General features: G+C 37.5%; 2 protein-coding genes across 2 annotated transcripts; both read right to left on the minus strand.

Annotated features, from left to right (window-relative positions):
• Nucleotides 1-29,518: 29,518 nt before the first annotated feature.
• On the minus strand, nt 29,519-30,469 carry LOC139040701 (olfactory receptor 5A1-like). Its single transcript, XM_070487454.1, has one exon. It carries the CDS (start codon nt 30,467-30,469, stop codon nt 29,519-29,521), a length of 951 nt encoding a protein of 316 aa, XP_070343555.1.
• Nucleotides 30,470-43,260: 12,791 nt separating this feature from the next.
• Nucleotides 43,261-44,205, minus strand: LOC139040702 (olfactory receptor 5AN6-like). Its single transcript, XM_070487455.1, has one exon. The coding sequence runs from the start codon at nt 44,203-44,205 to the stop codon at nt 43,261-43,263; it is 945 nt and encodes a 314-aa protein (XP_070343556.1).
• Nucleotides 44,206-68,693: the final 24,488 nt, after the last annotated feature.

Genomic DNA, 68,693 nt, shown 5'->3' on the forward strand with positions numbered 1-68,693 from the left:
GATGTGTGCAGGTGGGAGTCCATCCTGATTAGGATGATGAGACCCAGGTTCCAGACGAGGGTCACAAGGTAGATCCCCAAGAAGACTGGAAAGAGGGTAATCAATGTTTCTCATGTACAATCAGCAACCTTAACTGAAAAAATCCTCTATGATTAATATTGCCATTCTCTTTGGGAACAGAATGAGCAATAGGCATCATTAGTACATTATCCCCTAAAATATCTTAATTTCCTGTTTTCCCATTCCAGAGTTTACACATATATGAGAATTGGAAATAGACTACATTAGGAAAATAGTGCCATTTCTCAATATGGTGAAAAAGAATGATTCTTCTAAGGTTTGGCTCTGATATAAATTCAGTGCTTGAGGAAGTCCCCAAATCATGCTGGACCTCATATGCAAGATGAGATTGGTGAAGTAGGTACTCTTTGAAATCTCCTTGGGAACTAATATTCCATTAATCTCTAATGAGGGAAGGTGGACAATTCTGTAACTCTCTTTCTACTTTCATAAACCCTGGATAAATATAGGAGCAATGTAATGGGATCATGGGAAGAGTTACACACCCAGAGCAGCTTGGAAATGGATATGACTTACCCAAGTTAACGACACTAGGAAGGCTCCTGAGAAGTTAGAAAAGACAGGGTTGTAATAACCATTATGCTCTCTTCGTTAAAAGTGCAGATTCTTTTTTTTTTGAGGAAGATTAGCCCTGAGCTAACTACTGCCAATCCTCCTCTTTTTGCTGAAGAAAACTGGCCCTGAGCTAACACCCATGCCCATCTTCCTCTATACATGGGACGCCTACCACAGCATGGCTTTTGCCAAGTGGTGCCATGTCCACACCCGGGATTGAGCTGGCGAACCCCGGGCCACCGAGAAGCAGAATGTGTGAACTTAACCACTGTGCCACCAGGCTGGCCCCAGGTGCAGATTCTTATTTCCTCAAATCAGATATTCTTACGAGTTAAATTTTCTAGGACAATGATCCTTGATCTTATTCGTGTCAATGATACTTTAGAAATCTTTTGGAAACTCTGGACCTTCTACCAAGGAAACTGGAACCACTTACCGCCTTTCTATATGGTTTTATCGGATTCTCAATCACTGTCAATTCTATTCATAGTTCCTAGGCTAAAGAATTCTCCTATAAAGTGGAGTGACTTGAAATCAAGTAAGGGTTAGGATGTTTAGGCAATGCACATGGAGATTAGAAAGCTGAGGCAAGATTTCTGGAATTTCTTTCTCTTTTTATCACTGGAGCTAGTCTAGGGAAGGAAAACACTAAGTATTCAGGACAAATCATAAATAACCAAAATAATATTTTGCATCTGGCACTGTATGACATCTGTAAGATACTAAAGCTGTCACCTCTTCAGGTGGTCATTAGATCATCTCCCAACACAAAAACATTTTGTTCAGATGAACTCAAATAAGAAAGTAAATCATGAAATGCTATGAAAGGTAGAAACTAGATGCCAAATGTAGTCTAGGAGTTGTCTATATGAATAAAAGTGAAGTCTTGGAGATTTCCCAGAGAAAGGCTGTGACATTACTGAAATAAACTGTGTCTATGAACTACAAATATTTGTCAGCATTAGCCCTCCAGAGTGTCTTCCTTTTCCTCAACCATTTCTAGCCTCCTAGGTCCAAAAGAAAGAATAAAAAGGGAGAATCCCTTTAGAAGCATAAAGCTATAGCCAGAGAAGTAGGTAGAAGGGTGCAATTCCCAAAATCATATCTAGACTACTCAGCCAGGTAATACATGCTGAACAGCAAGGGGTATTGAAGGGTCATAGTTCCTGCTGTCTGCACTCAGGATTTCAGCAGAAAGTTTACTCATATGCCTCTAGGAGTACTAAAACCACACCTCTCCACACTCTGAAGCTGGATCCTTGGTACTTGTCTGAGGGCACAGTGAGAGTAAATCTGGTAAACTGACTGCTCTGAGCAAAACAGACCAGGATCTGTGGGCAAGGGAGAAATCACAAACATGAGCTGTAGTGCCACATTCTGGAAAAAGGAAAAGACATTTTAGCTAGCAGATCTGGTTTCTGGTAAGAACCAGAGAAAATGCAATAGCTTATGAATACTGCCAGAAGAGAGAGCAAGAAGAGTTGAGTATGTGTACCCACATAAAGGCAGAGACATTCCCAGCTATAACCCTACTAACAATAGTATACTCCATCTAAAGGGAACTAGTAAAGGTTTAAGGAGATGTCTGTCTCTTCAAATGCTGAAGCAGCAATACAAACCTGTAAGAAACATCAAATATTAAGAAAACATTCCTCACCTAAAAATAACAAGAATTCTCCAAGAACCAAGTTGAAAGGCAAAGAATTATGTGATCTAGCCGATAAAGAGTTTAAAACAGCCATTTCAAAAACACTTAATGAACTACAAGAAAAGTCAGAAAAAAAAATTCAATGAGATCAGGGAAAAAAGAACACAACGAGATATTTACCAAAGAGATAGAAATTATAGAAAAGAACCAAATAGAAATTCCAGAGCTAAAGAATTCAATGAATGAAATGAACAATGCAATAGAGAGCATCCTCAGTAGACTAGAGCCAATGGAAGACAGATGAGTGAGCTAGAGGACAGGAAGTTTGAAATAACCCACTGAGAGCCAACCAAAGAAAAAAGAATGAAAAAGAACAAAGATAACCTACATTATCTATGGGATAATTGAAGCTCAGAAGGAAAATAGATGGAGAAGGGGGAACAAAATGTATTTGTTTTGAGGAAGATTAGCCCTGAGCTAACTGCTGTCAATCCTCCTCTTTTTGCTGAGGAAGCCTGGCCCTGAGCTAACATCCACACCCATCTTCCTCTACTTTATATGTGGGACGCCTACCACAGCGTGGCTTGCCAAGTGGTGCCATGTCCGCACCCGGGATCCAAACTGGCCAACCCCGGGCTGCCGAAGTGGAATGTGGGCACTTAACTGCTGCGCTACTGGTCCAGCCCTGCAAAATGTATTTAATGAATAATCCTGAGAACTTCCAAAACCTGAGGAGATATTTAAACATCCAACTTCATAAAGCTAACAGATCATCCTATTATATCATGCCAAAGCACCTTCTCCATACACTTTATATTAAAAATGTCAAAAACAAAGAAAATGAGAATACTAGAAATAATCAAGGTCAAAAGATTATATCCTACAAATGAATCCCCTTTAAGCTTTCAGCAATTTTCTCAGCAGACATTCTACAAGCCAGGAGAGAGTGAATGACATGTTCATTGTTGAAGGATAAAATGGCCAGCCAAGAATACTCTCTCTCACAAAGTTGTACTTCAAATATGAAAGAGAAATAAAGACTTTCCTAGAAACACAAAAGCTGAGGTTGTTCATCACCACAAGACCTGCCTGGCAGGAAATACTAAAAGGAGTTATTTAAGCTGAAAGAAAAAGACACTAATCAGGGACATGAAAACACACGAAAGTATAGAAAAGAGTGATAAAGGTAAATATACAGTTACATATAACAACCCCTAATTCTGTAATAGCATGGTGTGTTAATCACTTCACTATAGTATAAAAGTGAAAAGTGAAGAGTATTAAAAATAATTATAGCTACTATAATTTGTTCAAGAATATACAATATAAAGGTGAAAAATTACATAAAAATATAAAAGATGAGAGTAAAACAGTACAGTTTTTTTTTATGAGGAAGATTCACCCTGAACTAACATCTGTTGCCAATCTTCCTCTTTTGTTGTTTGAGGAAGATTAGCCCTAAGGTAATATCTATGCCAATATTCCTACATTTCTGCCCGACATTCAGGGCACTGAGGCAGAGCATGATGAACTTAACCACTATACCAGGGTGCTGGCCCCAAAAGGGGACAGCTTTTGTAGACAATTGAAGTTAAGCTGGTATCAGCATAAAATGGACTGTTTTCTCTATGAGATGTTTATGCAAACCTCATGGTAACCACAAAGCAAAAATTGAGAGTAGATTCAAAAAGTGGAAAAAGAGGAAACAGAGCATACCACCTCAAAAAATCACCATTGTACAAATGTAGGCAGAAACAGATGAAAAAAAGAAAGAAGGGAATTAAAAGACAACCAGAAAGCAGTGAATAAGATGGCATTAGAAAGTTCTCGTGAATGAGTAATCACTGTAAATGTAAATGGATTGAATTCAGCAACAAAAGGCAGAGGACTGGGGATGCATTGAAAAACAAGACCCAACTATATGCCACCTACAAGAGAATCACTATAGCTTTAGGGCACACATAAGTTCAAAGTAAAGGAATGGAAAAGATATTCCATGCAAGTAGAAACAAGAACAAAGCAGACATTTTATATCAGACAAAATAGACATTAAGCAAAATATGGAAATAGGAGACAAAGAAGTTCATTATATAGTGATAATGGGGTCAATTCATAAGAAGATAAAATAAGTGTAAATATAAAAACACCAAAAATCAGAGCACATAAATATATTAAGCAAATACTCACAGATCTGAAGGGAGAAATAGGTAACAATACAATAACCGTAAGGACTTTAATAGTCCACTTTCAGCAATGGATACATTATCCAGACAGAAAATTAACAAGGAAATGTTGGACTTGAAACATACATTAGACCAAATGGACCTAACAGACATTTATGGAACACTGCCTTCAATAGCAGTAGAATACACATTCTCCTCAAGAGTAAACAAAAATTTCCAGGATAGATTATACAACAGGACACAGAAGATTCTTACAAAATTTAAGATCAAAATAATACAAAGTACCTGTTTTGACAAAATAGGTGAAACTAGAAATCCACAAGAGGAAAGCTGGAAAACCCAAAAATATGTGGAAACTAAACAACACACTCCTGAACAACAAATGAGTCAAATCAGAAATCAAAGGAGAAAAGAACAAATTAAGCTCAAAATGAGTAGAAGGAAGGAAATAACAAAGATCAGAGCAGAAATAAATGAAATGGAGAGCAGAAAAACAATAGAAAAAAATCGACAAAGAGCTGGGTTTTTTGAAAAGATAAACAAAACTGACAAACCTTCAGCTAGACTAAGAATAAAAGTTAGAAGACTCAACTAAATGAAACCAGAAATGAAAGAGGAGACATCACAAGTGATAGTACAGAAATATATAAGATCATAAGAGACTACTATGAGGGATAATATGCCAACAAATTGAATAATCTAGGAGAAATGAATGATTTACTCCAAATACACGTCCTATTAAGACTGAATCAGGGGCAGATGTCATCAAGATGGCGGCATAGGCAGACTCTGAACTCATCTCCTCCCATGAACAGAACCAGGTTACAATCATTTTTGGAAAAATTACCCTGGATAGAAAACTGAAAACTGGATAAAAAGAACCCTCACAACAAGGGACAGTCCTGACTAAGGCAGAAGGGGCAGAAATTCCTGCTGGAGAGGAAAAAAGCCACCTTCAGAAGCAGCAGAGTTTCTCATCCAGCCAGGCAGAAGCCACCCTAAGGTAGGCAGCCCTCCCTGGAAGAGTGATGTCTGGAGCGGGGGCCTGATACTGCTATAAGCATCCTTCAGACTCAGCACAACTGAGATGAGGGTCTTACTATCTGGCTTTGCCGGATATTAACTGCCGCAGGGAATACCCCCAGAAAAGCTATTGGATGAAAGCTGAAAAGACCCAGGTCTTAAGGGGCCCATGCACAAACTCACTCTTCTCAGCAACCTAAAATCACCAGAGAGAAGGGTGACAGACCTTTGGTGAAAAGAGACTCACCTGGTGGGCTTTGGAGGCATCTCAGTGAAAGGAGAAATCTCTCCAGATACTGAGACATTAGTGGTGGCCATTGTTGTCACCTATAAGTATCAGAGATACTTAAGAGTTAAATTATCTAAGGCCATGATCCATGATATTCTTTGGGTCAGTGATACTTTTGAAATCTCTTGTAAACTTTGGGACCTCTTCCCAGCAAAATGCAACCGCTTTCCACCTTCACGAATGGCTTATTGGATTCTAAATCACCCGCAATTCTATTCATGGTTCCTAGATTCAAGATTTATCCTACAATATAGAGTGACTTGAACTCATGTAAGTGTTAAGACGCTTAGGCAATGGACATGGGGATTATGAAACTGAGGCTGCATTTCTGGAAGTTCTCTCTCTTTTTCTCATTGGGGCTAGTCCAAGGAAGACAATCACTAAGTCTTCAAGACAAAGGGTAAATAACCAAAGCAATATTTTTGCATCAGGCATTGTGTCTCCTCTTCTAGATGCAATAGCTGTCATCTCTTCAAATGGTTGTTACAACATCTCCCAACACAAACACTTTTTCATTCAGATGAACTCAAACTAAAAAGAATATCCTTGGAAGCCATGAAAGTAGAAAATAAGTGTGAAAATTAACCTGGGAATTGTGTATGGGTAAAACTAAAAGTCTTAGAAATTTCCCTGGAGAAAGGCTGTGACATTAATGGAATAATCCCTGTCTATGAACTGCAAAAGATTTGTCACCATTAGCCATGGAGAATATCTTCCTTCTCCCCAGCCATTTCCCAGCCTCCTAGTTTCAAAAATATATGAAAGAGAAAATCCCCATAGAAGCATAAGGATATAGCCTGAGAAGGAATGTTGAAGGGTTCATTTCCCAAAATCAGATCAGTCATTGCTTCATAGTGCACTCTTTTGAGAATAACTCTGAAGGAATGAAGAGATGAATTAGAAAAGAATATTAAGCTGTTTGCCATCAACATGGAAGGAGAACTAGTCACAGACAGACTACGTATTTATCATCCCACACTTGGATGTGGTTCTGTCCACAATGAGACTGAATGGAGGGAGAATTTGGTGAGAACAGAGCAGGAAATTCCATTCTTTATCATCACTGCCATCATCATTATAATGAACAATCATGGCAACGAAAAGATTTATTGAGTAGCTACAATATATACTGAATTCTACTCATGGAAATATTCCCAGGTTTCTTTAACGCCTATTTGTTTGGTATGGTAACCTTAAGCATGCTGTGATGTCTGCTAAACACAGAGAGTACTCTAAAAATTGCCTCTATATGTCTATTATATGCCCATGGAATTCCAGTTAGATGTATGTTGAATCTTCTAGCTCTACCCTCTACATCACTGAAACATCCATTATTTGTGTTTATCTACTTTGTTTTGTTTAATTTTTCAGATCCTTCTTGCAGTAAATCAGAAGTTGTGCTAATTGGGTGTTTAACTCACACATTGAATTTCAAATTTCAATCATAATATTTTGTTTTGTCTCTAATATTCTTTTTGTTCTTTTCCCAAATATTCAGTTTTGATAGTCTCAATGTTTTTCATAATTTCTATAGTATCTTTTACTTAAACATATTCAACATGCTTGTTGAAATTATTATTATTTAATGATGTAAATGCATAGTTTTGCAAGTCTGACTCTCTAATTTAATGTTATTGCTTACTCTTACTCAAGGTGCCCTGTTTGTGTGTTTAGTGATTATTTTTATCTTAAGTTCATGTTTCTTTAAAAGTTATCTATGGGAAGCACTGACACTTGAGTTTAAAATTTGTTTCTTCAGTAACGATTTATATTATATTGTGAGATGCCTTGGGGGCGGAACCAGCCCACAATCCCTTTAAACAAAAATTTTGATTTTTTTTAGTGTCAAAATAGTGAAAATATTTAGGCTGCATATTTACAGATGCAGATATATAAAAATAAAAACTACCAGAGGAATGAATTACATCAGTGTCATTGTGATGAAAGACAGTCCTCCTTTTTGTCCCCCTTTTGTAACAATGAATTGAACATCCATCCATGAACAAAAGAGCTTTTGTGGTATCTAGCATGATATGCCAAGGGATGTGGAAGGAATCTCATCCCACCTGTGCATCCAATAATGGGCAGACAAACCCTAGCATGGGCTACAGAGCCAGCAGGAGACAGAAAAATAGCCCCAACCCGTCTTGGTCAGAGTCCTGTAAAGCATGCAGAGGGCTGACTTGGGCAGACACCCATGAAGGAGAGAGACTTTGTGGAAGTCCAGTCTTCCTGAGAAGGTATTCCAGTGTACTGCTGGAGTAGAAAAATAGGTGTGAGATTGGTCACAGTGGAGACAGTGAAAGGAGCTTTCCTAGCACCAACCACTTCAAGGTACACTGCAGAAGTTGAAGCATTTAGCAGTGGCAAACTCTTCTGGTGAGGAAAAAGATCAGTGAGTTAGTACCCACCTACCCCAGGGGTGCTGGAGGCAGCTAGAAAATCCATTTCTCTCTAGAAGTACAGAGATTACTGTGGTGAGTAGACCACAACTAGAAAAAGAAGGGAGATCAGGAAAGAGGCAGTTGAGAATATTAAAGGGGCACACAGGCTCAGGATTTCAGGAGGAAGTCCATCCATGAGCATTGAGGAGTAGCTCACCAGAGAATCTCCCCACCAGGTCCACCAGAGCCCTCAACCTCCCAGTGCTAAACAAACACCTCTTACCCCTCTGCAACTGGCTCCTTATGCACATTCCTGAGTGTAGCAAGAAGAGCAAATCTGGTAAACTGAGTCTCAGAAAAACAGACCTGGTCTGTGGACAAGGCAGAAACACAAATGTGAGCTCTAGTGCCACCTTCTGTAAAATGGAAACAAAGGGTTCCAGGAGCCAGCATGGTGAGTGACATAAACCAGAGGAGACACAATAGCTTAAGAAGGCGCAGCAAAGGAAACCATCAACAAAATGAAAAGACAACCTAACAACTGGGAGAAGATATTTGCAAACCATATATCTGATAAGGGGTTAATATCCAAAGTATACAAAGAACTCATACAGCTCAACTGCAAAAAGACCAACAGCCCAATTAAAAAACAGGCAAAAGATCTGAACAGAGATTTCTCAAAAGAAGATATACGGATGGCCAACAGGCATATGAAAAGATACTCAACATCATTAGCTATCAGGGAAATGCAAATCAAAACTACAATGAGGTGTCACCTCACTCCAGTCAGAATGGCTGTAACTAACAAGACAGGAAACAACAAATGTTGGAGAGGGTGTGGAGAGAAGGGAACCCTAGTACGCTGCTGGTGGGAGCACAAACTTGTGCAACCACTATGGAGAGCAGTATGGAGTTTCCTCAGAAAATTAAGAATAGATCTACCATATGATCTAGCTGTCCCACTGCTGGGTATTTATCCAAAGAACTTGAAAACACAAAGGCATAAAGATACCTTCACCCCTATGTTCACTGCAGCATTACTCACAATAGCCAAGACTTGGAAGCAACTTATGTGCCCATCAAGGGACGAATGGATAAAGAAGATGTGGTATTTATACACAATGGAATACTACCCAGCCATAAGAAATGATGAAATACGGCCATTTGTGACAACATGGATGGGACTTGAGGGGATTATGCTGAGTGAAATTAGTCAGAGGGAGAAAGTCAAATAACATATGATCTCACTCATAAGTAGAAGATAAGAACAACGACAAACAAACACATAGAAGTGGAGACAGGAGTGGTGGTTACCAGAGAGGAAAAGGGGGGAGGGCAAAAGGGGTGATGAGGCTCACATGTGAGGGGATGGACTATAATTAGCTTTTGGGTGGTGAACATGATGTAATCTACGCAGAATTTGAAATATATTATGATGTACATCTGAAAGCTATATAATGTTATAATCCAATGTTACTGCAATTAAAAAATAGATATGAAAAATTTTAGATACTTAATTTAAAAAGTAGACAGTACTTTCTTTAAAAAAGCCATGTTGAAAAGTGTATTAAAAAAATCACTATTTATCTGAAAAAAATAAAAGAATTCAGCCACAAGAGGGAGCAAGCAGAGTGGAGCATGTGTACCCATACAAAGGCAGAGAAAACTCCAGACCCCTTACTTAAACTACTCATGAAACTTAACTCGAAGTGAATTAAAGATTTAAACATAGACATAAAACCATAAAACTCTTAGAATGAAACCTAGAGGAAAAACTTGTTGACGTTGACCTTGGCAATGAGTTTTTGGATATGACATCAAAAGCACAAGTAACATCAGCAAAAATCAACAAGCGGGACCACACCAAACTAAAATGCTTCTACACAGCAAAAGAAACAATCAAAAAAAATTAAAGGCAACCTACAGAATGGGAGAAAATATTTGCCATCCATACATAGGATAAGGGTTTATAATCCCATGTATTTAAAGAACTCACACAACTCAGTGACAAATATCAAAAATTTGATGTTAAGAAATGGGCAGTAGAACTAACTAGACATTTTTCCAAAGAAGACATTCAAGGTCCAAAAGGAACACAAAAATATACTCAATATCACTAATCATTAGGGGAATGCAAATCAAAATCACAATGAGATATCTTCTCACACCTGTTAGAATGGCTATCATCAAGAAGACAAGAGAGAACAAGTTTGGCAAGGATATGGAGATAAAGGATCCCTCATTCACTATTATGGGATTACAAATTACTTCAGCCACTATGGAAAAAAGTAAGAAGTTTCCTCAAAAAAATAACAATAGAATAACAATATTGTCCAGCAATTCCACTTCTGGCTATTTGTCCAAATGAAATGAAAAAAGGATATCAAAAAGATATTGCACTCCTATGTTTTTTGCAACATTATTCACAATGGCCAAGATATGGAAACAGCCAAAATATCTGTCAATGAATGAATGGATAAAGACGATGTTATACACACACACACACACGGTGGAATATCAGTGAGTCACGAGAAAGAGGAAAATCCTGCCATTTGCAGCAACATGGATGGATCTTGAGGGCATTACATTAAGTGAGATAAGTCAGATAGAGTAAGACAAGGCTGTATAATATCACTTATATGCGGGTTCTAAAACAGTCAAGTTCATAAAAACAGCAAACAAAGTGGTGCTTATCAGAGACTAGGGATGCAGGAATTGGAGATATTTTGTTTAACGGTACAAACTTGCAACTCCCAGATAAATCCTACAGATCTAATGCCAAGCATAGTGATTATAGACTACAATACTCTGTTATAAACTTCAATATTCATAAGAATAGATCTATTTCCATTATTGAGGTAACATTGGTTTATAACATTATATAAATTGCAAATGTACATCACTATATTTCAAAATCTGTACAGGCTGGATCTTAATTGTTCCAACCACAAAAAAAGAAATCTACCTATGTGACATGACAGAAGTGTTAGCTAATGCTAGCATGGTAAGCATATTGCAATATGTAAAAGTTTCAAATCAACACGCTGACTCTCTTAAACTTACACACTGTGATATGTGAATTTTATCTCAATAAAAATAAATTTTACAAAAAGAATTATCAGGGAAGGCTTTTTTACTTTTTTTTTAAGAGTGGCAGCTGAGGTAACAGCTGTTGCCAATCTTCTTTTTTTTTTTTCTTCTCCCAAAGACCCTCAGAATATAGTTTTATATTCTAGTTGTGAGTGCCTCTGGTTGTGTTGTGTGGGATGCTGCCCCAGCATGGCCTGACGAGTAGTGCCATGTCCGCACATGTGATCTGAACCTGCAAAACCCCGGGTCGTCAGAAGTGCAGTGCACAAACTTAACCACTCAGCCACAGGGTCAGCCCCAAGGCTTTTTTACTTTTTGTCTTTCTTTCACAATAAAGCTGAGAGAGGTGTGCATATCACTATCTCATTTTGAGTGTAGGTTTTTCCTAGTTTGACAACTGAGAATGTTACCCTTTGAGAGTCCATGTTTTCAGCGGCAGTGGGGGAATGAGTTGTCTCTAAGCGAATCTCACACATTGTCTTTTCTCCTACCCTTCATACATTGGCTTATTAAAACCCAAGACTGAGCATACCAGAGATTAATAGATACTCATGGGAAAATAATGGCCCCATCTTACTGCCCTCTGAAGTTTGTGCTTTTTCTTGTCATTTGAGTACGTTGATAAATTTATTTGCTTTCTCACTGGCTTCTGCATGAAAAAGCATATTTTATCTACTGTTAGTAATTTCTTTGAACATATGATCCACCATATTACCAGAAACACTTTTACAAAGAATACTTCTATGAAGTTTTGGTTACTCTAGCTTATCACTGGCCATTTGTTTTTCTAAAACCCCAAGCTACTTCATTTGCTTTTTTTTTTTTTTTTTTTGGCTTCTAAAGTGATTGCATTTGCCTGAAAATTAAGGTGTGGTATTAGTTAGCTAATATTTATTGAGTGTGTACTATGTTCCAAGAGCTATTCTGAATACTTTCATGTTTTATCATATTTTAATTTTCAACAACTTTATGAGGTATGTGTTCTTACTAGTCCCATTTTTCAGATGAAGAGACTGTGGGTCAGAGTAGTAAATAGCTGAAGGTCACACAACTCACAAGGGGCAGAACTGGGATTCAAACCCAGGCAATATAGCTCCAAAGCCACATCTTAAATATCTGCACTGAACTGCACATCAAAATGTGTTCATTGCTGCATTAATCTTATTTCTAAACACTGTAAAGCACTATCTTTGTGTTTTGGATGATGTAAATCATCCAATAAGGAGCCTACAGCCCAGGAAGACAGGTGATAAATGGACCCATAGAGACATAATGTAAAACAAGAGATGATGTGTGGCATGAGAAAGATGGAGATAAATTCTTGTGGGTGATCACCAGCTGGATGTGGTAAGAAGTCAGAGACCAGGGAAGGCCCATACATATTCTTTGACATACCTCTCTTCTTTAAGATATTTCATCAATAATCCTTCCTAATATTTACACAGTTGACTTTGGAAAAATTCGACATATTTATAGGACAGGAAACAAAATATGCAGAGCTTTATTTATCAGGAAATATGGACAGGGTCAGTCTCAGAAGACCAAGTATTACAGTTTTTCTTGACGGGTGGTCCTCCAATTCCTCAAGACCCAAAATGTTCATCAAAGGTGCATTGAAATCACTCAATTTGGGAGTCTTCTGTAGACTGCTCAAATGTGACTTTTATATGGAACAAACCAAGTAGCATAGGCCCCTCAAAAATTACCCACAACTTTTCCTTTGGGCCTGTGTTTTCTCCTTTTAAACATTAATCAAAGGTGTCAGAGGTTTTCCAGCTCCCCATTTTGTACCAAAGTATACTGACACAGCCCACATATTTAGATCTCCCTCTACAGAATGCTTTTCAGGCTAAATGAGTTGCGATGGAAGAGGGACTCATAAAACTTAGACTTCAAGGACAATGATATTGAGCTATTTGTAAAACTATGAAATTTTTCCTGGGTCCCAGGCCCTCACATTCCTCAGAGCAGAGCCCCTAATGACTCACCTAAGAGTTCTGTAAAGCTTTACTCTCCTCTGTTCTAACTCTTTCTTCTTTGTGGTTTACCCAAGTATTCAGAAATAGCCAAAAAATATTTCAGCTTCCAGCTTCTGAGAGTATCCCACTCTATCAGAATTCTGAGATGAGTTCATGATTTTTATTAGTAATGTTTTGCTCACTCAGCCTCCCTCAGAAATGATCTAGCTGTGGGAGAAGAGGACCTTGAAAGCTTATGAGGCTTCTTTCACATCTAAGAGAGGACTTTGGAGCACAGATCCCAACAATGAAGGAGCAATTAAAATCATGCAAGCTGTAAATAACCTCCGTCCTGGGTGATAGAGGGGAGACCAACTCTCTTAATTGGTCCCTTGTTTATTTTCCAAGTTCTTCCTTCGGCATGCTCATCTTTTGAGACATTTTTATGTCAAGGAAAGCTCCATTCACCCTGGAAGGATAATGGGGATAATTTAAAAAACACTTCCAACCTTGTTCTCTATAAAATAAATTATGTCATCAAAGCATATGGACAATCATCAGAAACCTCTATCTGGGAAAGACACCAAGAAGTGGTGAATCTCCAACAATGCTGAGTCAGACCCTGAAATAGAGGGAATCTCAGCTCTCTACCTTCTTATTTTGGACCAGTTTTTTGTTTTCTTTTACTTTTGTTTTGTTTTGGTTTTTTACCTTTAGATGGGACCCAAGCATGGGTCACATTCAGGAAGATCTTCCAGAAGTTTGGAGTAGGGAAGAAGAAACAGAAATTGATCTCTTCTTCTCTTCCATGGCTCCATCTTCTTATTTTAAAGGAAGAAATAAGTAGAAGAGAGAAAATGAGAGGAGACAACAATTGTATGAAGAATGGTAGAGACAAGGAGGAAAAGAGGAAGAACTGGGCAAAGAGCATAAGGAACTTTGAAAAGAGAAATAACATTCAGTCTTCCCAAAACATGCACCAAAAAGGAACTCTTGCATCTCCCTCCACCCTACTTTGCTATCATCTCTCACCAAAGGTACAAGAAGCAATTCTTTATTTGGGGTGTTTTTTAAAAAATTTATTTTATTGGGGTCACATTGGTTGATAACATTATATAAATTTCATTTTTACATCATTGTATTTTGATTTCTGTATAGACTACATTTTCTTCCCCACCAGAAGGCTAGCTCACCATATTTATGTGCCCCTTTACCCCTTTCTCTCTTCCCCTCTGTTAACCACCTATCTGTTCTCCATATCTATGTGTTTGTTTGGTTATCTTCCACATATGAGTGAAGTCATACAGAAATTGCCTTTCTATGTCTGACTTATTTCACTTAGCATAATACCCTCAAGATCTACCCTTGTTGTCAGACATGGCACAATATCATCTTTTATGACTGAGTAGTATTCCATTATTTATATATCTCTACACACACACACCCCACATCTTCTTTATACATTCATCCACTGAGAGAAGCAATTCTTGTTTTGCACCCAAGACACTAAGCCCTTGTCCTCTTGTCCTCAAGGTCTGAGTTTTCCTTCTCTAGATGCAACATGGAAAGAATAACTTAGAGGAGATAGAAGAGGCCATGCTATGGAGAATGTCAAGCAGTCAGTGACAATATGTTAGAAAATAAGGTCTGTTCATGCTTCTAATATGTCTTTAGTATCTTGTCATATCCCCGTCCAACCTTCCTTTTTAAATTTTTCACTGAACTGTATGTAACAGCTAATAGAAAATATTTTTGTAATAATGTTTAGCTTTTTACTTAATATTTCCTTCCTTATATCTCTGACCATTCCTCTCTTTCAGTCAGGCAAGTTGTTATGTTCTCAAGCCTCAGAGAAGGGATGTGACAGCAAAAAGAATTTGAAACAGAGATCATGTGCCCAAAAACATGACTGAGTCTCCAGAATGGCTTTGAGATACCACAACTATCAAATAAGTTTAGACACACCAAGAACAGAAGAGCCATAACCAAAAGATGGTTAGGGCCTGTTTTGGCAGACAGAAACTTCAGAAAATGTTTTCATGGAGGTCCAGGGAGACAGCTACTGGGCACTTAGGGCTTGAGCTCTACAGAATTTCCTGTGCCAGAGTATCAGATGGGAATAACAGAACAATTCCCATTCAATTAAGACCATTCATGAGTAGCAGAGTCACAGACCTAACAGTCTTTAGGATGCGGATAAATGGAATTCAGCAGTAACCCAATTATGATTTGACAGCTTGGGATCTGTTGAGGCAATAGATATCTCAGGAGATGCTGCTGTGGAGAGAGATCAAGAGCCCAATAGCTCCTTTGCCCTGACATCATTCAGTCCTCTAGAACTTAGACACAAATGTAGGGAAAAGACAGAATGACCCACGAATTGACTAAGTTTCTTCCCAGTGAAGAAATAGAGAGCGCAAAATAGAAATTGTGTTATGGAAAGTTAATGAAAATAGTGTTTCCTGAATACCTGAATTTGTAGATTGATTGTCAAAATATTGTGCCTGCAGTGTAAGTGTTACTTTCTGGCATGTGTATTTTAATGAGGCAACTGGCTATATCTCACTGTATTTAACTATTCTTTTCATGTAGCATAGAAGTTGTTTCCAAGTTTTCAATGAAAGTTTTTGAATATATTTACTCTGAAGCATTTCTAACAGCTGAGGGTGATAGGCAGCCTTGAAGATCATCTCCAATGACCCTGGCCTTCTGGTCTTCATGGGCTTGTGCAGAACCCTCCTACATTTAATAGGCCTAACCCATGTAAGAAGTATATTACCCTCCTGCCATCAAACAGCACCAAATTGCCAGCAATGCGAGGCATCTATTTTAGAAGTAGATCCTCCCACCTTGATCTAGCTTCAGAGGACTCCAGCCCTGACCAACTACTTGAGTGCAACCTCATCAGACCTCTTAAGCCAGAACCACACAGCCAAGTTGCACTTGAATTTCTGACCCACAAAAACTATAAAAGGTAATAAATATCTATTTTTGTTTGAAGCCACAAAGTTTTGTACCAATTTGTTGTGCAAAAATAGGCAATGTACAAATAATAGAGAACACATTCAAAAAATCACATTTTTGTTATTCTTGGTATATATTACAAAATGATTTTCAGTAGGAATCTTTCATCTTTTATGACAGACAAAGTATGAAACGGGTCAAACAATCAAGTGAATCTGTTAGCTTATAGAACAGAAGTAATCAGAGAAAATTTGATCCAGTGGCTGAAACAATATTATAAATGTCCAGTTTTTTCTTTTTTGTTTAATATGCTTTGGACTAATTGTTCTATCCTATGGATAATTTCTCTTATGGTAGAAAAATTGTATAAATTCTAGAGATCACAGTCTTACTTCACACCATCTAAAAGAAGAGAGTATTTCTTCTGGTAGCTTCCACAGAAGAGAAAAAGATTTTCTTTCCCAGAAGCCCCAGCAATCATCTTCTTGCATTTTTCTTGAATTAATTTGTTCATATCCCTCACTTCTACCCTAAGATAGTTGCAATAGCTATTGGATATTTTCTAATTGTCTTAAACCAATCTGGGTTCAACCCTGAAACCCAGAGTTGAGACGAATCTACTGAAACAATGATGTTTAACAACAGAAAAATCATCCTCTCCATATATATATATTTCAGTATATTTCTCAGAGAAAGAATGATTATGAATGTTAGAGAGCAACAAATAAGCCACCACTTTTTGTAATTTAACTATTAATGTAATAAATTATACATAGTTATAAACAGTTCCATACATATATGCAATATACATGTAACAAATATTTATAATGGAAATATATTTATAATGGAAATTTTTGTATTTTGTATAAAAGTATATTTATAAAAATTTGAAATCTGTATGATTTCACCTGGAAGTGGAACATAAAAACCATAACAACCAACAAAATCATAGAAATAGATATTACAGTGGTGATTACCAGAGGTGATGGGATTTGGGGGGAGGGTGAAAAAAGTAAAGGGCACACGTGTATAGTGATAGATGGTAATTAGTCTTTGGGTGGGGAACATGATGTTTTCTACATAGAAATCAAAATATCATGGTGTACACCTAAAATTGATATAATGATGTAAATCAATGTTACCTCAATAAAAAAAAATAGAAGCAAAATAAAAAAGAATCCAATGACTCTTCAAGGATAATATGTAAATGTAATTATATCTTTTTTACATTAGTTTATTCAAGTCTGAGAAATCTGGTAAATCAACAGTGTTGTTAGGCATCTTGATCTATTTTTTAACTATACCACAAGGACCACAACTTTATGTCTTACTTCAGACAGTGAAAACTGGTCAGAGTTGAGAACCCTGCCTATCCCACTATCTATTATCACTCCTGGCCCTTGAGGTTTCCCAGAAAATATGAGCATTAAAGTCACTCAAACCATTCTACTCATCCATTATATCACCCCAAACAATTGTAAATCTCTAGGACTTAAAATGTTGAACACAAACAGTAGGAAGGAATGTAGACAAGTTTTCCATATTTCCTCTTTGTCCCTGCAATACTGAATATCCAGTAACTCTATTATTATAATGAACTCTCACACAAGTCTTCTTACCTAACATGTTCAGATGCTTTAAATATCAGAAATGATTTGGTAGTGTGATCCCATTGTCTATGTTAACCAAGGACAAACTTTCTAGATTGAATGGAGGATAGAAAGAGAGGTTTGAATTTCATAATATCAGAAACTGCTATTGGCTGTGACATGGATTTTTAATATCATTTCCCAGCAGAAATTCCAACTGGACACTAGATGCAAGAAACTAATTCATCAGAATCATAAATAAATGGCACTGAGTGGAACAGATGCTTCATTGATTCCTTTTATCATTTAAATCACCTCATTCCTTAGACCAAAGCTGGTGGAGACTAGGATGTAACCACAAACTTATTAGATGATTAGCTTTGAAAGAGACCTTAGACAAATGTTAGCTATCTCAGACTGGTCTTCCATGAGGCACAACCAGGCCAACTGTATAGCTTTGTTTCTCTCTAAAGGCACACCCCCTCTCTCTGTTCATTCCCATTCTGTTCAGAAACACAGACCATACATTGGTCACCAACGTGTTTAGATAATGCTGCATCAAAATATTTGGGAGACAAAGTTAGTACACCCCCAGGGACCTCTGTCAATTACCTTGCCTTCAATGCCAGAGGCCTGCAATTGGACAGAGGTCAATCTCAGTAGCAAAAAGAAGTAACAAGTTTTTAAACTTTAATGTTTCACAAATACTTTCAGAAAAAATAATAAATGATGAGGCCACTCCTCATGTAAGATGAAAGTAATGAACCTCCAGGACATAAAGTTATAGTGTTTGTGTGGCATTGAGTCACCTATTGTTCTATTTCCTCATATTATCTGTGTTAAATTAAGCCTTCTTTGCCCAAAGGCAATATGAGTTTTGTTATAGTGCAGTAGTGTGCATACTTTTGTGGATTAAAGTGATTCTGACAAGACAAATTGGTCAGAAATCTTATACTCCGTGACTTCAGGAACACTCTCTCTTCTCTTGCAAACCTCTTCAAGGCGTCTTTGATTTCCTTGTTCCTCAGACTGTGAATCAAGGATTCAACATGCGAATCACCACAGAGTAGAAGACTGATGCAAATCTATCAAAGCTGGGGGAGCTACTAGAGCTGGAACTCAAATAGAAAAAGATATTTGAGGGCTAGAAGAGGGTCACTGCTGTAAGGTGAGAAGCATAGGTGTTGAAAGTTTTGGACAGTACTGTAGCTGAAGTGTTCTTCATAATGTAGATGACAATATAGCCATAGGATATCATAATAGCTAAGGCATTTATTATCCCAAAGATCATTGCTAATATAGCAGTCATGAGTTGTACAAAGAAAGGGTTAGTGCAAGACAGGACTGACACTTGGGGCATGTCACAGAAGACGTAGTTGGTGACATTAGGCTCACAGAAGTGGAGCTGAAGCATGACACACAATTGGGATATAGACCCAGAGAGTCCATCCATATAGGACCTCAGTACCATCCAAACACAGAGGGTGGGTGAGTAGATGATTGAATAGAAAAGTGGTCTACAAAAGCAGCATATTGGTCATAAGCCATAGCTGTCATGAGACAAGACTCACTTAGTCCCATGGTTGAGAAGGCAGAGTCATGAATAACACAACCCACAAAGGTGATAGTTTGCTGCTCCTGGAAGAAGTTAGAGAGCGTCTTGGGAACTGTGGAGGTCACATATAGATATCATTAAGGGCAGAATACTGAAGAAGAAGTACATGGGTGTGTGGAGGTGGGAGTCCATCCTTACTAAGAGGATGAGGCACAGGTATCACATTAGACTCATAACCTAGGTCAACAGGAATACAACAGAGAACGCTACTATGATTTCAGGGAAATCCAAGAATCTCAAGAGGATGAAAGGGTTGATATCTGTAATATTTCCTCCACAAACCATTGACTTGGTGTTTCTAAAATCAGAAAATAGACAATATTCAGGTAAATTAGTAGCTTTACAATTTTCATTAGTGCCATTTTTTCCCCTCCATTCATCAGTGGGAAGGGGGAAATACTTCACCGTGCTGATGGAAAGACCCCAGTTTTTCATATTGAATATCAAAAAGTACCTGCCTTGTGCTACAGGTTCTCAATTATTTCATGAGGTCATGAAAATTAAAAATGATATTTGAAGATTTACTGATAACTATTCCAAAGGGAAGCTATTACAACTAACTATTGACCCCAATTCTTTTCTCAATTTTAGGATATTTGGTGTCTTAGTAAACAGAAAAGTACTGTGGTTAAGGGTTCAGACCTTAGAGTTTTCATTCCGAGTGACATCATCAAGACAGCAAAATAAGTTGTTCTTGACTTCAGTCAGCTTTACCAGAACAACTGGTAACTATTCATAGAAAAGATATCGTGGTGAAAATCCTAAATGTGCTTATGAAGCTGAAGCATCCCCATGGACCATGTAAAATGAGAAGGACCACACTAGAACAGTAGAGGAGTAGCAGCACTCTGACCCTATTGCCCTGCCCCCTGCTCACACAGTGCCAAAACAAAAGGACTCCCCTTGTCCTATGGTTTCTTCCAAAAATGAAACAACCTAGAAGAAATAGGTAAATTACTAGAAACATACAACATAGAAAACTGAATCATGAAGAAATAGAAAACCTGAAGAAACCAATAACAAGTAAGGAGATCAAATCAGTAATTGAAGCCTCCCAACAAAGAAAAGCCCAGGACCAGATGGTTGCATGGGAATTCTACCAAGTATTTAGAGAAGAATTAACACTAATCCTTCTCAAACTCTTCCAAAAAGTTCAAGGGGAAGAAGCATTTCCAAACTCATTTTATAAGTCCAGCATTGATACCAAAGCCAGATAAGGACACTACAAGAAAAGAAAACTATAGGTCAATATCCCTGATGAATACAGATTTTAAAATTTTCATCAAAATACTAACAAGTAAATTACTCAGCTCATCAGCATATGAAAAGGATCATACACCATGGTCAAGTACGGTTCTTTCCTAGAATGCAAGAATAGTTCAATATGCAAAAATTAACAAATGTAATACATCATATTAATAGAATGAAATATAAAAATCATATAATCCTCAATAAATGAACAAAGATCATTTGACAAAATTCAACACCATTCGTGATAAAAACTCTCAATAAATTAGGTATAGAAGGAGCTAACCTCAACATACTAAAGCTCATATATAACAAGCTGATACCCAATAACATACTCAATGGTGAATAGTTGAAAGTTTTTTTGAAAGATCAAGAAGAAGACAAAGGTGACCATTCTCCTCATTCCCATTCAAAATAGTAATAGACCCCAGCCACTGCAATCAAGTCAAAGAAAAATAATATAAGGCATCAAAGTTGTGGAAGAAAAGACTTGAAATTGTGTCTATTTGCAGATGACATGATTTTATTTGTAGAGAACTCTAAAAATGTCACCAAAAAACTGTTAGACCTAATCGATGAAATTAGTGAAGTTTCAGGATACAAAATAAGCATTCTATATACTTACACAAATTCTAGGAAAATGAAATAAAGAAAATCCCATTTACAATAGTATCAAAAACAGTAAAATACTTAGTAGTAGATTTAACCAAGAAGGTGAAAGCTCTCTTCACTGAACACTATAAGACATCAACGAAAGAAAGTGAAAAAAAATACAAGTAAATGGAAAGGTATCCCATGTTCATGGACTAGAAGAATTAATATTGGTGAAATGCCCATACTATCAAAAGCCATCATATATCCAATGCAATTTCAATCAAGATTGCAATGATATTTTTCACAGAAATAGAATAAACAATCCTAAAATTTGTATGGAACCACAAAAGAACTTGAATAGACAAAGCAATCCTGAGAAAGAAGAATAAAGCTGGCCAAGAGATATTACCTTTCCTGATTTCAAACTATATTACAAAACTAGAGTAATCAAAATCATATGATACTGGCATAGAAACTGATACATAGACCAATGGAACAGAATCAAGAGCCCAGAAATAAAATTGTGCATATATGGTCAACTAACATTTGACAGGAGATCCTAAAATACTCAATAGAAAAAACACAGTCACTTCAATAAATGGTACTGGGAAAATTGGATATTCACCTGTAAAAGAATGAAACTGGATCCCATTCCCACCACCACCCCCCCACCAAAAAAAAAAAAAAAACTCAAAATGAATTAAAGACTTAAATGTGAGACTTGTAACCCCCCTAGAATAAAACATAGGGAAAAAATGAACATGGATTGGGTATGATTTTTTGGATATCACATCTAAACCACAAGCCAAAAAAATCAAAAGTAAACAAGAGAGATTATATCAAACTAAAAAGCTTCTGCATGGCAAAAAAAAGTGCTAAACAAAATGAAAAAGCATCCTACATAATGAGAGAAATTATTTGTAAATCACCTATCTGACAGGGTCTTAATATCCAAAATATATAAGGAACCCATACAACTCGATAACAAGAAAATAAATAATCCAATTAAAATTTTGGCATGGAATCTAATTAGATATTTTTCCAAAGAAGACATCCAAAATACCAACACATACATGAAAATGTGCTTAACATCACTAATCATCAGGGAATTGCAAATCAAACTCAATAAGATATCAACTCACACCTGTTAGAGTGGCTATCATCAAAAAGACAAGAGATAATAACTGCAGGCGAGAATGTGGAGAAAATAGAACCATGTGTACTGTTGTGAGAATGTAAATTGGTGTGGTTACTATGGAAACCATAGCTTCCTAAAAAAATTTAAAACAGACCTGTCATATAATCCAGCAATTCCATACCTGGGTATATATCCAAAGGAAATGTAATCACCAAAATATATGTGCACTCTCATGTTCATTGCAGTATTATTTATAATAGGCAAGACATTGAAACAATCTAAGTGTCCGTTGACAAATGAATGAAGAAATCATACTATAAATATATAAATAATATGAATAACAAGTATACGTATAAATATGTATAAATAACATAAATTATATGTTTAACAATGGGATATTATTCAGGCTTTAAAAAAAGAAGGAAATCCTGGCATTCGTGATAATCTGGACAGACCTTGAGGACATTATGTTAAGTTAGGTCAGTCAGACAGAAAAAGACAAATACTGCATGATCTCTCTGTATATGGAATCTAAAAAAGCCCAACTCAGAAACAAGGATCAGATTTGTGGTTGTCACAGGCAGGGGCCAGAAAGTGGGGGAAATAGGTGAAGATGGTCAAAATGTAAAATTTTCCAGTTGTAAGATAAATTCTGGTAGTGTAATGTACAGCATGATGACTATAGTTAACGATATTCTATTGTATATTTGAAAGTCAGTAAGAAAGTAGATCTCAAAAGTTTTCGTCACAAAGAAGAATACTGTAATGGTGTGAGATGATGGATGTTAGCTAATCTTATTGGAGTAACCATTTGACAATATGTACATATATAAAATCATTACGTTGTACACCTTAAACTTATACAATGTTATATGTCTATTATATCTCAATAAAGCTGAAGAAAAGAGTCTCAGTTCTGATATTCTCTCACTCTATGAACCTGTCTCAGTGGCTTATACACACTAGGTTCGATTTACTCCTAACAGATTTAGGGCACCAAGAGCCCCTGAAACAGAAGGTTAATGGGAGGGTTATATGAGGAGATCCATGCCAACACTCAGCACAGTCTGGTACACATTAATTGTTTAATAGATGTTGGATATTATTGTCAGTGATTGCTTACAGATAACCACAAATAACAGCTGTACTCATGAATAGGAATGCCATGGGTACTAGAGTTTTATTGATTAATTTGGGGAAACTTCTAAGACATCATCAGCCCTGCAGACAGTCAGGCATCATTACCTCTGGGCAGCTGTAGATTCAGACCTAGTGTCCAGGCAAGTCAAACCACCTGGAGTCATATAGACAGAAACCACATAAAAGATTTTCTATGCAGTTTGCTTGAATTCAGGTACACTTGGATCAATTGACAGCCAGCATCAAGCTATGATGAGACTTGATGTCAAGAAAGAGTCAAAGTAGCTATTTCAATTCCCTAAAACAACGAAGATATATTTCATATATTTGTTGATACGGTCAGCAAGTTAGAGCTCACTAAGAGATTCAGAACAGATAACACCTATTGGCTATGTTCCATACCCAAACTGATCTTCCTTGAGAGGAAAGAGTAAATCAATGATGATGGCCAATAAAATTGTGAAAAAGATTAATAATTAGAAAGATTTGGACTTTCAGATGTTCAAAAGCATTATAAACATTGATAATTGATTATTCTTGTAAAAATAGACATGTGTCAAAAGAACAAATACAATTTAAAAAATAAATTTAAATACTGATAAGAATTAAATAGATGATAAATTTAGTATTTTCAACTGATAGAAAAGAATAAACTCTTCCCTAAAGGGTCTATGAGACCTAGCTTACTATAAAAAAAGGCGTCAGAGGAATCAATCCATACACAGGTGCATAATCTTGGGATGGGAATGCAGTTTCTGAAATGCAACATCAAGTAAGAGACCGTAAGAGACAAAATATGATGTAGCAACTTAAACTTGATTATGGCTGAAAACCCGCTTATATAAAACACTTTTGAAATACGATTGATGAACTGGGAAACCTAGTCACAAAATATATGAATGCCAATGTGGCAATGCCTTTAATATAAAAAGCATAAATCAATAAGGGATAGGCACTCATGTATACTGCTGATGTTTGCAAAACCTGGTTCTACCTTTCTAAAGGAAAACGATTACTTTATATAATCAATCTCTCTCTCTCACAGACACACACACACATACACACAAACACACACACACACATGTGAACCAATTACAATTGACAAATGTAATAAGTGGTATGATTTTGATTTTATTCTCTATTTTTATCTGTATTTTTATTTTCTACAACTCCTATATTTATAATAAAAAGTTATTAAGATATAGAAATCCTTAATAGTTAGCACAGTGAGAGAGAAAGAGGGAGAGAGAAAGGGAGAAGGAAAATAATGGAGAGAGAATGAAAGAGGGAGAATGACAGAGAGAATAGATTGTCAGACTTTCCTTACATTTACTCACTGGCTGTGTGATCCTAAGCAAGTTATTAACCTTTCTGTGTCTCAGTGGAGTCATCTATAAATGGGGCTAATAATATTTACCACTTCATATGGTTGTTTCAGGAACTGAATGACACAAAGGGTTTAAAATAGTAAGGGCTCAATAAATGTTAGAAATTATCATTCCTTTCTGTGAAAGAAAAATAAGGCAGAACTAATACTATAGCATCAAGGAACTCTTCATAAAATTCTTTGCTAAATTAGATGCTCTCTAAGCTAAGATTCAAGAATATCGGTTATATGATTACATTTATCTCTATCTTGTATTATTCCGTTATCTTCCAGTCAGCAGGATTGTAAACACGTGGTGCTATTTTTCATGTTCCACCACCACCAGGTCCTCTTGAATTGATGATACTCTATTATAACAGTATATGGGCTAGTGAAGATGTTTTCCTATTTAGTGATAAGCATCTCACATACTAATATTTATATAACTCAGTAAATATATGCTGAAGATGTTCGTGAACGGTTCTTTCACCCAGCTTTGGAGGAGAAACTGAAAATATATGATTTTCATTTCATTTCAATTATGGTTTTATGAATGTTGAAATCTTTCTGTTTACTCTTAGAGTGCTGTCTATATAATTCATCACGTTTTATCCAAGATGAATTCAATTCAATGAAAATATTTTGAAAATATAAATTCACGCACAACATCCCTGAAACAACAAAATAATTGATCAATTCAATGAAAATGAATCAAGCTTTTGATCAATTGGTTGCACTAAAATTCACTTTTTTGTTACATTCTGTTAACAGAGTCAGCCGTAACTAAATGTATTCCATGTACCTCATCATTCCCAGAAAAAATGTGATGAGTCGTGGATTGTTTAACTTGTTCATGAGAAAAGTTATCCTAAAAATGTATGTTTTTAAAATTTGATAAGCCAGGAGAAAAACAAAATAAAATCTGAATATACTTACTCTCTTTGATTATTTTTTTGCATGTGTTTGCCATCTCCCAAGACAGTTTGTAGAGGAAAAGATAACTGAGGTAAATATTGGTTGGCGATATTGCTGTGGAGATACAGTTAATCAAGACCTTTTCCAATCTGATCTTCTAAGGACATGGCCATTTGCAAGTTTGTGCAGGGTAGAAAATCAGGTTAAGAAATCAATCAGGTTGAGGAAGCCAGGAATGTTGCTGAATGAATAACAGCATAGTAAAAGAAGGATAAAAGGAACAGTTAGATCAACACTGCCTGTGCTTGCAGCGAGGCATCTCTGATTTCTGTGTCACCCATGCTCCGGACCACCAGAGTTTTCAAAGATGACAATGCACAACTATTTGGATTATTTCAAAAGATCAATAGATTTGTACATGAGTACTTTATTATATAATTATGAAATGACCAGCTTGGCTTTGCTGCTCAGAAATAATGAATAAAAGGTGTATACTGAAATGGAAATCAAATTAATTATTATTATATGAAAGCAGAATTCTCAAGGGAAAAATTAAATTAAAAGAGTCATGGAATGGCTGAAGTTGGGAAGCACAGGCAAGTCGGTTTTACCTTAGTTAATTCCCCTGAAATTCAACAAATTATTATTTTTGATTCAGAGCACAATTATTAATTTCTACAATCTATTAGGCTTTATAGGTTTTGTCTCATTAGATTCTAGATGATTCTATTATCCCCAATTTACAAAATAAAAACAGAAATTAACAGACTTCAAGATCATATACTTAAGAAATTGAGAACTAGAATTAGACATCTATGCCTCACCACAGAGCAATACCTGAAATTTCAGTTTAGAAAATATTCTTTTCACTGAAGTTCAAAGAATTTGAGTAAGGGGAAAGAGAACCTAAGGAAGACCCCTAAGCAAAGGGTGTAGAAGTGAGAGAGAGGGAAAAGTCAAAGTCTAGGAGAGACTGAGAACCATAACCCTTGTGCTGTGTAGGTCCTAAAGGAAGAGTAACACAGATATAGAGATACACAGAATCCACTGTTCTCTATAAATCTTCCCTTATGAGCTTGGCCTAGATCCCACATGAAGACAGAGTTCTTGCTAAAGATTGAAATTGCTTATTTCTTTTCCAAAGGAATTTTTCAGGTGGGCCCTTGCACTCCAAGATGTGCACTTTTGGCCATGTGATTGGCTTTCCACTCACCCCCAGAGAGATGCCCACAACTAGAGATCCTCTTAAATGAGTTATTAGGTCAGAGGTGAAAGGAGAAAAGACAATCAGGGAGAAAACTCTCCAGGTACTTGCTCTCTGGAGTCATGGTTTTAATGGAGTTTTTTCCATGCTAATTTCACACCCTACTTTGCCATGTCCCTTCTGATTCAATTCCTCACTTCGTCATGGTCCTATTATGGTCTCATGATTATAGTTTTTCTTTTAATGAACTTGGAGTCATTTGAGCTGGAAAGGACCTAGAAACCATCTAGTCAAATGCCATCAATTTCCAGGTGAGGACCTGAAGCCAGTGGAGCTAAGAGATTTGCCCAAGATGACACAGCTGGTTGGCAATATAGACTGACAACAATAAATTAGATATGTGGGCACTTACCAGTTTACAAAGTACTTTCATTTCAGATATGTACATACATACATTTTCTCAAATACCTGACCTGAGTCAGTAATCAAAGCAGCCCTTTGAAGCAGACATGGCATGATTTCCTAAACATAAGTGAGGAAATCAAGGAAATAGGGAAGAAATAAAACTAATTCGTGACAGGGGGATGAGTTACCATGGTTACAACCATGGGCATTGGTATCAGCCGGTCTGGGATGAATACCAGCTTTCCACTTGTAGGTTGTATGAACTTGAGCAAATTAACCTCTCCAAACCTCAGTACTATCACCTATAAAATGGGGCTGATAATAGTAGATACATCTCAGAGTAAATTTTCATAGAAAGAATCAAATTAGTTAACAGTTATCCAGCACTTACCACAGTATGTAGTACAAACGATGACTTCTATTATCAGAAGGTGTAATTCATGTGTTCTGAATTGGAGTTCTTTCCAACATATTATGCTGCATTACTAATCCTTCATTAAAAATATCTACTTAAGATAATCCCCATAAACTTTTGTGTTTTGTTTTTGAAAAATGGAGCTCACCTATCCTGCAATTCCTAGGAATACAGAGATATTTTCAGGTCTCCTTCTTGGTTTGACCTAGTTCAGCTAATCTTACTTTTAGGGATAAAAGGATGGATGGGGAAATAAATTATTTCTTTGATTTAACATTCACTAATTGGTTAGCAGTTACATATTCCCTCTGATAAGAACTATACTAATTTAATCTTTTAAACTGAATAGATTCTTAAGATAGTTTAAAGATATAACACCAAAAGTATAGAATTTGGGTTCCAAGGCTAAGCATTGGAAGACGTGCTTCTGGTCTATAGGAACCACTTATAATCCACACATGAAAATTTGCGAGACTCACCGTGGATTGTTGCTACCCTGGGAAGAATGTGGCAGACCTCAATATGCCCAAAGTTTCAATCTGTGAAATGGGAATAACTTCTCATCTGCCAACTCACATGGCAATAGAAATAAATCACATCTGTACAATGTAACCATATGAAGTATAAAGTGTTGTGTAAATACTAATGTAATATGTATGACATATAGTACACAAACTTGTCTGAAAAAAATATCTATTTAAATTTTCTTTAAATTCTCTTGATTGGAATCTGAGTCTCTAAGTCAGCTGGCTCTGCTACTCCCTGATCAAACTTAAGGCCCTGGAATCCCTGGGAGGTTCATATCTCTGGGACTTTGACGCTGTCTCCCAAAACACATCACAACAGCCTTAATTTCTGAAGTCTTGCTTTGACTCTGGGAAGCAACCATGGAGCATGCTTCAGGTGAACTATGTCCGTAAATTGATAACTTTGATTTCTTTCTAGCCTCTGAGAATCTCCCCAACTCTTGACCATAAAAGGGCCCTTTCTTCCTACCATTCCTCTTTCCCACCTCTTTTTCACAAGCCACTACACAAGAAGTTCTCCAGGAGTAAGATGGAGGGGATAGAAACATTATTTGGGAATATGCCAGACCAGTCTTTCTCCCTCTCCTCTCCTGTTGTCTCCTCTCCTCCCTTCTCTTTCCCTCTGTTTCCTTTCTCACTATCATTCTCTCTCTCTATCCTTCTTTTTCTTTCTCTCTCTCTGTCCATGAATAAGATGATAAAGTGTGCATTTGTAAATTATTTTTAATTTTCACATATTTGTAAATTATTTTTAATTTTCACATATTTAATTTTATACATTATTTTATATTATATTTATTGAAATATACAAATGCTTAATGGTTGAAAATAAACAAAAGACGTATTAAAAATCGTAGAGGAAAAAACAGTCTATGTGGCTTCCTAGGGTCTTGACATTTCTGTACATAAAATATCTATTAGATTCTCTGTTCTCAAAACGTAGGGTTTTATGTACCTGGGTCTAATCATAGAATCAGGTTTATAAAGTAAATTCAATGTTGGTGACACTGTCTCGAACAGATCACCTGGTGGTGGTAGCTAAGAATAATGACAGGAGGAATCAAAGAGCAATGATTTCACTTCTTCTTTCTACCTAGAAAGAAGACCTGTGACCTACAAAAAGTCAAATACATATTCTAAACTTTGTCTTCATTATAGGAGAACTAGCACCTGCATAAATATTGCTCTTAGTGAGATAAATGTGTTGTCCTCTTTACCACTCTTTTGAGGGCCTCTTTGATTTCCTTGTTCCTCAAACTATAGATAAGAGGATTTAACATGGGGATAAGGATAACATAGAACACTGAAAGCCCCTTGTTCTGATTCTTGGAGTGGCTAGAGCTAGGATTCAGGTACATAAAGAGGCCCGTACCATAGAAGATTGTCACAACTGCCAGGTGGGAGGCACAAGTATTGAATGCCTTGGCACTACCTTTGGCAGAGGATAGTTTCAGAATAGAAACTGCAATAAAACCATAAGATAAGAGGATAAAAAGAAAAGACCCGAATCCAGTAAAAAATGCTACCAGGAAAATAATCATGTGGATGATAAAGGGATTGGTGCAGGACAAGGAAATAATCTGGATTATGTCACAGAAGAAATTTAGAATGATATTGGGCCCACAAAAGTGGAGATGAAAACTAGGGACTGTTTGAACTAAACTACTAAGGAAACCACTCCCATAGGCCCCAGCAACCATCTTCTGACAGAGGCCAGGAGCCATGATGGCTGGGTACTGCAGAGGCCTACCAATAGCAACATATCTGTCATAGGCCATGGCAGCCAAGAGACAGCACTCAGCCTGACCCATCCAGCACCCAACAAAATATTGGGTGGCACAGGCAGTGAAGGAAATTGTTTTTTCATCTTTTAAGAAGTCTGAAAGCATCCTTGGGCTGGTAGAAGAAGAATAGCAGATGTCTAAAAATGACAGGAAACTGAGAAAAAAGTACATAGGTGTGTGCAGGTGGGAGTCCACCCTGATTAGGATGATAAGACCCAGATTCCAGACTAGGGTCATAAGGTAGATCCCTAGGAAGATTGGGAAGAGGACAAGCTGCCACTCTTTTCCATCTGAGAGTCCCAGTAGAACAAACATGGACGCAGAAGTGTAATTTCTATCCCCTTCCATGGACATGCTTGGTGCCATCTGCTGAGAAAATGATTAGAAATGGAAATAAATTCATTCTCAAAAAATAAAAACAAACATTTTTTTCTGTTCACACAGATGACTAAATATCAATCTTAAATCCTCAACGTTGAGTTAATATAGTCTTAAATGTGAAATTACAAGCCTTAACTGAAAAATTCCCTTGGATATTGTCATTTTCTTAGGGGACAAAAGGGAGTAAATGGACATTATTTTTACATTATCCTCTAAAATCTTAATTTCATGTCTTAACATTCCAGAGTTTACAAATATATGAGAATTGGAACTAGACCAAATTATAAAAACTGTCATCTCTCAATATGGGGAAACAAAGATTCTGCTTGGTTGGATCCACTATTAATCAGTCCTTTCAGAAGACCCTGAACCATGCTGGGTGTCATCTGTCAAATAAGGATGCTGGAGTAGGTGCTCTGTAAAATCTCCTTTGGAACCAACGTTCAATTAATCTGCCATCAGGGAGGGTGGACGATTTCGTAACTGCCTTTCTACTTTTATAAAGCCTTCAGAGATATAAAAGTAACGTAATTAAATGATGGAAAGAGTCACACACCAAGATATAGATTGGAAATGGGTGTGACTTAACCAACCTAATGACTCTAGGAAGGCTCCTGAGAAGTTAGATAAGACAAGGTTGAAAGAGCCATTATGTTCCTTTCCTTACAGTTGCAGCATTTTCCTTTCCTCAAATCAGGGATATTATAAGTTAAGTTATCTAAGACAGTGATTCTTGATGTTCTTTCCATCAATGATACTTTTGAAAATCCGTTGGAAACTCTAGAACCTCTACCCAGCAAACTGCAACCACTTGTCACCTTTGCATATGGTTCTATTAGATTCTTAAATCATCCTGGAGTTTATTCATGGTTCCTAGCTTCAAGACTTCTCCTACAAAGTAGAGTGACTTGAACTCAAGTAAAGGTTAAGATGTTTAGTTAATGGACATTCTTATTATCAAGCTAAGGCAGAATTTCTGGAGATTCTTTCTGTTTTCCTCTTTGGAGCTAGTCCAGAGAAAGAAGGCACTAAGTCTTCAGTCCAAACAGTAAATAAGCCAAAGATTATTTCTGCATCAGATACTATATGCCCTCATCAAGATGAAATAGCTGTTATCTCTCCAGATGGTCATTAGAACATCTCCCAACAAAGCTATTTAAATTAATATGACTCAAACTAGAAAGAAAATCATGGGAAGGTATGAAAGGTAGAAAATGTATGTCAGAGATGGCCTGGGAGTTGTATATGGGTAAAAGTAGATGTCTTGGAAATTTCCCTGGAGAAAGGCTGTGACCTTAATGGAATAACCTATGTCTATCAACTACAAATATTTGTCAGCATTAGACTTCCTGAATGTCTTCCTTTTCTACAATCATTTCCAAGCCTTCTAGTTCCAAAAATGAATGCAAATAGAAAATCCCCATAGACGCATAAGGCTACAGCCTGAGAAGTAAAGTAGAAGCATTCGTTTCTCAAAATCAGATGAGTCATTGCTCCGTGTTGCACTGCTTTGAAGAGTATTCTGAAGAAATGAAGTTATTAATCAGAAAAGAAATACAAGACTTGCCATCAATATGGAAGGAGAAATGGTAGCAAACTTGCTGCACAGTCATGCACCATGTAACAACATTTTGGTCAATGAAAGATCACAGATACGACATTGATCCCATAATATTAGTGCCATATAACATAGGTGTGCTGTAGGCATAACATGTAGGTTTGTCTAGGTACACTCTATGATGTTTAGACAAAGACATCTAACAAGGCATGTATAAATGTATCCTTGTAATTAAGTGATGCATGAGTGTATTAACATTCCCAGACTTGAATGTGGTTCTGTCCATAGTGAAACTGAATGGAGGGAGAATTTTGTGACAACAGAGCAGAAAATTACATTCTTCATCACTGTTACCATCATCATCATAACTAACAATCAGGACAGCAAAAAGATTTATTGTGGAGCTACAACTTATACTGTTCTTCCTCTACTCATGGACATATTCACAGCTTCCTGTAATGCCTAGTTGTTCAATATGGTAACCTTAAGCCTCATGTGCTGTCTACCAAACACAATACTCTTAAAATTGCCCATGTATTTTTATTATATGCCTCTGGAACCCCAATTAAATGAATGTCATTGAATCTTCTTGCTCTACCCTCCACATCACTAAAACATCCGTTATTTGTATTTCTCTATTGTCTTCCGTATATTTTTTTTTTTCTTACTGTCCTTTAATTCTTTCTGCAAAAACGTTCAGACATGAGCACATTGGTTCTATCACCCTCCTTAGGAAATGTCTTCATTTGTCATGTGCCTGAGCAGATAGGAACGCCCCAGCCCCCTGCCTGCAACCTTTCATAGAGGCAGACGTTAGGGCTTTGACCCCAGCTAAAATCTGCTCCAAAGTGGGCAGAGAGGTATTATGGCCTTTTTCAAATGAACCTCTCCTAGGGTCAAAATAAATTATTGTATAATATATAATATATCCAATCACAACTCAATGACCTCCTTTGAGGCAAGTTTGACAGGCAGATTCTTCTCTGTTCTTTATTAGCAACATCAGTCAGAAGGTGGCACAGTTCATGAACAGCTTCTCACGGGAGCTTTGCGAGCCTCACTGTTGCAACGATGTGAACCTGGTCTCTCTTGGAAAGATGCTTGCAGATCCCGGGAAGGCTTACTTGAGAACAACTGTCCACAGACAATTCATTATTGCTGTCTTTTTTTCTTCTAAAAGACACAGGAAAATATTGAAACCTTTGGTGCCTGTGAGGGGGTTTTCAGGTGTACAAAGGGTCTCCACAAACGATGCACGTCACCTTCGAGGGGGTGGTCACCTTGGTCACCTTGCCCATGTCCTCCATGGTGGCTCTCTCGTGCGGAAACTGGGCGAAGGTCCGCTCAATCTTGGCGATGACGGCATCGACGTTCACTGTCCCCTGCGGACGGCCTCGGGGGAAGTAGAAGGTGGGGATGCTCTGGCTGCTGGCTGGTGGCAGGGGCTCCTCCTTCTTTGTCTGGACCTGCGTCAGGTCCTCGTCGTTGAGCAGATGGGACTCGTGCGGCTTGAAGCAGTTCTGACTTGCTCTTGTTGAAGATGTTGGCCTGGAACTTCCCGTACGGGTTCTCCTTGGCCGCCGACATGGTCGCGCGGCGGCGGCGCAGGCCCCGAGGCCCCGCCAGGCCCGGCGCGCTGCGCGGCGGACGGCGCGGCAGCGGCGGGCGGGCCGCTCAGCGCGGGCGCCGCCGCATGCCCCGCGGCTGGCCGCCTCTCACCGGGCCGCGCGGCGGTGGGGGCCTCGCGGGCGCCTCCCCTCGCGTGGCGGCCCCGGGCGCGGGCCTCACAGAGCGCGAGGTCCCCGCCGCCCGCCCGCCCGCACGGCCGCCGAGCGCCCGCCGGAGGCCCATGGACGCGGCCCGCCCCTGGCGCCGCGTCAGGCCGCTCCAGGTCGATGCCGCCGCCACTGCCCTCGGAGCCGCGCGTCCGCAGCCTTCCGTATAATTTTTACAGACCTCTTTTCCAACAAATTTATTCTAACATGAATTGTGCTAATTGGCTGTTTAACTTATCCACTTAATTTCAAATTTCCATCATAATATTTTATTTTCTCTCTGGAGTTCCCATTTAGTTCTTTTCCCAAATGGTCACCTTTGACAGCCTCTTATTCTTTCATCATACTCTCCAAGCATCTGGTATTTAAACATATTAAACATATTTACTTCTCATTAATAACTAATGATTTAAATATATAGTTTTGCAAATCTGATTCTATAGTTAGATGTCATAGCTGACTCTTAGTCAAGATGCCTTGTATATTTCTGTGCTTAGTGAATTTTTTTTAAGTTCATGTTTTTTAAAACTTTGTCTGTGGGAATCTTTGATGCTTGTGTTTAAAATATGATCTTTCAGAAATGATTTATATTATTTCTGGAAGATACCAACACAGAAACACACCAACACAGAATCCCTTTAAACAAGAATTTTGACTTTGTGTCTTTTGGTGTCAGAACAGTGAAAGATTCAGGCTGCATATCTATGTAAGTCAAAGTATGAGACTAAAAATTATCAGGGGAAGGAGGAATGTTAGCATCTTAGCTGTAAAAGACAGTCTTCCTTTTTGTCCCACTTTTGTAACAGTGAGTTGGACGTTCATCCATGAACAAAAACACCTTGTGGGAGTTGTGGCATCCAGGACCAAAAACCAAGGGAGCCAGGAGGAATCTTGCCCACCTGTGTATCTGGTAACAGGCAGACAGACATCAGAATGGGCTACAGGGCCAGCAGGAGATGGTGAACCTAACCCAAGCCACCTGGGTTATGATAGGTTAAGCCTGGAAAGTGCTGACTTTGGCTGACACCCATGAAAGAGAGAGACTTTATGGAAGCCTAGCCTTCCTGAGAGGGGACTATAGCACATTATTGGAGGAGAAAAAAAATATGAGTGGTCACAGTGGAGAAGGTGAGAGGAGCATTCCCAGCACCACCTGTTCAAGGCAACAACGCACAGACTGAAGATTTCAGCAGTGGTGAACTATCCCACAGGGAAAAAGAGCCACAAGTGAGTGCCCAGCTACCATTGTAGTGCTGGAAGCATCTGGAGAAACCTAAGTCTTCCCAGAAGTACCTAGTGTACTGAGACAGGTAGTCAGTGATTGGAGGAAGAGGGAAGAGCATGAAAGAAACAGTTGAGAATATTAAAGAGCTTTAAAGTGGCATAGTTCCTTCCTCCTGACTCAGGATTTCAACAGAAAGTCCACCCATGAGGCTCCAGGAGTACCTCACCCAAGAATCTCCCCACCAGGTCGGTGGGAACCCCTAAGTTGCCAGTGCTAAACCCTCACTTCTCCCCACTCTGAAACTGACTTCTTTTGCATATTTCCAAGGGCAGCAGCGACAACAAATCTGGTAAACTGAGTGATCTAGGAAAAATAAACTTGAGTATGTGGGCAAGGGAAAAAAGACATACATGAACAGTAGTGCCAGCTTCTAGAAAACAAAAAAGAGTCTTCCAGTAGCCAAATTGGCGATTGGTAACAACCAGGGAAGACACAATAGCTTAAGAATTCTGCCACAAGTGAGAGCAATAAGAGTGGAGCATGTTTACTCATATAAAGGCAGAGAAAACCTCAGATATAACACCACCAATAACAGGATACCCCATCTGAAGGCAACTAGCAAAGATTTGAAGAGGTGTTTTCTATTTCAAGTGCAAAAGCAGCAACCAGAAGCTATAAGAAACATGAAATATCAAGGGAACATGTCATCATGTAAAGTTAACAAAAATCGCCAACAACAGAATTTTAGAAGCACAGAATTTTGTGACTAAGCGAATAAAGAATTCAAAATAGCTTTTTGAAGAATCTCAATGAAAGAAAATAAAAGGCAAAAGAAAATAATAAGATAAGGAAATAAAGACACAAAATGAGATATATAACAAGGAAATAAAAATTATAAAAAAGAACAAACAGAAATTCTGGAGATGAATAATTCAATGAATGAAATGAAAAATACAATAGAGAGCATTCTCAGTAGAGTAGAGAACATGGAAGACAGGAAAGTGAGCTAGAGGGCAAGATGTTTGAATTAACACAGTCAAAGCCAAGGAAAGAAAACAGAAGGAAAAAGAGCAAAGAAAGCCTATGTGATCTATGGGATTTCATCAAAACAAAATTAGAAGAATTGAGGTTCCAAAGGAACAAAGGGAGAAGGGGGCAGAAAATTAATTTAGGGAATAATACTACAGACTTCCAAAACCTGGAGAGACTTAGACAGGTAAGCTCACAATCACAGATCACCCTATGTTCTCATTTCAAAAGACGTTCTCCAAGACAAATCAAAATAAAACTGTCAAAGATCAAAGACAAAGAGAGAATCCTAAAAGCAACAAGGGAAGAAAAGATTGTACCTTCAAGGGAATCTCATTAGCTATCAGCAGTTTTCTCAGCAGACATCCTATAGGTCAGGACAGAGGGGATCGGTATATTCAGTGTTGAAAGAAAAAACTGCCAGCCAAGAATACTCTGTTCCACAAAGTTATACTTCAGATACGATGGAGAAATAAAGACTTTCCTGTAAAACAAAAGCTGATATTATTCATCACCACTAATCCTGCCTTAAAAATGTTTTTCACATTGAAATAAAAAGACACCAACCAGCAACATGAAAACATACAAAAGCATGTAGCATAGTGTAAAGCTAGATATATAGGCAGGCACAAAAAACTCTAATTCTGTAATAGGATGGTGTGTTAACCACTTGGTTCTAATATAAAGTTTAAAAGTGATGAGTATTAAAATGTTATAGCTACAATAATTTGTTAAAGAATACTTGATGTAAAAAAAGGTAAATGACATAAAAATATAAAAGAGAGGAGTAAAAGGGTACAGCTTTTGTAGAAAATTTAAGTTGCTATCAGTTTAAAATGCAGTGTTTTCTTTATACGATGTTTATGTAACGCACATGGTAATCACAAAGAAAAGGCCTAGAGTAGATTCACAAAAAGACAAGAGGAAACACAGCATACCACCAGAGAAAATCCCAAAGATACAAAGTCAGGCACACACAAGGAAAAAAGAGACAATGGAAATACAAAACAGTCAGAAAACAATGAATAAGATGGCATTAGTAAGTGCTTATATATCAAAAGTAACTCTACATGTAAATGGATTGAATTCACCAATCAAAAGGCAGAGTCCTGGATAGATAAAAACAAGACCCAACTATATGCTGCCCACAAGAGATTCACTACAGCTTCAAGGACAGCCACAGGCTCAAAGTGAAGGAATGGAAAAAGATATTTCATGCAAGTGGAAACCAAAAGAAAGCAGGAACAGCTATCTATATCAGACAAAATAAATTTTACGCCAAATATGGAAACAAAGAAGGTAACTATATAACAGAAAAGGGGCCAATTCATCAAGAAAACATAATAAATGTAAATATACATGCATCCCAAATCAGAGCACCTAAGTATATTAAGCAAATACTAACAGATCTGAAGAAGGAAATAGAGAGCAACACAATAATAGTGGGAGAACTTAGTATTCCACTTTCAGCGGTGGATAGATCATCCAGGCAAAAAATCAACACAGAAATGTTAGACTTGCATCATATTAGACCAAATGGACTTAACAGACATTTATACAACATTTCATCTAATAGCAGCAGAATATATATTCTCCTTAAGTGCACATGGAACATTTCCAGGATAGATCATATGACAGGATACAAACATATTTTAAAATTCTTAAGCCTGAAATCATACCAAGTATCTTTTCTGACCACATTGGTATGAAACCAGAAATCAACTTAGGGAAAGCTGGAAATTTTACAAATATTTTCTTGTACAGAAAATATACAAAAAAAACCCCTGGGGGCTGGCCCCGTGGCCGAGTGGTTAAGTTCGTGCGCTCCGCTGCAGGCGGCCCAGTGTTTCGTTGGTTCGAATCCTGGGTGCGGCATGGCACTGCTCATCAGACCATGCTGAGGCAGCGTCTCACATGCTACAACTAGAAGGACCCACAACGAAGAATATACAACTATGTACCAGGGGGCTTTGGGGAGAAAAAGGAAAAAATAAAATCTTTAAAAAAAAAAACAAAAAAAAAAACCCTGAACAACCAATAAGTCAAATAAGAAATCAAAAGAGAAATCAACAAATATCTTAAAACAAATAAAAATAGAAATATAACACACCAAAACCAATACCATCATAAAAAAAATCAGTTCTGAGAAGGAAGTTTATAGCAATAAATTCATATATTAAGACTATAGAAGAATCTCAATAAAAACCTAACATTACACCTCAAGGAATGAGAAAAAAAGAACAAATTAAGACTAAAGTGAGTAGAAGGAAGGAAACAAGAATGATCAGAATGAAAATAAATGAATTAGAGACCAAAAAACAATAAGAATAATCAATGAAGTTAAGAGGTAGTTTTCAAAAAATAAACTATTCTGACAAATCTTTAGATAGGCTAAGAAAAAAAGTATACTGAAATAAAATCAGAAATGAAAGGGGAGACATTACAAGTGATATTACAAAACTACATAAGATCATAAGAGACTACTATGAACAACTATATGCCAATAAATTGGATAATCTATAAGAAATGGATAACTTCCTAGAAATATGCAAGTTATCAAGATTGAATCAAGAAGAAATAGAAAATCTGAACAGAAAAAGATGAGTAAGGAGATGAAATCAGCAATCAAAAACCTCTTGATACAGAAACCCTCAGAACAAGATGGCTTCTCTGGCAAATTCTGCCAAATTAATGCCAATCCTTCTTGAACACTTTCAAAAAATTGAACAGGAAGGAATAGTTCCCATCACATTTTAGGAGGCCGCTATTACACTCACACCAAAGCTATGACCAAGTGGGATTTATCCTTGGAGAGGAAGAAGGTTCAAGATGTCCAATTTAATAAATGTGATACACCACATTTAGAGAATGAAAGATAAAAATCATATGATCATCTCAATAGATGCAGAAAAAGCGTTGGACAAAATATCGCATCCTTTCATGATTAAAACCCTCAAAAATTAGATATACAAGGAACATACCTCAACATAATGAAGGCCATATAAAACAAACCCACAGCTAACATTATGCTCAATGGTGAACAACAAAGTTTTTCCTCTGTTAGGAACAAGACAATGGTGCTCGCTCCCACTACTCTTATTCAATTTAGTACTAAAAGTCTTAAATAGAGTAAACAGGCTAGATAAAGAAATATAAGACATCCAAATTGAGAAGGAAGAATTAAAATTGTCGTTATCTTCAGAGGATATAAACTTGGATGTAGAAAATCCTAAAGACTCAACCAAAAAAGGGTTGGAAGTAATCAACCAATGCAGTAAATTTGCGGGATATAAAATCACTGTTCAGAACTCAGTTGTGCTCCACGAGCACGAAATATCATTCCATTTGTTTCTATCTTCCTTGAATTATTTCAACACTGTGTTATAGTTTTCTGTGTACAAGTCTTTCACTTCCTTGGTTAAATTTATTTCTACGTATTTTATTGTTATTGTTACTATTTTAAATGAAATTATATTTTTTATTTCTCTTTCTGCTAGTTCATTGTTAGTGTATAAAAAAGCAACTGATTTTTGTACATTGATTTTGTTCACTAAATTTTACTCTACTCATTGATTATTTCTAATTGTCTTTTCATGAATTTTAGGTTTTCTTATACATATAATTGTGTCAACTGCAAATAGTGATGTGTTAACTGCTTTCTTTACGATTTGGATACATTTTGTTTCATTTTCTGAACTGCTCTGGTTAGAACTTCTAATACTATTTTGAATAAGAGTGGTGAGAGCAGCATACTTGAAAACGTTGTGATATTAGCTAATTTCTCTGAAATTGAGCAAATTGTTATTTTTGATTCAGTGCTGTACTATTATCTTCTACAGTGTCTTAGGCTTTATAGATATGGTCTCACTACATTAAAGATAATCCTATTATCCCCATTTTACAAGTGAAAAACAGAAGTCAACAGAGTTCAAGACCACATAATTAAGAAATTGCAGAAGTAGAACTCAACATCCGCCTCTCACTCCAGAGTAATACCTGATATTTCAGTTTAGAGATTCCTCTTTTCACTGAAGGTCAGAGAATTTGGGTGAGGAGAAAGAGAACACAAAGAAGAACCCTAAGTGGAGGGTGTGGAAGTGAGGGAGAGGGAAGAGTTAAAGAATGGCAGATAACATAAATCTCATGAAACTTATGAGAACCATAAATCTTACTCTGCCTAGGTCTTACTGGAAGAATCACATGGATGTTGAGATAGGACAGAATCCACTGTTTTCTTTAAGTCTTGCCCTCTCACTTTGACCTACATCCCCCAGGATAAAGAGTTCTTGCCAAAGTTGAAATTTCTTATTTCTTTTCAAAAGAATTATTTAGGTAGGCCACACTGCACTCCAAGATGGGGACTTTTGGCCATGAAGTTGGCTGTCTACTTACAGCCAAAGAAATGCCCACCACTGGGGATCCTCTCAAATGTGTTCTTAGGGCAGAGGTGAAAGGAAAAAAGACAGTTACAGGGAGAAAACTCTCCAGATACTTGCTCTCTGGACTCATGAATGTCACGGAGTTTTTTCCATGCTAGTTTCATGCCCCAATTTGCCATGTCCCTTATGATTCAATTCCACACTTCCCCATGGTCCTATTATTAGCTCATGATTAGAGCTTTCCTTTTAATGAACATGGAGACATTTGAGCTGGAAAGGACCTAGAGATCATCCAGTGGAATACCATCATTTTCAAGGTGACTACCTGAGGCCAGTGGAGTTAATAGATTTACCAAAGATGACACAGGTGACTGACAATACAACTTGATAACAAAAATTAGATGTTTGGACACTTCCCTGTTTACAAACCACTTTCATTTTAGATACATATATTTTCTCAACTCCCTGACTTGAATCAATAACAGCAGCCATGTGAGGCAGACATGGCATGATTTGCTACACGTAGGTGAGGAAATTGAAGCAATAAGGAATATGATAAAAGTAACTCAAGACAGAGTCACAGATCATCATGGTTAATACCATGGGCATTGGTATTTGCTAATCTGGGTTGAATTCCACCTTTCTATTTCTTGGTTATGTGACCTTGAGCAAATTAACCTCTTCAAGCCTCACTATTGTCACCTGTAAAATGGGCTCATAGTATCAGCTATTCATAGAGTAGCTCTTCATAGAATCAAATTAGATAATGCTTATAAGGCAGTTATCAGAGAGTGAAGCACACAGCATGCCTTCTATTAAAATAGGTATAATATATTTACACTGAATTGGAGTTCTTTCTGACATATTATGCTGTATTACTAATCCTTCATTAAAAATATCCACTTCGATCATTCTCACAAACTTTTGCTTTTTGTTTTTTTTGTGTTTTTTTTTTAAATGGAACTCATCTACCCTGCCATTATTAGGGATACATAGATGTTTTAGGAAGTTCCCACTCATGGTTTGATGTCCTTCAGGTAACCTTACTTTTAGGGAGAAAGGTATTGATGGGTTAATGACTTAATTATTTGATTTAAAACTCGATAATTGGTTAGTAGTTATTTATTCACTCTGATAAGAACTTTAAAAATTTAATGTTTTAACCTGAATAGATTCTTAAGATAGATTTAAATATGTAACACCAAAAGTGTAGAAGTTGGGCGCAGGGACAAGCAATGAAGGACGTTTCCTGTCAGTAAGAACCATTTATGTTCCACACATGATACTTTGTGAACTCAAAGATGGATTGTTGCTACCCTGGAAGGAACGTGGCAGAACAAAATATGCCCAAAGGTTCTATCTGTGACATGGAGATAATTTCTCACCTGCGAACCGCACATGATAGTAGAAAAAAATCACATCTATACAATGTAACTAATTAAGTGTAAAGAGTTGTGTAAATAATAATGTAACATGTACGAAGTTTAGCCTACAACCTCTTGTCTGAAGAAAAATCTCTCTTTAAAATTTTCTTTAAATTCTCTTAGTTGGACTCTCCAAGGCTGGTGGCTCTGCTTCTCCCTGGTCATACTGAAGGCCCTGGAGTTCCTGTGAAGCTCCCATCTCTGGGACTCAGGCTCTGCCTCCCTAGACATACCATAACAGCCTTTGTTTCTTAGTCTTGCATGATCTTTGGAAGCTACCATGAAGCTTGCTCTAGGCTACCTATGACCAGAAATTGATGCCTTTGACTTCTTTCTAGCCTCTGAGACTCTCCCCAACTCTTGACCTTAAAATTGCCCCTTCTGGGAGCCAGCCCAGTGGCATAATGCTTAAGTTCTGTGCATTCTACATTGCAGCCCAGGTTCACGTGTTTGGATCCTGGGCATGGGCATACCGCTCATCAGCTGTTCTGAGGCGGCAGCCCACACACAAAATAGAGAAAGACTGGCACAGATGTTAGCTCAGGACTAATCTTTCTCAAGCAAAAAATGAAGAAGGCTGGTAATGAATGTTAGATCAGGGTGAATCTTCTTCAGAAAAAAAAAAAAAGCCCCTTCTTTCTACCATTCCTTTCTCCCAACTGTTTTTCACAATTTACTTCACAAGAAATTTCGAAGAGTAATATAAATGGAACAAGATTATTTGGAAATAAAGCCAGACCAATCCTTCTCCCTCTCCTCTCCTTTTGTCTACTCTCCTGCCTTAACCTTCCAGCCTCTCTCTTTCCCTCTCTTCCCTTTATCTCTCCTCTCTTTCTCTCTGTGTATGTGTCCCTCTCTGTTTCTTTCTCTCTTTCCAGCTTTCTCTTTCTGTATCCCTCTCTCTAATGCTGACTTTCTCTCTCTCTGTTTAGAATTAAGATGATAAAGTATTCACTTTAAATTATTTTTAACTTTCACACATAAAAATTTACACATTATTTTATTTTCTTTTTATAGAAATATAAATAATGCTGAAAAATTGAAAATAAATAAAAGCAATCATAAAAACTGTAGAGGAAAGAATCATGTGCATGACTTCCTAGGGTCTTGTCATTTGTCTGCAATAGTGATAACAGCTATTGGAAGCTGTGTTCTCAAAAGAAAGCTTTTCATCTTGGGTCTAACAAACTGATTTCCATGTGATGACATTGCCTCAGACAGATCACTTGCTGGTGGAAGCTAAATATAATGGCAACAGAAATCAAGGAGTCAGGTTTTCACTTCTCTATACTTAGTCTTGTGACCTACAAAAGTTTACTTGAATGTTCTTACCACTGTTTTCCTTATTAGGGTAACACCTGCTCAAATATGTTCTTACTGAAGTAAATGTTTTGCCCTCTTTATCACCCTCTTGAGGGCCTCTTTGATCTCTTTGTTCCTCAGACTATAGATAAGAGGGTTTAACATGGGGATAAGGATAACATAGAACACTGACAGAACCTTCTCTTGTTTCTCAGAGTGACCAGAGTTAGGATGCATGTACACTGAGAGGCCTGTTCCGTAGAAGATTGTCACAACTACCAAGTGGGAGGCACAGGTATTGAAGGCCTTGGCACTACCTTTTACGGAGGATATTTTCAGGATGGAAGCTGCAATGAAACTATAGGACAAGAGAATAACAAGAAAAGAACCGAACCCAATAAAAAAAGCTACCAGAAAAAGAATCTTTTGGCTGATGAAGGGATTGGAGCAAGACAGGGATATGATGTGGGTTATGTCACAGAAGAAATTTGGAATGATATTGGGCCCACAGTAGTAGAGATGAAAGCAAGGGATTGTTTCCACTAAGCTACTAAGGAAACCACTCCCATAGGCCCCAGCAACCATCTTCTGACAGAGGCCAGGAGCCATGATGGCTGAGTACTGCAGAGGCCTACCAATAGCAACATATCTGTCATAGGCCATGGCAGCCAAGAGACAGCACTCCGTCAGACACATCCAGGATGCAACAAAATACTGGGTGGCACAGGCAATGAATGAAATCATTTTTTCATCTTTTAGGAAGTCTGAAAGCATCCTTGGGCTGGTGGAAGAAGAATAGCAGATGTCTATAAACGACAGGAAACTGAGAAAGAAGTACATAGGTGTGTGCAGGTGGGAGTCCATCCTGATTAGGATGATGAGACCCAGGTTCCAGAGGAGGGTCACAAGGTAGATCCCTAGGAAGACTGGGAAGAAGATAAGTTGCAGCTCTTTTTCATCTGAGAGTCCCAGGAGAACAAACACGGCCACAGAAGTGTGATTTCTATTTTCTTCCATGGTCCTGCTTGTTGAGATCTGCTGAGAAAAAGTTGAAAGAAGGAAATGGATTCATTTTCAAAAAACTCAAAAAAATTGTTTTCATTTCTTCCCAGTCACACAGCTCACTAAATATACATCTTAAATCATCAGTGTTGAATTAATCTGTGTCTTTTATGTATATTCACCAAACTTAACTAAAAGTTTTCTTGCATAAATAGTCATTTTCTTTGGGGGCAAAACACAGTAAATGAACATGATTAGTACATTATCTCCTAAAATGTCTTAATTTCATGTTTTTCCCTTACAATTTTACAAATATATGAGAATTAGAAATAGAGTAAGGTAGGAAAATGCTGCCAGATCTCTATATTGTGAAACAGAAGGAGTATGATAAGTCCTGGCTCTGAATTTAATTCAGTGCTTGAAAAAGTCCCTGAATCATGCTGGACCTTATAGTTAAGTGATGACAAAGTAGGGGCTCTTTAAAATCTCCTTGGGAACTAATATTCAATTAATGTAATCAGGAAGGTGGACAATTCTGTAACTGCCTTTCTGCTCTCATAATGCCTCAAGAGACATAAGAATAATGCAATGATATGGTGGGAAGAGTCACATACCAAGAGGCAGTTTGGAAATGGATGTGACTTACACTTCTTAATGACGCTAAGAAGGCTCAGAGAAGTTAGATAAGACAAGGTTGTAAGGGTCATTATGCACCCATCATTGCAGATGAAGATTTTTATTTCCTCAAATCAGAGATACTTATAAGTTAAACTGTCTAGGATAGTGATTCTTGATCTTCTTCGGGTCAGTGATACTTATGAAAATGTTGGAAACTTTAGACACAGTATCCAGGACACTGCAACTACTTACCACCTTTACATGTGGTTTTATTGGATTCTCAATCACACTCCAGTCTATTCATGATTCCCAGGTAAAAGACTTCTACAAATAAAAGTGACTTGATCTCATGTAAGAGTTGAGATGTTTAGGCAATGGATATGGAGATTAGGAAGCAGACGCAGGATTTCTGGAAGTTCTTTCTCTTTTTCTTATTGGAGCCAGTCCAGGGAAGGCAAGCACTAAGTCTTCAGGCCAAATGATAAACAGCCAAAAAAATATTTTTGCCTCAGGCACTGTATACCCTCTTCAAGATGCAATAGCAGTCATCTCTTCAGATAATTATTAGAACATCTCCCAACACATACACATTTTTATTCAGATGAACTCTAACTAGAAGGAAAATAATGGGAAGCTGTGAAAGGTAGAAAATAGATATCAAATATTGCCTCGGAGTTGTGTACATGGATAAAATTAGAAGTCTTGGAGATTTCACTGGAGAAAGGCTGTGACATTAATGGAATAAGCTATGTCTGCGAACTATAAACGCGTCAACATTAGCCATCCATAATGTCTTCCTTCTCCAAAAACATTTCCTAACCTCCTAGTTCCAAAAATTATTGAAAAGAAAAAAAAAATCCCCATAGAAGCATAAGGCTGTAGACTGAGAAGTAATGTTGAAGTATGAATTTCCTAAGATCAAATCAGTCATTGTTTCATGGTGCACTGTTTTGAGAAAAATTCTGAAGGAATGAAGAGATTAATTAGAAAAGAAAATCAAGATATTTTCCATCAACATAGAAGAAGAAATGGGAGCAGATAGACTATATATTTACCAACCTAGACATAGATGTGGTTCTGTCCACAGAGAGACTGAATGGAGGGAGAGTTTTGTGAGGACAGAGCAAAAAATTGTGTTCTTCATCATCATCACCATCACCATCTTAGCCAACAGTCATGACGACAAAAAGATTTATTGAGCAGTTACAGTATGTGCTGTTCTTCTCCTTCTACTCATGGATAAATTCATAGCTTCCTGTAATGTCTACTCATTCAATATGGTAACCTTAAGCCTCATGTGCTGTCTACTAAATGCAGATAGTACAATGAAAATTGCCTCCATATTTGTATTATATTCCTCTGTAACCCCAATTAGAGGTGTGTTGAAACTTCTTCCTCTACCTCCCACATCACTGAAACATTCATTATTTGTATGTCTCTACTGTGTTCTGTTTAATTTTTACAGATCTATCTTCCAGTAAGTTCATTCTATTGTAAGTTGTGCGAATTGCCTAAGTCATCCATTGAACTTCAAATTTCAATCATAATATTTTATTTTCTCTCTAACGGATCTATTTTCTTCATTACTCAAATGGTCAGCTTTGATAGTCTCATTCGTTCATCACATTTTCCATAGCATCCTTTATTTAAACATTTTTAATTTACTTATTAAAATTATTATTTTCTAATAATAGAAATACATGGTTTTGCATGCATCATTCTATAGTTGGATGTTATTGCTGACTTTAGTTAAGGTGACTTGTTTATTCGTATCTTTAGTAATTTTTATATCTTTTTTTTCCCTATGGATTGGCACCTGAGCTAACATCTGTTGCCAAGCTTCCTTTTTTTCTTCGTCTTCTTCTTCTCCCCACAGCACCCCCAGTACACAGCTGTATATTCTAGTTTTGAGCACCTCTGGTTGTGCTATGTGGGACACTACCTTAGCATTGCTTGATGAGTAGTGCCATGACTGTGCCCAGGATCAGAACCAGTGAAACCCTGGGCAGCTGAAGTGGAGAGCATGAACTTAACCACTTGGCCATGGGGCCAGCCCCTGGCATCTTAAGTACATGTTTCTTTAAAATTTATCTGTGGGAATTCATAATGCTTGAGTTTAAAATCTGTTGTTCCAAAAATGATTTATGTCACTTGCCAGATGCTTTGAAGGCAACACCAACCCAGAATCCCTTTAAACAAAAAATTTTGACTTGGTTTTTTTGAGGTCATAATCATGATGATATTTACATGGCGTATTTCTATAAGTAGATGGATGAGAGTAAAATGATCCAAGAAAGGAGTGACATCAGCATTTTAGCAGAGAAAGACATTCTCTGATTTTGTTTTGCTTTTGTAACAATGAATTGGATATCCATCCACAAACAAAAGCGCCTTTGTGAGTTGGAGTATCCAGCACCATGCACCAAGAGGCACAGGAGGACTCTCACCCACCTGAAAATCCAATACTAAGCAGACAGACCTCAGAATCAGCAGGACTCAGCAAAATTGCCCCAACCTATCTTGGCCACAGTCAGGTAAAGCCTGGAGAGTGCTGAAGACTTGGGCAGACAACCATGAATGAGACAGACTTTGTCTCTCAGCAACGAAGCCCAGCCCTGCGAAGAAGGGATTCCAGCACCATAATGGAGCAGAAAAAACACGTGAGTTTGGTCACAGTGAAGACAATGAAAGGAGCTGTGCCAGCACTACCCCTCTCAAGGCACACTGTGCAAGATAAACTTTAGCAGTGGCGAACACTTCCACAGGGAAAAATAGCAGGGAGGGAGTACCCAGCTACCCCAGTAGTGCTAGTCGCAGCTGGAGAAACCCATCTCTCTCCAGAAGTACCTAGACTACTGGGAATGGTAGTACATGACAGGAGGGAGAAGGAAGATCAGGAAAGAAGCAGGTAAGAATATTAAAGGGCAATAATGTTACACAGTTCCTGCTGATTGCATTCAGGATCTCAGCAGAAAGTTTAAACATGAGCCTCCAGGAGTACCTTATGCAGGATCTCCTGACTGGATCCATCACAAATCCCAACCTCCCAGTGCTAAACCCACACTTCTCCCTACTCTACAACTGGCTTTTGTGCACATTTCCATGGGTAGCAGTGAGAGTAAATCTGGTAAACTGATTGCTCTCAGAAAAATAGACTTGAGTCTGTGCGTAAGAGAGAAACCAAAAACATCAGCTGTAGCGTCACATTCTGGAAAACAAAAAAGAGACTTCAGATAGCCAGCCTGGTGAGTAATAAGAACAGAAAAGACACATTAGCTTAAGAATTTTGTTACGAGAGAGAGGAAGAAGGGTGGGGCAGATTTACCCATACAAAGGAGAGAAAACCTCATATATAACACTACCAATGACAGTATACCCTATCTGAAGTTAACTAGCAAGCTTTAAGGAGATGTCTGCTGCCTCAAATGCTTAAGCAGCAGTGCAAACTTACAAAAAACATGAAATATAAAGAAAACATGCCATCACTAAAGTTAACAATGATTCTCCAAGAATCAAGCTCCAAGGCACAGAATTTTGAGACCTATTTGATAAAGATTTTAAATAGCTCTTTTGAAAAAATTCAATGAACTGTAAGAAAACTCAGAAAACCAATTTATTGAGATCAGAAAAAAATGAACAAAAGGAGATACTTACCAAAGGGTTAGCAATTATAAAAAGGAACACAACAGTAATTCTGCAGCTGAAGAATTCAGTGAATAAAATGAAAACTGCAATAGTGAGCATTTGTGGTAGAGTGGAGCAAATGGAAGACAGATAAGTTATGCTAGAGGACCGAAAATTTGAAATAACCCAGTCAGGGCAGAGGAAAAAAAAAAGAATGAAAAAGTGCAAAGAAAGCCTACATGATCTATGAGATTCCATCAAAACAAAATTAGGATAATTGGGGTTGAGAAAGAGAAAAGAAACAGAAGGGGGTAGAAAATTAATTAAATAATTCCAAAAACCTCTAAAACATGGGGAGACACTGGGCATCCAGTTCATGAAGCTAACAGATTAACCTATTATCTCACGTCAAAAGACCTTCATCAAGACACTTTGTAATAAAACTGTGAAAAATCAAACATAGAGAATCCTAAAAACAATAAGAGAAAAAAATTGTAACCTACACAGGAACCCCCATTAAGCTATCAGTAGTTTACTCAGCAGACACCCTATTGGCCAGGAGAGAGTGGAATGACATATTCAGAGTTGAAAGAAAAAATTGCCAGCCAAAAATACTCTATCCAGCAAAGTTATACTTAAGATATGAAAGAGAAAAAAAGACTTCCCCAGAAACAAAAAAGCTGAGATTGTTCATCACTATTGTACCTGTCTTGCAAAAAACGCTGAAAAGATTTTTTCAAGGTGAAATAAAAAAGACATTAATCAGTGTCACAAAAACATATGAAAGTATACAAAACAATGATAACATAAATATATAGCCAGATTATAAAACTCTAATTCTGTAAAAGGATGGTATGTTGACCACTTAACTATAGTATAAAGCTTAAAAGTGTATTAAAAATAATTATAACTACTATAATTTTTAAAGAATACTCAATATAAAAGGAGGTAAACAATGGTATTAAATAATATAAAAGGGGCTCCCTGGTGGCACAGCAGTTAAGTTCGCACGTTCTGCTTCTTGGCGGCCCGGGGTTCGCCAGTTCAGATCCCAGGTGTGGACATGGCACTGCTTGTCAAGCCATGCTGTGGTAGACGTCCCACATATAAAGTAGAGGAAGATGGGCATGGATGTTAGCTCAGGGCCAGGTGTCCTCAGCAAAAAGAGGAGGACTGGCAGTAGTTAGCTTAGGGCTAATCTTCCTCAAAAAAAAGAGAGAAAAAAAGGGGGGGATTAAAATGGTACAGCTTTTGTAGACAATCGAAGTTAAGTTGCCATCAACTTAAAATGGACTGCTTTCTCTATGAGATTTTTATATAAGCCTCATGGTAACCACAAAGCGAAAACCTAGAGTACATTCACAAAAGACAAAGAAAGAAGTAACAGCATACAACCACGAAAAATCACTAATGTACAAACGTAGGCAGAAACGGGAAAAATAAACAATAGAAATATAAAACATCCAGAAAGCAATTAATAATAGGACATTAGTAAGTCCTTACATATCAATAGTCTATCTAAATGTAAATGGATTGAATTCACCAATCAAAAGGCAGACTACTGGATAGATAAAAGAATAAGACTCAGGGTCAGCCCTGTGGCCAAGTGGTCAAGTTTGCGCACCCTGCTGTGGCGGCCCAGGGTTTCACTGGTTCGGATCCTGGGTGTGGACATGGGACCGCTCATCAGGCTATGTTGAGGCGGTGTCCCACATGCCGCAACTAGAAGGACCTGTAACTAAGATATACAACTATGTACCGGGGGGATTTTGGGAGATAAAGCAGAAAACAACAACAACAACAACAAAGAATAAGATTCAACTATATGCTGCCTACAAGAGAAACACTACAGCTTTAAGACACACATAGGCTCAAAGTGAAGGGATGTAAAAAGATATTCCACACAAGGGGAAATCAAAAGAAAGCAGAAATAGCTATATTTATATCAGACAAAATAGACTTAAAGCCAAATATAGAAACGAGAGACAAAGAAGGTCATTATATAATGATAAAGGGGTCAATTCATCAAGAATACATAATAAACATAAATCTATATTCACCCAAAAGAGAGCACATAAATATATTAAGCAAATACAAATCTAAAGGGAGAAATAGACAACAACACAATAATAGTAGAGGACTTTAGTACTCCACTTTCAAGAATAGATAGATCATCCAGACAGAAGATCAAAAAAGAAATGTTTGGGGTGAGCCCCGGTGGTTGTTTGGTGTGCTCTGCTTTGGTGGCCTGGCTATGGTTCCCAGGCACGGACAGACCTACACACCACTCCATCTGTCAGTGGCCATCTGTCGTGACAGCCCATATACAAAAAAACAGGAAGATTGGCAACAGATTTAGCTCAGGGCGATTCTTCCTCAGCAAAAACCGGGAAACATTGGACTTGAATCACATTAGAACAAATGGACTTAGACATTTATGGAACACATTATTCAATAGCAGCAGAATACACATTCTCCTGAAGTGCACACAGAATATCTCTAGGGTAGATCATATGACAGGACACAAAACACGTGGTGGCAAATTTAAGATTGAAATCATACCACGTATCTTTTCTGAAAAGATTGGTGTGAAACTAGAAATTCACAAGAAGAAAGCTGGAAAATCTACAAATATGTGAAAACTAAACACGCTTCTGAACAACAAATGGGTCAAATGAGAAATCAACAGAGAAATCAACAGAGAAATCAAAAATATCTTGAAATAAATGAAAATGGAAACATAACACACCAAAACCAGTGGGATGCTACAAAAGCAGTTCTGACAGGGAAGTTTATAGCAATAAATGCATGGGTTAAGAAAATAGAAGACTCTCAATAACAACCCAAATTTACACCTCAAGGAAATAGAAAATAAGAAAAACTAAGCCTAAAGTAAGTACAAGCAAATAAATTACAAAAATTAGAGTGGAAATATGAAAAAGAGACTATAAAAACAATAGAAAAAAATCAACAAAGTTGAGAGCTGGCTTTCAAAAAGATGAACAAAGTTGACAAACCCTTAGTGAGACTAAGAAAAAAAGACAGAATACTCAAATATGTACAATCAGAAATGAAAGAAGTGACATTACATGTGATATTACAGAAATATATAAGATCATGAGTCTACTATGAACAATTATATGCCAACAAATTGAATAGCCTAGAAAAAATAAGTAATTTCCTAGAAAGATACATCCTACTAAGACTGAATCAGGAAAAAGTAGAAAATCTGAATACAACAATAGTGATTAAGAAAATTGAATCAGTAATGAAAAACCTAATACTGACAACCCCAGAACCAGATGACTTCTCTGGCAAATTCTACCAAATATTTAAAGTAGAATTAGTTCCAATCCTTCTCAAACTCTTCCAAAAAGTTGAACCAGAAGAAAAGCTTCCAATCATATTTTATGAGGCCAGCATAACTCTGATACCAAAGCCAGATAAGGACACCGCAAGAAAAGAAAACTATGGACCAATATCCATCATGAATATAGATGCAAAAATTCCCAGTGAAATACTAGTAAACTGAATTCAACAACATAGTAAAAGGATTACACCACTTGACCAACTGGGATTTATCCCTGGGATGGAAGGATGCTTCAACATGCACAAATTAGTAAATGTGATACACCATATTAATAGAATGAAAGATTAAATTCATATTATCATTTCAATAGATGAAAAGAAAGTATAGGACAAAATAGAACGTTCCTTTCATGATTGAAACCCCAAAAAATAGGATGTGGAAGGAACATACCTCAACATAATAAAGGCCACATAAACAAATCCATGGCTAACATTATATTCAATGGTGAATAACTGAAAGCTTTCCTCTAACATCAGGAACAAGACAAGGATACTCACTCTCACCACCCTCATTCAACGTAGAACTGACAGTCTTAACTAACATTATGAAGCAATATAAGGAAATAGTAGACATCCAAATTGGGAAGGAAGAAGTAAAATTGTCATTATTTGCAGAGTGCGTGAACTTATATATAGAAAAATCCTAAAGACTCAACCAAAACACTGTTGGAAGTAATCAATGAAGTCAATAAAGTTGTAGGATATAAAATCAACATTCAGAAATCAGTTGTTATCCATGAGCATGTAATAGCTTTCCATTTCTTTGTGGCTTCATCAATTTCTTTCAAAAATATCTTATAGTTTTCACTGTGCAGGTCTTCCACTTCCTCAGTTAAATTTATTTGTAGGTATGTTTTTGTTTTGTTGTAATTGTAAATGAGATTTTATTTTTGATTTTTCTCTCTGCAAGTTTATTGTTAGTGTATAGAAATGCAACTGAATTTTTATGTTGCTTTTGTACTCTTCAACTTCGCTGTACTCGTTTTTCATTTCTAATACTTTTTTGATGGATTCTTTAGGGTCTTCTGTTGTAAAATCATGTCACTGCAAATGGTGACAGTTTTACTCTTTCCTTTACAATTTGGGTACCTTTTATTTCCTTTTCTTCCTTAATTGCTCTGGTTAAAACTTCCAACATTATGTTGGATAAAAGTGCCTAGAGTGAGCATCCTTAGAAAAGCATGTTTTGATCTTAGTTAAATCCCCCGAAATTGAGCAAATTATTATTTTTTATTCAGTGCTCAATTATTAACTTCTACAGTGTGTTTGGCTTTATAGACATTGTCTCATTAGATGCTAGATAATCCTATTATCCAAAATTTTGCAGGTGAAAACAGAATTTAACAGTGGGATAACATCATTACGAAATTGCAGAACTAGAACTCAAGATCCACCCCTCACCCCAGAGTAATACTGACATTTTAGATTAGAGATGATTATTTCCACTGAAGTTTAGAGAATTTGAGTAAAGAGAAAGAATCTGAGGAAGGGTGTAGAAGTAAGAGAGGGAGGAGCTAAAAATGGGAGCGACTGAGGACCACAAACCTTGTTCCACTTAGATCTTATTGGAAGAATTACATGGATATTGAGAAAGCACAGACCACTGTTTTCTATAAAGCAAACCCTCTCACCTTCCTCCAGACCCTCCAGGAAAAAACAGTTCTTGCCAAAGGTTGAAATTGCTTAGCTCTTTTTCAAAGGAATTTTCCAAGTGTTCTTATTGCACTCCAAGATGGATGCTTTTGGCCATGAAATTGGCTGTCTGCTCACAGCCAGACAGATGGCCACAACTAGGGATCCTCTTAAATGTGTTACTCGGGCAGAGATGAAAGGAGAAAGAACAATTAGAGGGAGAAAATTCTCCAGATACTTGTTCTCTGGTGTCATGGTTGTCGTGGAGTTTTTTCCCTGATAATTTCATGCCTCAATTTACCATGTCCCTTCTGATTCAATTCCCCACTTCCCTATGATCCTATTACTACCGCATAATTATAGCTTTTCTTATAACAAACTTAGAGTCATTTGAGCTGGAAAAGACCTAGAGATCTTCTAGTTCAATACCATCGTTTTCAAGTGAGGAACTTGAAGCCAGAGGAGCTAAGAGATGTGCCAAAGATGACACAGCTTGCTGGTAGTATAGCTTGATAACAATAAATTAGACTTGTGGACACTTCGATGTTTACAAAGCACCTTCATTTTAGATATATGCATACACGCATTTTCTCAACTGCCTGATCAGAATCAGTAATCACAGCAGCCCTGTGAGGCACACATGGCATGATTTCCTACGGGGCAGGGCCACAGCCTCTGGGTTCTGGCACTGGCATGTGTGCCAGTGATCTGCTCTGAAACCTTGGATGAGGGTAACCTGTCCCTGCCAGGAAAATTTGCACCTGGATGTTGCCCCAGTGCAAGAATGACCGGCAATATAATAATTTCCAAAAAAATTTGTCTTTAATTTTTACATACCAAATTTTACAGATTATTTTATTTTACTGAAATACAAATAAATGCTTCACAATTAAAAGTAAATAAAAGAAATAAAGAAAATCAATGAGGAAAAAACTATCTGTGAGGCTTCCTAGGTTCTTGTCATTTCTCTACATATAGTATTTTTCAGAACCTAAATTCTCAAAACATAGGGTTTTAGATATCTGGGTCTCATCAAGGACAAAGGCCATTTAAAGTGAATTCAGTGTTAGTGACACTGCCCCAAAAGATCACTTGGTGGTGACAGCTAAACATAATGGCACCAGGAATCAAGGAGCCAGGTTTTCACTTCTCTCTACCTAGTGATCTGTGACCTACAAAAAGTCACATACATATTCTGTTCCTTGTCATCCCTACAGGGAAAAGAACTCCTGCACAAATATTGTTCATACTGAGGTAAAAGTGTTAGCCTTTTTACCACCCTCTTAAGCACCTGTTTGATTTCCTTGTTCCTCATACTATAAATAAGAGGGTTTAACACAGGGATAAAGATAACATAGAACACTGACAGCACCTTGTCCAGCTTCTAGAAGTGGCTAGAGCTTGGAAGTAGGTACACAGAGAGGCTTGTGCCATAATAGATTGTCACAGCTGCCAGGTGGGAGGCACAGGCTTTGAAGGCCCTGGCTCTGCCTCTGATAGAAGGTATTTTCAGGATGAAAGCTGCGATGAATCCATACGATAAGATGATAGGTAGGAGAGAATTGAACCCAATGAAAATACATACCAGAAATAGAATCATTTAGCTTATGAAGGGTTTGGAGCAAGACAAGTTAATAATCTGGAGTGTGTCACAGAAGAAATTTGGAATAATATTGGGCCCACAGTAGTAGAGAAGAATTCAAGTAATTGTTTGAAATAGCTACCAAGGACATGACTCCCATAGACCCCAGCAGCTATCTTCCCACAGACACCAGGAGCCATGATGGCTGGGTACTGCAGAGGCCTACCAACAGCAACATATGTTATAGGCCACAGCAGCCAAGAGGCAGTACTCAGTCTTTTCCACCCAGGACCCAGCAAAATACTGGGTGGTACAGGCAGTGAATGAAATTGCTTTTCCATCCTTTAAGAAGTTTTTTTTTGTTTTGTTTTTTTGATAATTTTTTTATTTCTATTTGTGGTCATCGCTTTCCCACTTAAATAAGTCCCTTTAGCATTTCTTGTAGAACTGGTTTCTTGGTGATAAACTCCTTTAATTTATGCTTGTCTGGGAAGCTCTTTATCTCTCCTTCCATTCTGAATGACAACCTTGGTGGATAGAGTATTTTTGGCTGTAGATTTTTTCCTTTTAGCAATTTAAATACATCATGCCATTCTCTTCTCGCCTGTAGGGTCTCGGCTGAGAAGTCTGCAGACAGCCTTATGGGCTTTCCTTTGTATGTCACTTGTGGCCTTTCTCTTGCTGCTTTTAGGATTCTCTCTTTATCTTTAATTTTGGACATTTAAAAGAACTTGAAAACACAAAGGCATGAAGAGACATGAACCCCTATGTTCATTGCAGCATTATACACAATAGCCAAGACTTGGAAGTGACCTAGGTGCCCATCAAGGGGCAAAAGGATAAAGAATATGTGGTATTTATACACAATGGGGTACTACTCAGCCATAAGAAATGATGAAATCTGGCCATTTGTGATAACATGGATGGTCCTTGAGGGTACTATGCTGAGTGAAATTAGTCAGAGGGAGAAAGTCAAATACCGTATGATCTCACTCATAAGTAGAAGATAAAAACAATGACAAACACATAGCAATGGAGATTAGATTGGTAGTTACCATGGGGAAGGAGGGGAGGGCAAAAGGGGTGACTAGGCTCAGATGTGAGGGGATGGACTATAATTAATTTCTGGGTGGTGAACATGATGTAATCTACACAGAATTCAAAATATATTACTATGTACATCCGAAAGCTATATAATGTTATAATCCAATGTTACTGCAATTAAAAAAAAAGAAGTCTGAAAACATCCTTGGGTAGGTGGAAGAATAGCAAATGTTTATAAATGACAGGAAACTGAGAAAATGTACATAGGTGCATGCAGGTGTGAGTCCATCTTGATTAGGATGATGACACCCAGATTCCAGATTAGGGTCACAAGATAGATACCTAGAAAGATTGGGAAGAGGACAAGCTGCACCTCTTTTTCATCTTAGAGTCCCAGAAGAACAAACACGACCACAGATGAGTGATTTCTATCTGCTTACATGGACCTGCTTGATATCATCTGCTGAGAAAAAGATAAGATAAGGAAATGTTTTCATCCTCAAAAAACACAAAGAAATACTCTTCATTTTTCCAGGAAAGCAGGTGACTAGATATACAACCTTGAATCAGAAAGTTGAGCTAACCTTGTGTAATCTCTGCATATATCCATGTATAATCACCAACCTTAATAGAAAACTTCTTTTGGATAAATACTATCATTCTCTCTTTGGGCTCCAAAGAGAGTAATGGACATCATTTGTACATTGTCTCCTAAAATGTCTGAATTTCATGTTTTTCCATTTCATATTTAAGTAGTATATGAAAATTGGAAATAGCCTAAATTAAGAAAATACTGTCATCACTGTATAGGGTGAAACAGAATGATTCTGCTCAGGAATCACTCTAATATTAACTCAATGCCTCAGGAAGCCCCTGAATCATCCTGGGCCTCATATGTCAAATGAGGATGATGGAGTAGATGCTCTTTAAAATTTCCTTGGGAATTAATATTCAAATAATCTATAATTAGGGAAGGTGGACAATTCCATAACTGTCTTTCTGCTTTCATAACTCTTGGAGAGATATAAGAATAGTGCAATGGGTTGGTGGGTACAGACACAAACCAAGAAGCACGTTGGAAATGGATGTGACTTAACCAACTTTTGACTCTAGGAAGGCTTCTGAGAAGTTAGACAAGACAACATTGTAAGAGCCATTATGCTCCCTTTCTTGCAAGTGCCAATTTTTCTTTCTGTGAATCAGAGATATTCATGAATTAAACTGTCTAGGACAATGATTCTTGATATTCTTTGGGTCATGGATACTTTTGAAAATCTATTGGAAACTCTTGACCCTCTACCCTGCAAACAGCCACCACTTCCACCGTCGCATGCGGTTTTATTAGATTCTCAATCACCCTTGATTCTATTCACAGTTCCTAGGTTCATGGCTTCTCCTACATAGTAAAATGACTTGAACTCAAGTAGGAGTTTGGATGTTTAGGCAATGGACATGGGGATTAAGAAACTCAGGCGGGATTTCTGGAAGTTCTTTCTGTTTTCTCATTGAAGCCAGTCTAGGGAAGGTAAACACTAAGTGTTCAGGCCAAATGGTAAATAACAAAACCAATATTTTTCATTGGGCACTGTTTGCCCCCTTCGAGATGCTATAGCTGGCATCTCTCCAGATGGTCATTAGAACACCTCCCACCACAAACACATTTTTGTTCAGATGAACTCAAACTACAAAGAAAATCATGGGAAGCTGTGAAAGCTAGAAAATAGATGTCAAATGTAGTGTGAGAGTTGTGTATACAGGTAAATGTAGAAGTCTTGGAGATTTCCCTTAAAACGGGCTGTGGAATTAATGAAATAACTTATGTCTATGTCTATGTCTATGCACTATAAATATTTGTCAGCATTAGCCGACAAGAATATTTTCCTTATTTCTAACCATTTCCCAGTCTCCTAGTTCCAAAAATGAGTGCAAAGAGAAAATTCCCATAGAAGCATAAGGTAAGTCTGAGAAATAAGTTAAAAGGGATCATTTCCCAAAATCTGATCACTCATTGCTTCATGGTGCACTGTTTTGAGAAGAATTCTGAAGTAAGGAAGAGATTCATTAGAAAATAAATTCAAGATGTTTGCCATCAGTACAGAATGAGAACTGGTAGCAGACAGACTATGCATTTACCATCTTAGACCTAGGTGTGGCTTTCCACAATGAGACTGAATGGAGGCATAATCTTGTGAGAACAGTGAAGAAAATTGCATTCTTCCTCATCATAACCAAAAATCAAGACAACGAAAAGATTTATTGAGCAGCTTCGGTGTATACTGTTATTCTCCCTCTACTTGTGGACATATTCACCGCTTCCTCTAATGTCCATTCATTCAATATGGTAACCATAAGCCTTGTGTGCTATGTACTAACCAACGATAGCATTCTGAAAATTGCCTCTATATTTCTGTTCTATGTCTCTGGAATACCAATTAGATGTATTCTTGCTCTGCTCTCCACATCAGTGAAACATTCATTATTTTTGTTTCTCTACTGCGTTCAGTTTAATTTTTAATAGATGTCTCTTCTAGTAAATTCATTCTATCATAAGTTGTGCTAATTGGCTGTTTAATTCATCCATTAATTTCAAATTTCAATTATAATATTTGATTTTCTCTCAAGAGTTTCCATTTTGTTCCTTTCCCAAAGAGTCAGTTTGGTTAGTCCTTTATTGTTTCATCATACTTTCCATAGCATCCTTTATTTAAACATATTCAACATACTTATTTAAATTATTATTATCTATAATTCAAATACATAGTTTTGCAAGTCTGATTCCATAGTTTAATGATATCGCTGCCTCTTATTCAAGCGCCCTGTTTATTTGTGTGCCCAGTGATATTTTTCATCTTAAGTTCGTGTTTCTTTAAAAGTTATCTCTAAGAATCTATGATTCTTATGTTTAAAATGTATTGCTTCAGAAATGATTCATATGACATCTGTCCAACACTTTGGGGGTGACACCAACCCAGAATCTCCTTTGATAAAAATGTTGACTTGGTGTTTTTTGAAGTCACAATAATGACAATATGTAGGCTGCAATCCACATAAGTAGATGGATGAGATTAAAATTTATGAGGGGAAGGAGTGGCAATAGTAATCCAACACTTGTTATTTATTGTCCTGTTATTGTCCTTCTTTTTGTTCCATTTTTTATTTTAAAGATTTTTATTTTTTCCTTTTTCTCCCCAAAGCCCCCCGGTACATAGTTGTGTATTCTTCGTTGTGGGTTCTTCTAGTTGTGGCATGTGGGACGCTGCCTCAGCGTGGTCTGATGAGCAGTGCCATGTCCGCGCCCAGGATTCGAACTAACGAAACACTGGGCCACCTGCAGCGGAGCGCGCGAACTTAACCACTCGGACACGGGGCCAGCCCCTTTTTTGTTCCATTTTTGTAACAATGAATTTGACATCCATCCACCAACAAATGCCTTTGTGGAAGTTGTAATATCTAGCACTAAATGCCACGGGTCCAGGAGGAATTTCACCCACCTGTGCATCCAGTAATAGGCAGACAGATCTTTGTATGGGATGCAGAACCAGAAGGAGCCAATGAACCTTCCTAAAACCATCTTGATTATGGCCACATAACGCCTGGAGAGTGTGATGACAACCATGAATGAGAGAGACTTTGTTGAAGCCCAGTCTTCCTGAAATGGAAAGCCAGTTCACAACTGGAGCAGAAAAAAAGTGTGAGCTGGTCACAGTGGAGACACTAAAAGGAGCTTCCCCAGCACCACCCTCTTCAAGATAACACTGCATAGGCTGAACTACTCAGCAGTGGCAAACACTCCTGCACAGGGAAAGAGCCGTGAATGAGCACCCAGCTACCCTGGCAGTGCAAGACACAGATGAGGAAATCCTTTCTCTCTAGGGTTATGTAGACTACTGACCAGGTAGACCATGAGTGTAGGGAGAAGGGAAATCAGGTAAGAGATAGAGAGAAATACCAAAGGGAGTTAAAGGGGCACAGGGGCTCAGGATTTCAGTAGGAAGCCCACTCATGAGCCTCTAGGAGTATCTCACCAGAGCATCTCCCCTCCAGATCCATGCGAACCAACAAGCTCTCATTGTTAAATCCACACCTCCTCCTCATCTGCAGCTGGCTCCTTGTGCACATTCCTGAATGTAGCAGTGAGAGAAAATCTGGTAAACTGAGTGCTCTCAGAAAAAAAGGAAACAGCCTATGGAAAAGGGAGAAACCACAAACGTGAGCAGTAGTGCCGCCATCTGGAAAACAAAAAAGAGATTTCCAGTAGCCAGCCTGGTGAGTGACAAAAACCAGAGAACACAGAATAGTTTAGGATTTCAGCCACAAGAGGGAGCAAGAAGAGTGCAGCAGATCTACCCACAAAAGCAGAGAAAACTCCAGACCCGTTACTTACACTGCTCACAAAACTTAACCTGAAATGAGTTAAAGATTTAAACATAAGAACTAAACTCAAAAACTCTTAGAAGAAAAAATAGAGGCAAAGCTCCTTGACACTGATCTTGGCAATGATTTTTTTGATATGACACCACAAGCACAAGCAACAGAAACAAAAATCAACAAACGGGAATACATTAAAGTAAAAAGCTTCTATACAGCAAAAAACAATTTAAAAAAAATGAAAAGAAGCCTACAGAATGGGAGAAAATAGTTCCAATCCATTCATCAGATAAGAAGTTATGATCTAATGTATTTAATGAACGCTTGCAACTTCATAACAAATATCAAGGAACCTGATTTAAAAATGGGCAGTGGAACTAAATGGACATTTTTTTCTAAAGAAGACATTCAATGGCCAAAAGGAACATAAAAAGATGCTCAATGTAGTTAATCATCAAGGAAATGCAAATCAAAACCACAATGAGATATCATCTCACACCTCTCAGAATGTTTATTATCAAGAAGAGAATAGAGAAACTGTTGGCAAGGATGTGGAGATATGGGAACCCTCATACGCTGTCATGGGAATGTAAAAGGTTCAGCCACTATGGAAAAAAGTATTAAGTTTCCTAAAAAAATTAAAAATAGAACTACCATTTGATCCAGCAATTCCTCCTCTGGATATATATCCAAAGAAAATGAAAAAATATATATCAAAAAGATATCCTCATGCCCATGCTTATTGCAGCATTATTCACAATAGCAAAGATATGGAAACAACCTAAGAGTCTGTCAATACTTGAATGGATAAAGTAGACGCTATACACACACACACACACACACACACACACACTGGCATATCACTGAGTCATGAGAAAGAATGAAATCCTGCCATTTGCCGCAACATGGACAGACCTGAGGGTGTTACACTAAGTGAGATAAGTCAGATACAGTATGAGAAAACTGGATGATATCACTTATATGTGGGTTCTAAAAAAGCCAAACTCATAAAAACAGCAAACAGAATGGTGGTTACCAGAGACTGGCGGGTGGTGGAATTGGAGATATGTTATTTAAGGGTACAAACTTGTAACTACCAGATAAATCCTAGAGATCTAATGCACAGCATTGTGATTATAGACAACAATGTTCTATTATAAACTTCAAAGTTCCTAAGAGACTAGATATCTTTTATTTATTGAAGCAATATTGATTTATAATAGTATATCAATTTCAGTTATACAGCATTATATTTCAAAATCTGAATAAGCCAGAGCTTAATTGTTCTCACCACAAAAAAAGAAATCTACTTATGTGACATGATAGAGGTGTTAGCTAATGCTAGGGTAGCAAGCATACTGCAAAATGTAAATGTATCAAATCAATACAATGAACACCTGAAACTTACACAATATAAGGTCAATTTACACCAATAAAAATAAATTTAAGGGGCCGGCCCCATGGCCTAGTTGTTAAGTTTGGCGCACTCTGCTTCGGCGGCCGGGGTTCAGTTCCTGGGCATGGATCTGTACCTCTCATTGGCTGCCATACTTGGCAGCGACCCACATACAAAATAGAGGAAAAGTGGTGCAGATGTTAGCTCAGGGTGAATCTTCCTCAAGCAAAAAGAGGAATATTGGCAATGGATTTTAGTTCAGGGCAAATCTCCCTTAGGAAAAAAAAAATTATCAGGAAAGACTTTTTTTTTTACTGCTTGTCTTTCTCTCAAACTAAAGCTGAGAAAGGTGTGTGGATAATTGTCTCATTTTGTGAAGTAGTTTTTTTTTCTGGTTTGCCCTCTGAGAATGTCACCCATTGAGAGTCCCTGTTTTCAGTGTCCTTAGGGAGAAGGGGTAGTGTCTCTAAGACAATCTCACACATTGTCTTTTTCTCCTACCCCTCATAGATTTGCTCATTAAAACCCAGGACTGAGCCTACCAGAGATTTGTAGGTCCATCCTGGCAAAATGATGGATCCAGCCCAATACCCTCTTTGGTTTGTGCTTTTCATGTCATTTCTGTACCTTGAAACATTTGTTTTCTCACTGGCTCAGCAATGAAAAAAGTGTTTTAGTTTTTATCTAGTATTATTGGTTTCTTTGACCATATAGCCCAAGATATTACTAGAAACACCTTTACAAACAATATTTCTAAGACATTATTGGGTATTCTGGCTTCTCACTGGCCATTTTTTCCAAAACCCCAAGCTACTTGATTTACTTAATTGTCTTTGCTTCTAATATGATTGAATTTTCCTGAAAATCAAGGCATCTTATTAGGTAGCTAATATTTATTCAGTGTGTACTATGTTCCAGGTGTTATTCTGCATACTTTTATGTTTCATCTTATTTTAACTTTTAACAACTTCATGAGATATGTACTCTTATTATTCCCATTTTTCAGATAAGGAGACTTGGATCAGAGGAGGAAATAAGCTCACACAACCCATGAAGGGAAGAACTGAGATTCAAATCCAGGCAGTCTAGCTCCAGAGCCGTATCTTAAGTATCTCCACTGAACCGCTCACTAAAACGTGTTCACTGCTACATTAATCTTATTTCTAAAAAACTATAGAGTGAAGAGTACTATACTTGGTATTTTGGATGATGTAAATTATCCAATAACGAGCCTATAGCCCTGGAAGAGAGAGAGAAATGAGCCCATAGAAATATAATACAAAACGAGAGATGATATGTGGTATGACAAAGGCAGAGATAAATTCTTATGGGTGATCACCAGCTGGATGTAGGCAGGAAGTTAGAGATTGGGGAAGACCTCTTCATATTTTTTGCAATAACAGATCACAAAAGATCTCTAAACTGGCAGAGACCATGTCAGACACATTATTGTACAAATGGACAGGGCAATGACAGTGTAATTGAACATGCTGTCAATAACATGATCACCACATCTTTTCACATACTCTTTCAGGAATTGAGCAGAAAGGAGGTAATGCTGATTGCTTGCCAAATAAGTGAGACAAAATGAGGAGAATTCATCTTTCAGGAGGAAGAAATAAGGAGATATTAAAATGTTTTGCAATATATGCTGTTGTAACTGAGGGAAGGGAAATCTCAGTGTTTGGATGGTGACCACTGCAAAGCTTTTGCCCACTGATGCCTAAGAGACAAAATTACCCCAGAAGATCCTACTGTACACAGAGAAATATGCTAAACCAGTGATACTGTCTCTAATCCCCAAGCACCTTTAATTGTCACATGGTTTTACTCAATCACCCTAGAGTCTATCATTTCTAATTCAACCTTGTTTTTAGCTGCTTCTTATTTATCAAGGACTCCTAAGCTTTCTTCTTTTGTTTTGGATAAAGTTTATCTGGGCTCCCTTCCTTTGGTTTTTTCAGATGTCATTCTTGGCATCAGATACTCTCCCTCCCCATACTTACCTCCATTTGATCCTGCTTAGAAAGTGAAAAAAAAAAAAGAAAGAAATGGAAAAATTAAATGAAAAAGTAATCCTTTTGGCATGCCCCTCTTCTTTATGATATTTATGTATAAGCCTTCCTTATATTTTCTTAGATGACTTTGGAAAAGTTCAGTGTAATTATAGGGCAAGGAATGAAATCTGAAGAGATATGTTTATTAGGAAGAATATGGACAGGATCACACTCAGAAGACCAAGTATTACAATTATTCTTGACTGGTAGCCCCTCACTTCCTCAAGACCTGGCATGTTCAACAAAGTTACATGGGAACCACTCAACTCAGGAGCCTTCTGTAGACTGCTCATACATGACTTTCTAAATGGATCAAATAAGATAGTATAGGCCCCTCAAAAATTATCCACAACTTTTCCTCTGGGCCTGTGTTTTCTCCTTTTAAACACTAAAAAAGTTCTCAAAGCTTTTCCAGTTCCCCATTTTATGCCAAAGTGCACAACAAGACACATAAGAGATCCACGCATATATATCTGAAGGTGGGTGGAATGGACCCCCAGGGTGCAGTGGAACTAGGGGAGCAGCCCCCTCCACCTCCTCCAACAGCAGTTATCCAGGGTGTAGATCCTCACACCAGTGTATGTGCCTGCAAGCAGTTGCTGCAAGAGCAGAAAAGCAGGTGCCATAGATCACTACTGTCATGTGAGTGGAAACAGTAGGTGCCATGACTTACATAACTCTGGGCAGACACAACGGAAGCAGAAACAGCAGGCACTGGAGCTCGTGTAACTGTGAATGGTCATGGCAGGAGCAAAACCAATAGGTGTCCCCGCCTGTCCCTAAGTGGATCTGCCCCACATGTCTGTAAGTGGTCACTGGGGGACAGAGAAAACAGGGGCAGCTTGCTCCCTGCCTGTCTCTCAGCAGATCCCTCCCCCTCAAACTGCATTGGACAGGTCTTTCCAACATTGGGAGCAGTATACAAAACTCACATTTTCCCAGGTAGGGCAGGGGACCCTAACCTCAGTTTGCAAAACAAACCAACTAGCTCTAGAAACCAGAGGCTGCACAAGCAACAACCTCTCCCTGCTTAGCCCCTCCAAACCCCCAGTGGTGGCAGGTGGAACCTGTGACCAGAGGCTTCAGGAAATACAATGGAACTAGTTACCCAGCCCCCAGTGGCAGAACCCCCAATATCAGTTCCACCAGCAGCAGGGGCTGCATACAATCTTCAAGTACCAGAGGCCCCAGAAGTGACAGTGACACTCATGAACCCAGCACCCAGGCATTGGTGCAAACAGTAACCCTAGACAACCTTGGAGCAGCAGTGTAGATGGTATATAATGCAGCAGTATCCTCTCCCATGGAGAGCCCAAGGAGAAGCAGTGGAGAAGCATGACACCCAGGAGACCCCAGAAGCAGCAGAAGTGTATGAAGCCTGGTGACCCCACTGGTGACACCTGAGACTGCAGTGACATCATAAGCAGCAAGTCACTAGCAACCTCAGAGGCTAAAGTAGCACAAGGAGGGCACTGACTACACCACCAGCAGAGGTAGTAGAGGGTGGAAAGTGCAGGGTATCAAATACAAACAAAAGCAACTCAGAACCAAAGTAACCAAACCCATACCCAATAGGAAATGTGGTTACTACCACAAATGTGCCAACAAAGAATCAGTTACCATGAAGAACTAAGTAACACGGAAGAAGAGAAAGAGAATAACAACCCTCTAGAAATCAAACTTGAAGTTACAGGAGATTACAATCCCAGTAACAAAGTACAAAGTCAACAGAAGGAGGGAAGAAACAAAAATTAGAGCAGAAATAGATGAAATAGAGACCAAAAAAAAACGTAGAAAGAATCAATAAAACTAAGAACTGGTTCTTTAAGAAGATAAACAAAATTGACAAGCCCTCAGCCAGACTCATTAAGGAAAAGAGAGAAGTCTCAAATAAATAAAATTAGAAATGAAAGAGAAGAAATTACAATGGATATTACAGAAATGGAAAGGATTATAGGAGAATACTATGAAAAACTACATGTCAACAAATTGGATAATCTAGAAGAAATGAATAAATTCTTAGACTCATACAACCTCCCAAAACTGGATCAATAAGAAATAGAGAATCTGAATAGAGTAATCACAAGTAAAGAGATTGAAACAGTAATCAAAAACCTCTCAAAAAACAAAAGTCCAGGATCAGATGGCTTCTCTGGAGAATTCTACCAAATATTCAAAGATTTAATACCTACCCTTCTCAAACAATTCCAAATATTTGAAGAAGATGGAGCACTTCCCAACTCATTCTATGAGGCCAACATTACCCTGATACCAAAATCAGACAAGGACAACACAAAGAAGGAAAATTACGGGCCAATATCACTGATGAACGTAGATTCTAAAATCCTCCACAAAATATTGCCAGACCAAATACAGCAATACGTGAAAAGAGTCATACACCAGGATCAAGTGGGATTTATACCAGGGACGCAGGGATGATTCAACATCTGCAAATCAATCACACCATATTAACAAAAAGAGGAATAAAAGTCACATGATAATCTCAATAAATGCAAAGAAAGCGTTTGACAAGATCCAACATACATTTACAATACAAGTTCTCAATAAAATGGGTATAGAAGGAAAGTACCTCAACACAATAAAGGTCTTATGTGACAAACCCACAGCCAACATCAAACTTAATGGTTAAAAACTGAAAGCCATCCCTTGAGAAGAGGAACAAGACAAGGGTGCCCACTCTCACCACTCCTTTTCAACATAGAACTGGAGGTTTGGGCCAGAGCAATTAGGCAAGAAAAAGAAATAAAAGGTATCCAAATAGGAAAAGAAGAAGAGAAACTCTCTCTGTTTGCAGATGGCATGATCCCATTATAGAAAACCTAACGAATCCACCTGAAAACTATTAGAAATAAGGAACAACTACAGCACAGTTGCAGGGTACAAAATCAACTTATAAAAACCAGTTTCATTTATCTACATTAATGAACTAGCAGAATAAGAACTCAAAAATACAATACCTTTTACGACCACAACAAAAAGAATAAAATATCTTGGAATAAATTTAACCAAGGAGGTGAAAGAGCTATACACCAAACATTCTAAGACATTATTAAAAGAAATCAAAGAAAATATAAAAAAATGGAAAGATATTCCATGCTCTTGGAGTGGAAGAATAGACGTAGTTAAAATGTCCATATTACCTAAACCAACGTACAGATTCAATGGAATCTCAATCTGAACCCAATGACATTATTCACAAAAACAGAAGAAAGAATCTTAAAATTTATATGAAACAATAAAAGACCCTGAATAACTAAAGCAATCCTGAGAAAAATGAAAAAAGCTGAAAAATCACACTCCCTGAATTCAAAATATACTGTAAAGCTATAGTAATCAAAACAGCATGGTTATGGCACAAAAATAAACACTCAGATCAATGAAACTGAATTGAGAGCCTAGAAATTAAACCACATATCTATGTATAGCTAATCTTTGAAAATGGAGCCAAGAACATACAATGGAGAAAAGAAAGTCTCTTCAATAAATACTGTAGAGAAAACTGGATAGCCATGTGCAAAAGAATGAAAGTAGATCTTCTTACACCCTAAAGAAAAATTAACACAAAATGGGTTAAAGCCTTGAATATAAGACCTGAAACCATAAAACTCTTTGGATAAAACATATGCAGTACACCTTTTGACACTGGTCTTAGCAGTATCTTCTTGAATATCATGTCTTCTCAGTCAAGGGAAACAAAAGAAAACATAAACAAATGGGACTACTTCAAACCAAAAAACTAATGCAAAGCCAAGGAAACCACCAACAAAAGGAAAAAAATCCACCTACCAGCTGGCGAAAAGATTTATAGATCATATATCCACCAAGAGGTTAATTTCCAAAATATAAAAAGAACTCATACAATTCAACAACAAAAAATGAACAACCCAATCAAATAATAGGCAGAAGACAGGAAAAAATTTTCCAAAGAAGATATACATATGGCCAACAGGCACTTGAAAAGATATTCAACATCAATAATTTTTAGAGAAATGCAAGTCAAAACTTCACTGAGATATCACCTCACACCTGTCACAATGGCCACAATTAACAGGATAATAAATAACAAGTGTTGGAGAGGATGTGGAGAAAAGGGAACCCTCATACACTGTCAATGGGAATGCAAACTGCTACAGCAACTATGGAAAACAGTATTGAGATTTCTCAAAAAAATTAAAAATAGAAATACCATATGATCCAGCTATTCCACTACTAGGTATTTATCCAGAGAATTCGAAATCAGCAATTCAAAGAGATTTATGCATCCCTTTGTGCACCACAGCATTATTCACAGTAGCCAAGATGTAGAAGAACCCAACTGCCCATCAATGGATGAATGGATAAAAAAGATGTGGTATATACACACAATGGAATCCTACTCACTCATAAAAAAAAATGAAATCCTGTTATTTGTGACAACATGGGTGGACCTTAAGGGTATAACGTAAGTTAAGTATGTCCAACAGAGAAAGCCAAATATCACATGATTTCATTCATAGGTAGAAGATAAAAACAATAACGGCAACAAAAAATACAGAGAGATAGAGATTAGATTTGTGGGTATCAGAGGGGATATGATGGAGGGAAATAGTGAAAAGAGTAAAAGGGTGTGTATATGGGGACAGATTGTAATTAATCTTTGGGTGGTGAACATTATGTAATTTACACAGAAACCGAAATATAGTCATGTACCTCTGAAACTGTTATAATGTTATTAATCAATGTTACCTCAATAAAAAATAAAGAAGCAAAAAGAAAAAAGGGATCCAATGAATCTCCAAGGGTAATATGTAAA

This window comes from Equus asinus, chromosome 17 (assembly GCF_041296235.1).
Source record: "Equus asinus isolate D_3611 breed Donkey chromosome 17, EquAss-T2T_v2, whole genome shotgun sequence".
Classification (NCBI taxonomy): domain Eukaryota; kingdom Metazoa; phylum Chordata; class Mammalia; order Perissodactyla; family Equidae; genus Equus; species Equus asinus.

Excerpts from the sequence above, each read along its gene's own strand:
- LOC139040701 (XM_070487454.1), bottom strand. The coding sequence starts at position 30,469 with ATGTCCATGGAAGGGGATAGAAATTACACTTCTGCGTCCATGTTTGTT.
- LOC139040702 (XM_070487455.1), bottom strand. The coding sequence starts at position 44,205 with ATGGAAGAAAATAGAAATCACACTTCTGTGGCCGTGTTTGTTCTCCTG.